This window comes from Hibiscus syriacus, unplaced genomic scaffold (genome assembly GCF_006381635.1).
Source record: "Hibiscus syriacus cultivar Baekdansim isolate YM2019G1 unplaced genomic scaffold, ASM638163v2 tig00111783_pilon, whole genome shotgun sequence".
Classification (NCBI taxonomy): domain Eukaryota; kingdom Viridiplantae; phylum Streptophyta; class Magnoliopsida; order Malvales; family Malvaceae; genus Hibiscus; species Hibiscus syriacus.
This window is the reverse complement of record NW_024063178.1, coordinates 2978943-3051031: the sequence shown is the minus strand read 5'-3', so window position 1 is coordinate 3051031 and position 72089 is coordinate 2978943.

Below are 72089 nucleotides of genomic sequence, written 5' to 3'. Positions count from 1 at the left end.
ATGACAACCTGTTGATTCATTACTTCCATGATAGTCTTGATGGGCCAGCTGTAGTATGGTATAACCGTTTGAACAAAGAACAGATCAAGACATGGGTTAACTTAGCTGATGCTTTTATGGGGCAATATCAATATATTAAAGGCTTAGCCCCAAAACGTCATGACCTTCAAAAGATAAGAATGAAAGCTACTGAGAGCTTTAAAGAATATGCCCTAAGATGGAGAGGAGTGGCAGCACAAGTTCAACCTCCTTTGCTAGAAGAAGAAATATCATATATGTTTCACGATTCTCTTCCAGCTCCTTTCTTTGAGTTAATGTTGGGAAAGTCGATGAATAACTTCAAGGATCTTATGATGGCTGGAGAGTTAATTAAAGATGCAATCAGCAAAGGAAACTTGAAAGACACTTCTAAAAACCTAATCGATCAAAAGGAACAAGCTGATGAGGTGAATGAATGTTACGTCCAGAGCTCTCAAAGTCGTAAAAGAAAAGGGGTAACGGGTTACTCGAGACGTCCAAAGAAAGTCCCAAGATCGAAAAATGCTTTGAAAGTGTTCCAAACTCCTATCTCAGATCTGTATCCCCATTTGATTGAAGGTCAATACCTCACACCAAGGCCAGTGAAAGTACAACCAGACCCTTCTGCTCATAGCTATGATCAAGATAGTGTCTGTGATTTCCACTTGGGGGCATTGGGACATTCTACGGGAAACTGTAGGCCGCTGTTAAAGGAGATAGAGATGCTTATGGCAAATGGGACATTAACAGAGGAATTGGTGGAACAGTGGATGACGAGCTCGAGTGGGGCATCAAAGAGCAATATGTAACATCCGTTTGAGTTAAGTGCCACGACATTAGATGGGTAATGAGGCCTCCTAGATAGGAAGAGATCATTTCATTCTATCATGAAGCTTTATTCCATTTGCAAAATCATGTTTGAACTTGTTTTTCATCATTTCTCAGATTTTTTTTGTATAATGATATTTAAATAAATTCATGTTACTTTAAGGATGGTAAGCATTAAATCGAATTTGCAACTTGAAATTCTTTGAATATCAACTGAATTAAAAACTCTTTAAATGATTAGAGTTATAAATCTTTGACAAGATGACAAGGTTGAAACCTGATAAAACAAGGACCTTGACCTTATCCCCAGAAGATACAATCGAACACCATACCTTTTTATTGTAGGGACCGATATAACCTTCTTCTGTCATAATGGAATGAACCATAGGCTTGGTATTCAGGTATGCATGGGAGCGGACAACATGGGGCATCTTTTGCGTATGACATTACAAAACTGTCTAGACCATACTTTTGTTGATGACGTTCAATGATGATTATGATCTTTACGGATGGAATAGTCAAGTAGATGAATCTAGTTTAGGTCGGTTGCTTGGAAATTGAACTCTAACGATGAGATTTTCTGACTTTCAACAACACCTAGACTATGACAGGTTCTTCTTGACAAGCTTAAGAAATTGGATCCGTATACCCATATTATAATATTATATGTATACAATAAAGCTTGAGTTGTCCCTATAGAGCAATTGGTTAAACGCCCCGGCTTTATGGATATAATTCAGCTAGCCTGATAAAAATGATTATATTATATGTGTACAATAAAGCTGAGCTATTCCGCTAAAGCAATTGGTTATAGAGGAAACTCGAAAGCCCTGGCTTTATGAATAGATTATATTCAATCCATGACCTTGATCGGGTACCTAGCAATTCGGTGTATGCTCCACTGTGATTGTCAAGTCAAAGACTTTGTGATGAGATGAACCCTTCAGCTAGCCCGATAAAGGCAAATTACAATAAAGCTGAATTCAGCTAGCCAGACAATGGCAAATTTTATGAATAAGGAGTTTCGGTAAAGATGGACTAAGGGAGTTAAGGAACACCTGTTATAGTAAATTTCACACGAGCACTCAGAAATTTCATTTTTAGACTGATATTTTTGTACTGCCTTTGTTAGAGGAGTCTATGAAGCTTGAACAAATGGAAGATTGCAGAGAACTGAAATAGAAGTTTTCTAGAAAATCTAGTAATTGATTATGCTAGTTGCGCCATTTTGTCCGTATCCGATTAAAAATACCAAGCCAGAAGGAGGGGCATGTTGTGATATTCACAAGGACCGAGAAAGAAATGTAAGTTTGTTGGCCGAAACCTTAAAAAATAGGAAGCCAACCTGAGCCAACCCATCAATTTTGACACTTGTCAAAGAGTTATAACTCTGAAAAATTAAATAGTTATTGATTCTTTTGATATTTTTTGAACTCATGTTTATGATTTGATTTGATTATGAGCCTAAATTAAGGGGCAATATTTTATAAAATTCTTTCATTCTTTGATCCCTATAATAAGAGAAAAGGGAAAAACATTTTCAAACATGACATTTCAAGTGTGAAAGATCCTTGAAGCTTGTGAGACTCATTATTCCTCTATTGGAGAAAAGGAATAAGCAATGCCAGAACATGAAGCATTCCACGATCTTGAATTAGATGGTCCAAGAGAACATAATGAATGAAGAATGAAACTTATAACATTTCCCTGTGATGTTGTCAATTACCCATCAAGAAGAAGATGATCTCATTATTCAGAAGGGCACATATCACATATTGTATAAAATACAAGACATTTTCTTAGAAGAAGTGGTCAATTCTTAAGTGTTTATGACAACATGAAGAGAAGCCCTCAAGATACTTGGCAATACCACTGTGAAGTGACACCAGAATGAGAACATTCAAGTTAGGATTTGTTAGGCATGAAGAAATCCATGAGTACCCACTTTGGGGCATAATCAGAAACCTGAATCATGTCGGGATAACAAGATTCAGACCAAGAAGATATTGAGAATGAGTCTCACAACTTGAAGTGTCAGGGGAAAACTGTGAATTTGAACAGAGCTTACCTTGTAAAGCAAACCAATCGAGCATTAATCAATGGCAGAGTCCTGAAAGAACAACTCAGAAAGCGTAATTGAGCCAAGGACGGAAATGGGGCAACACAGTGGTATTTCTGATCATAGTAAGAAGTTGAGAGAGAAATCAATTTCTCCGAAATGAAGATAGAAAACGAAGACAACAAGAAGATAGAATAAAATCAGATGGCTCTTCAGAAATACAATTTGGAAATTATGAAATGTTACATGGGTATCTCAAGCAAACCCTGGAATGAATGGTCAAGTAGAAGAAGATTGAGTTCGCCACTTTAAGTCAAATGAAGATTGAATTGACATTTATGCTTTCATAAGAACATCATTTGCATAAAAAATGCATTACACTGATACATTTCATTGCATTCGTGTTTCATGCATAAACACTTGACTTTGACAGATCTTCCAATGAAAAGAGAAGATGCAGGATGTTAAAATCCCGACAATTGAAAGGTAGAAGTTAAACATCAAATACATGGAACCATGTTTAGTGAGGCAGAACCTGAAGAACAGAGAGGTCTAACCCACAGAAGAAGCATTACTCTGAAGTGATGACCATCAGATATAGAAGAAAAACAGAGATGTTCGTGTATGAAGAGAGGAATCACTCGATTAAAGTGACTTGTACACAGGAGATTGGGGCAAAGTCAAGTCTTCACCAAAGAGTAGTGAAGCAAATCCATTTTGTAAGCCTTCACCGAAGGGTAGTGAAACACCATCTTAAGCCTTCACGGAAGAGTAGTGAAGCAAATCTATCTGTAAGCCTTTAGAGCAAGATGATAAGTCCTTCGGGCCATCCATAAAACCTTCGGGTATGATGTTTTTACATGAATTTAAAAATGAAAATTATGTTTTAAGAAGATGAAATTTTTGAAAACGAAGAATGCGATTTTCAAAATTTCATAATTTATAAGTCGTCGGGTCATCAGTAAGTCTTTCGAGCTTGATGTTTAAATCCTTCGGGTCATCTGTAAGCCTTTAGAGCAAGATGATAAGTCCTTCGGGCCATCTGTAAAACCTTCGGGTAGGATGTTTTCACATGAATTTGAAAATGAAAAAGCGATGTTTTGAGAAGATGAAACTTTTGAAAACAAAGAATGCGATTTTCAAAATTTCACAATTTATAAGTCCTTCGGGCCATCAGTAAGTCTTTCGAGCATGATGATTAAATCCTTCGGGTAACTGGTAAGCCTTCACGGAAGAGTAGTGAAGCAAATTCATCAGTAAGTCTTTCGAGCATGATAATTAAATCCTTCGGGTAATTTTTAAGCCTTCACCGAAGAGTAGTGAAGCAAACCCATCAGTAAGTCTTTCGAGCATGATAATTAAATCCTTCGGGTAATTTTTAAGCCTTCATGGAAGAGTAGTGAAGCAAATACGTCAGTAAGTGCCATCAATAAGTCTTTCGAGCATGATGATGAAATCCTTCGGGTCATCAGTAAGTCTTTCGAGCATGATGATTAAATCCTTCGGGTCATTTGTAAGTCTTTCGAGTGAGATGATAAGTCCTCCGGGCTATTTTAAGCCTTCTCGGAATAGTGTTGGAGCAAACCATCAGATCATCAGAAGTGGGAGGAAAGCGAAGGTTCTCGAGTACAAAGAAGTGAATCAATTGATTAAAAGGAAATGCGCACGAGGAGTCATTAACCAATTCAAGGTCCTAGGAAGATAAGGTTCAGATGGCAGCTGAGTCCAAGAATATTCTCATATCTAGCTGTTGCGAGACAAGCTCCCACAAGAGAAATGAATTATCAAAGATTCTCTTAAATTTTAAATTTTTTCGAGTATAATGTTTTTCAAATCTTCAATCATACATTAATGAGTGGCAACGTTTGATTTTCAGGTTTAACCTTCGAATTTGAGCCTTCATGGGAGAATAGTGTAGCAGAATCACACCAGAAGATTGTTCGAGTTCTACTCCCTGAAGCAAGAGGGAGCGAACCCATAGGAAGAAGATTGTTCGAGTTCTACTCCTTGAAGCAAGAGGGAGCGAACTCGTAGGCAGAAGATTGTTCGAGTTCTAAGCCCTGAAGCAAGAGGGAGCGAACCCGTAGGAAGAAGATTGTTCGAGTTCTACTCCTTGAAGCAAAAGGGAGCGAACCCGTAGATAGAATATTGTTCGAGTTCTACTCCTTGAAGCAAGAGGGAGTGAACCCGTAAGAAGAAGATATTTCGAGTTCTACTCCCTGAAGCAAGAGGGAACGAACCCGTAGGCAGATGATTGTTCGAGTTCTACTCCCTGAAGCAAGAGGGAACGAACCCATAAGCAGAAGATTTTTTCGAGTTCTACTCCTTGAAGCAAGAGGGAGCGAACCCGAAAATAGAAGATTGTTCGAGTTCTACTCCCTAAAGTAATAGGGAGTGAACCCGCTTTTTTTTAGAATATTGTTCATGTTCCTTAATCCCTTAACAAGAGGGAGCAGACACGCCATTCGAAGATTTTTCGAGTCTCATTTACCCTGAAGTTACAGTGGAGCAAATTAATCTTTTTAAAGTTCTCATGGCCGGACAAACTTGACCATCTATTGATCTTTGCTCTATTCTCGTTACACGACAATGAGCAAAGAGGGGCAGCTGTAGATGCTCGATTTGTCCGGGGTGTTATTTGAGTTTTATTTGGGTTTTTATATTTAGTAATTATATTATATTAGTTAGTTTTATTAATTAATATTGTTTAATTAAATAAATTGTTATGGTATGCTTATATGTTATATGTATTACTATATAGAGTATAAATAATTAATATTAAGCATATATGTATATTGATTGGGCTATAATAAAATACTAATTAAAATGTTTTTTTACAGGCCCAAACAAGGCAACATTGATTCAATCCAAATAGAGACTCGATTTGGAGCAAACCCGGACCAATGGCAAACTCAAGTCCTGTAAGCCAGCTGTTCCATTCTTGTTGAAGCGGTTTTTAAAGGTACCTGCAACAGGAAATGACAAAAAAATCATCACAACGTGGGGGAAACCATAAGTGAAACCGTTCGATGGGGAGGATAAAAAAAATTACACAGAGAGAGCAACAGAGGACATCAGCAAAAAAAACCAAAGAAAGAAAGGGACCAGAAACGATTCAAAAAAATCCTCATTCTTTTCTAAATACCGGTAACAGAGGGGGTTTATATTTTCTTTGAAAGGAAAACAGTTTGTAAAAGAGGGGTTCATTGTAACGAAATGGAAAAACGGGGTAGAGGGATTTTCCTCTCCCATTTAGCATTCGAATGAAGTAGTATAACGAGGGCAATATATCATTTTCTTTGAGCAATCCAACAACAGAAGCAAAACACAATCCATAAGCAGGTTATTATTTCTATTTTTATTTTTTTTAAATAATAAGCAATATTACATGTTTGGAAGAATATATTAGTTAAAGAGTAGAGTTAGTGTTTTACCCGACGATCGGCCCCTTCGTAGGTGTAGAGTGGTCCATCAGAGGCCCTTTCGGCTGTGCATGTTGGGGTCGAGGGTCGTTCACGGTTTAGGGGTCGATCTAGTAAACTTTAGCCTCGGGTTTGTGGTCTAGAGGGAGAATCGAAGAGCTTGGGTTTTAATTAAGGCCTTACCCGGAGTTTGAACGGCGGTTGAGGGAACAAGTTATCACCGGGATTCGATGGTTGAGCGAGCGTTGGGGTTGTTTGGGTAGAGGTCTCTCTTTTCCCTTCTATTTTCGAGCGTATGAGAGAGACGATTTATCGTTGAATCGGTGGTGGTGCTTTGTTTTGGAAATGACCATCGGATAATGGTGTTTTACGAGACTTGAGAGCTTTGAAGCTCTCGAACAGAATAAGAAGAGGGAGGCTTAGGAGAGAGATTAAGTGGCGCTGAGGTTTTGGTTTTAGCCAAATGATATTTCTCATATTTTTAGGGCAAAATTGAATCTTAAGTGAGGCTTTATGAGAGATGAGCAAAACGGCAGTATGTAATCAAGGCCCAGGTTAATTCATTTTTAGGCAATTGGGTTTATTGCTTAGGGAGTCATGCCCGTTTTAGATTTAGTGCACTCTAGCCCTTAGTTTATATTTCCTAAATTTTTTAATTTTACTTTCACATTTTATGCACGTTTTAACTTGGTCCATGAATTAATGTTTGCATGTTTATAATTTTGTCTTTTTATTTTACCCGCATTTAATTATGATCCAATTGTTATTGTATTTAATTTTTGCAGTTTTAGACATTTGACCTTTGTATTTTTGCATGTTTCTTTTTAGTTCTGTATATTTGTTTTATTTTGGTTTCATTGTTTATTATGTGTACTATTTATATGTCCATTTCAATTATTATTTCGTTTGTATTTTAGATATTAAAATTTTGTTTAATATGATTAGGTCATTATTTTAATATGTGTAGCTAATTTTTTATTTAGTTTAGTATGTTATGTTTTTATCTTTTGCATTTAAGTCACATTTGTGTATTACTTATTAATATATATATAAATAGGTGCGTGTGTATGTATGTATTGTTTTAGACTTAGATGTTTATTCAAATGTGTGGCATTATTTAATTAATTCTTGTATTATGCCCTCATGTGCATAAATCGACTTATAAATACATAATTGGATTAAGGGTAATACACTTTTAACTTAAAATTGTTTTAAGTGGGCAGTCATAACTGATTTGAGGTCCACTTTTAATGATTTTAAAATAAAAGTGTATCCCGAAAGTGAAACCAAAAAAAATTGATTCGTCACCTAAAATTTGGGAACGAGAGAAAAGGAAATGTTCGTTTATTTAAATTTATCGAGAAAAGGTTGTTATAGCTTTAAGATCTGGTCTCGATATTTGTAAATAATCGAACATTCTTTATCTTTCTAAAACGACTTGGTAATTATTATTATTTTAATTTATTTGAGTGCTTTTGAATGTTTTTTTTAAATTTACATCTTTGTTTTATGGGATCAGAAACCAAATTAAGTTCGAATTTGTAAAGTTCATTGCAAAGACGTTAATTAATCGACTAGGTACCGTTTTAGGGCGTTGTGGGGGTGCTAATCCTTCCCCACACGTAACCGACTCCCGAACTCGGATTTTGGTAACGCAGACCTCAATTTGTTGTTTTAATTAAAATTAATTTTTATTTAAAATGACAAAGTATTTTTGGGTGCCCAATCACACCCTAATCAAAGATTGGTGGCGACTCTTCGAACCGTATTTTTTTATAGTAAAGGAAATTCAAAATTTTTCGAAACGAGAGGTCTTTTAAATCACATTTGTTTTTAAATTAAAAGAGACAATTAAGAATTAATGTGGTTTTCAAAATCTCACCTTTTTTCGCCTTTTGAAAAAAAAATCGTTTCGACACCTACAAACAATTTCTGTTATCAAAAGTAAATCAAATAAATTTTGTTGAACAATAGGATTAAAATCTTGAAACTGAATTATAGACCCGATTTTTGTTCGCAGACATATCATAATTTCGTTCTGGCAACTTATTTATCGCAACGAATTTTAGTCAAAACTAAAATCCAACAATTGAGTAATTTCTGTTAAATGAGGAGAATTTGTAAAATTAAAATCCCGAAACAGAAATTCACAATCAAAAATATTTTTGTTGAATTCGGTAAATGTCAAGATTAGTAAAACTAAAATCCAAAACAAACCAACTTCTATTGGACAATGGGATTAAAACCCTAAACAGAATCAATTTCTGTTGAACGATGAGAACTTAATAAATTAATTCTCGAATCAGAAATAACTTCTGTTGAATGTTGGGAATTTAATAAATTTTGAAACAATAAAATAATCTTAATGTATAAATATTATAAAAGAAATATTGAATGGTTACACATACCTTTTCGATTTCTTGATCGAAAGTCCAATATTGCAAACTATAATTTAACAATAAACTTTCATGTTAAAGTGAAACGCGACCACAAAAGACAAGGCTAGTGCTAAACTTGAATTGAAGAAATTTAATCCAACAAAGAACATTATAATCTAATAAGGCTTGGTGCGCAAATCGTACCTTTTCACGCTTGAAACAACTTAATCCATATCCAATTTTCGGAATTACATATTGGACTTTTGTATTTTGTTCTACTGCCTCCTTTTCATTCTCAATTTCTCCACTAGATATAGTCAAACCAAAATAAACGTGCAGTACATGGCTTATAGGCAAATCAAAATAAAAGTTCCTTACTGCAAAAAAGTTAGTGGGAATATATCTCCAAAAATTCTCAATCTTAGTTTCTTGCGTTCAAAGTTTCAAGGCAGTGATGGTAAATATTAATCAATAAAGAAAGAAGCAATACATGCATACCAATTTAAAGGCCATAGCCTTTTGATAACCGTCGTTTTGCTATCAAAATAATTTTGACTTCTTAATAAATAGAAAGGAAAAGTAGTATAGAGAAACATGGTCGATCCACAGGGACTGTGGTGTTTCTGATTTAGTAAAACTCTTTCTTGATTTTAGAAGAAGATAAAATTCCAGATGAAATTGAAAAAATATAATAAAATAATATAAAAATAAGGAAAATAATAAAATAATAAATAATGATTTAAAAATAGTAATAAAGATAAAAGGGGGTTTTAAATTATTTAAAGAAGTATAATGAGATACAATTTAAATAAAAAATAAAATAAATAAATTGGGATAAAGAAAACTTATGGTAAAAGCAACCTCAAATTTTAGCTTTGTCTCAAATTCCTCGGATCATCGAAACAAATATTTACTCCAAGATTCACGTTGGCTTACAAGGAAAATTCTTCGCTGCTAACTCGGATTATGCTGTTTCAACAATAATTAATTTCGACCTCGGCTTCCTTTTAGCAAACAATTTTACCAAGTGTGTTCTCGGGAAGTCAAATGTGCTTCAATAAAATCATTCTTCCAACGTTAACCATAACAACATCTAGACCAACGTCAACTTTTGGTTTTGAAAATCGTTTTGATTTGAAAAGTAAGCTCAGAAAACAGAGAGAAAAATCTAAAGCGATTTAAGTGCCTTACAATTCTTATGTTTGGAATTGAGCCTTCGCTTTAGCCTTCGGCTTAAAAGAAAATTAGCTAAGCATGACCAAAGTCATACTTAGCATATTTGAAAACAAAATTTTAAAGGGAAATAAAGGAAGTATGCAAAAAATAGAGAGAAAGCTAGAGAGAAAAAGAAGATTTTATTCTCAGATGAGAGATATATGTTTCTTGGCTTACCCTGAGAGGGTATTTATAGCCTTCAAATTCCTAAAAACAAGCTAAATATAATTCCTAAAAGAATATCTTAAATCCTAATTAAACTCTTAAAACTATTTAAACTAAAATACCAGAAACAAAGATAAAATAAAATAATATTTAAAATAATATCCTAAATCCTTATTGAAATACTAACATCTATTTAAACTAAAATACCTGAAACAAAGATAAAATATAATGTTTAAAATATTATCCTAAAACTTGAGTTTAATCCAAATCCGAATTGCAGAAACGTGCAGCTAATCCATTCGTTCTTCTAGAAGCGCTGATTGGATCTTCTAGAAGATGCTAACGTCATCGCCTCGTCGGATGTTTCATGCCCGAATTCATGCCCACTAATCCAACTTTGATTCCAAAAATAAAAAAACTGCAGAATTCTGTCATTTTAGTGTAATTTCCAGAATCTGACGTCCTGCATAGAAAATGAATCAAAACGAATAAATAAGCTAGAAAAACCAATGATTAAGGAGTAATTTAAAAGAAAAATATTAACTAAATTAAGCACTTATCAAATCACCCCTCACTTATTCAATGCTTGTCCTCAAGCATTCGTCAATTAATACATCAAAATCACAAGTTGTCATCTTTAATTTCAATTTATTCTTCAAACTTCCAATTGAACTAAGTCCATGACAATTTCCGAATTTCAAGTTACAATCAAGCAAAGACACAACTAAGTAAATTTAAAGTGAGTAAGATATCCCAATTAATTGCCAAATTCAATGAAACATGACTCAATACCTCACAAAGATTTACACATATCCATTCAAAGTGTTTGGGGTAAATGAAATCGCTCAAACGAGACTAACCAAAATATTACCATAAGCTTGGAATCCAATCGGGTCTCCACTATGAAAAATGAACATAATGCAATAATCAAGGGGTCTTAAACAAGGTGTAACGGGGCTTAGGTTAGGGTAGGGAAAAGGTCATGATGGTTGGGTTAAATACCAAGACAAGAGATTAATAAAATTAGGAACAATCTACTAACTAACATGAAGCACAATAAAACAAGGAAAAAGAATAAATGAAAGGCAATTGAAACGATCGATTTTCCTTCTTCTTTTTTCTTTCTCTGTTTGAAACAGTGAACATTTTTGTGTTGTTTGAAACAATAAACAACTTTGTTTTTTTTTCTTCAAATTTTTTTCAAAACAGTGATTTTTTTCTTTTTTTTCGTGGAACAAGAGTGATACAAGATCTCAAGTCTCGGTAAGGGTGTGAAAAGAGAGGTAAAATAAAAAAAGGTTTCGGGTTTAATTATGAGGTATAAAACAAGGAAAGGGAAATAGGCTCAAATGTAGTTCACTAGTGGATATATAAACATGTAGATTTTTTTTGGGGAAAAGTGGGTTTATCCTAGGTGCACTTATCACATTAAAACATTACATTTAACATGTAGTCTCGATATGCATTGTGATTACAAGTTCTAGAACATCCTAATTAGTTCGGCACACAAAAGTCAAACAATGAGCAAGAAAGAAAATGTATGCTCGTTAGGATCAAATCTCACAAGAAAAATATATTTACACTGAGTCAATTTCATCTCTATCAACAAAAGCATGAAATAGCAATACTCAACAAAAAATTCACCAGCTATACCAATCACCAATCATGCAAATTAAATTCGATCAAAACATGTTCATAATCCAAAGAAAGCAAGAGTATAAAGCAAAGTTCAAGACTAGCAACCAACGATCCCAACATATAAACATCAGAATAACTCAATTTCAAATAATCAAACAAGTCAAGGAAAAATTTAACATGCTTATCCTTCCCCCTCGCTTAATCCGTTTTGTCCCAAAATGTATATTAAATTTAAAAACAAAGAGACGGAAAAGGAATACTCCCCAATCTAGTGGCGACCACATCCACGACCACGTCTAGACGAGCTGTTGTAGAGTAGAATGTTTGATCAAGAAGCCACCGGAAGATATGTTAAAATTTTCTGCGAAACAAAAATCAAGAAAAGATAGATCATTCCAAGATTTTATTCTAAAGGATGTAGACTTCAAGAAAAGAACTCAATCAAGTTTTATCCTTTTTTTCACTGTTCAAACCAAAATTATACTGTTGTGTTTTTTTTCTCGAACCAAAACTGTACTGTTATGTTCGAACTTTTCTGCACTGTTTTATTTTTTGCACTGCATTGTTTGAATCTGCTGTGTATTTTTCTGCACTGTTTTGTTCAAACTTTTATGCACAGTTCGAACCAAGTCTTTTTTTGTTATGAATTATTCGAACCAAATCAATTTTTCTGCACTGTCTGAATAGTGTATTTCAAAATTCTGCTTATGTTTTTTCTAATGATTCTTCCTTTGTTTGCTGCGACATGATCTCTTCACGCCTTGGGGTCAGGTTGTCGCCATTTTTTTCGCTTTCGGTTCGAACAATTCTTGATTATATCTTGCATAAAATTCAAGTAGGAATAACGGCGTACCTAAAAAATCAAAGTGAAAAAAATCAGAAAAATAAAATTGAAAATAAAAATTTGAACAAACAAAAATAAAATAAAAATGGGTTACCTCCCATAAAGCGCTATTTTTAACGTCGTTAGCTCGATGACCTGATTCAGACTATAGTTTTCGAGAGAAATACTTCCTCCACTTTTTCCAACTAAGAACTTCCTTATGAGAAATTATACAATCGTATAACTCTTTTATTTTTTTCTTGTAGATTTTGGCTTTCTCATAGGCTTTTCTTCGGATCTTTTTTATCTTTGAAAGCTTATCCGAAATAATAACCGATGAAGTAGCATTTCCTCCTAAAAAGGTATTCTTTAAGTGTTTCGGCATTTGTTTCAATTCTACCTCAGGTGCCTGCAAAACAAAAGGCAAAATTCTAGTTTTAGAGGAAGGTAAAAATAAATCAAAATTGATTGAAAAAAATATTTTCAAACTCCCCTTTTTCCTCTTTGTGGCAAAGTTCAAGATCCATGGAAAGATTAGATTCAATATATTCATCAATTAAAGGATCTAAAATATCAATAGAATTAATTCTTTCAACTCGATCAGGTATTTCATTGCTTTGTAAACATCAGATTCAACGATCTCACCATCAAATTACATTGTCAATATACCACTTCTAACATCGATCTTTGTATGTGTGGTGCTTAGGAAGGGTCGGCCTAAGAGTACTTCAGAATAAGTATCCGACCTATCATGTTCCGTGTCAATGACATAGAAATTTGTAGGAAAAATAATACATCGACCTTCACTAAGACATTTTCCATCATACCCACTGGATAGATCACAGATCGATCAGCCAACTGTATGGTTACTCTCGTTTCCTTCAAAGGTTCGTTAGTAATCATTTTATAAATAGAAAATGGCATAACCTTGATTGAAACCCCTAAGTCACACATTGCATGTTTAATTTTAAAATTACCTATTTTACAAGGTATAGCGAACATACATTGATCCTTCATCTTTGGTGGGAGCTTTCGTTGAAAATTTGCATAAATATGTTCTCCCAAATTTACCTTTTCATGCCCCATTAATTTTCTTTTTGTAGTACAAAGTTATTTTAAAAATCAAGCATACATTGGTACTTGTCGAATTACTTCAAGAAGAGGTATGTTAATTTGAACTTTTTAGAACACCTCTAAGATCTCCCTTTCTTCAGCTCTTTTATCACGCTTCATCAACCTTGATGGGAAGGCTGGTGGCGTGATTTCATGAGAAGAAAGAGAAGGATGTGAGTCAGACGTACCTTGTATTTCTGGAGGTGGCATTTCTTCTTGTTCTTCCTGATATGTGACTTTTTCTGTTGGAACTTCGGGTGAGATAACTGTTCCACTTCGAAGTGTGATGTCACTACCATTTTCTCTTGGATTTAACTCTGTTTGAGAATGTAGTCTTCCTTGTGATTTCAATTTCCCCACTGTTTGATCTAGTCGGCTTACTTGGTTATCTAACTCTTGAAGATGTGTCTCGGTTCAGCTTTGGAATTTTTCCTGGGATGCAATGAACTTTTCTTAGGATGTAACCAACTTTTCTAGTGAAATTGCTAACTTTCCTATGATTTCTTCCAACGATGGCTTTGGCGTTTGCTGTTGAAGATGAGGTCTTGGTTGATATGTTGGCTTTTGATTTGCCGCATAGCTAAAGTTTGGGTGGTCTCGCCATCCTGGATTATAAGTATTGTTGTATGGGTTATATTGTCTTTGTGGAGGACCTGGAAAGTTTCATACGGCATTGATTTCTGCATTGCCTCTTTCTTGTATCAATGGACAATAATTCGTTGGATAGTCTAGTTTCGTGCATATCCCACATGCTCTTGTTTCTCTAGATTTTCATGTAACAAGTGAATTAACTACTTCAGTTAATTTGTCTAACTTATTTTCAAGAGAAAATGTACTTATCTCGTGAACCCGTCGGCTGGGTTCACTTGAAAACTGTTGAGAGTTGGTTGCCATGGTTGAAATTAATTCTCTCGCAGTTGTTGGAGTCATGTTGACTAATGGTCCTCCGCTGGCGGCATCTACCATTTTCATTTCCATTAGTAAAAGACGTTCATAAAAGTATTGAAGTAACGTTTGCTCACTTAATCCGTGTTGTGGACAACATGCGTAAAGTTTTTTAAATTGTTCCCAATAGTCATAAAGACTTTTTTCAGTCTTTTGTTGAATGGAAAGAATGCTCCGTCGTAACTGGCTTGCTTTAGCCGCTAGGAAGAACCTGTCAAGAAAAATTCAACTCATGTTAGCCCATGAATTAACTGAATTTGGAGGTAAATAAAATAACCAATCTGTAGCCAAATTGGCCAAAGAGAAAGAGAAAGCTCAAAATTTAATTTGATCATCGGTAACTCCCTCTGGTTTCGTGCTAGTGTAAACCATGTGGAATTCCAACAAGTGTTTGTGTGGGTGTTCAGTGGGTAAGCCATGGAAGGTGGGAAAAAGATGAATGAGTCCCGTCTTTAATTGAAACAGAGTCCCGCCACTAGGAAAATTGATGTGTAATGGCGTCTGAGTGACATGAGATGTGGCTAGTTCTCGGATCGTTTGTTCTTCTTCTACCATCAGGATGTTGTATGCGTCTGCTTCAGAGTTTGTCTCCGGATTTGATTCTGTTTCTGAACTTTGCTCTTATTCTTATTGTCTTTTTTCTCTTTTCTCGAAGCTTTTGTGCATGGATTCTTCGTGCTCGTGCTCGTGCTTCGATCTCCAGATCTAGATCTACTAATTCACCTGGGTTCTTTCTGGTCATAAATAAAAAAGTAGAAAAATAAATCAGTACTTGCTATTAGTCCTCGGCAATAACGCCAATTTGATAACCGTCGTTTTGTTATCAAAATAATTCCGACTTCTTAATAAATAGAAAGGAAAAGTAGTATATAGAAGCAGTGTCGATCCACATGGACTGTGGTGTTTCTGATTTAGTAAAACTCTTTCTTGATTTTAGAAGAAGATAGAATTCCAGATGAAATTGAAAATACAGAATAAAATAAAATAAAATAAAATAAAATAAAAAATAGGAAAAATAATAATAATAAATAATGATTTAAAAATAATAATAAAGATAAAAGGGGGTTTTAAATTATTTAAAGAAGTATAATGAGATAAAAATTAAATAAATAAATCAAATAAATAAATTGAGATAAAGATAACTTATGGTAAAAGCAGCCTCAGACTTCATCTTTGTCTCAAATTCCTCTGCTCATCGAAACATATCTTTACTCCAAGATTCACGCTGACATACAAGGATAATTCTTCGATGTCGACTCGGATTATGTTGTTTCAATAATAACTGATTCCGATCTCGGTTTCCTTTTTGCAAACAATTTTACTAAATGTGTTCTCGGGAAGTTGAATGTGCTTCAATAAGCCAATTATTCTTCCAACGTTAACCATAACAACATCCAGACCAACGTCAACTTTTGATTTTGAAAATCGTTTTGATTTGAAAAGTAAGCTCAGAAAACATAGAGAAAAATCCCAAGCGATTTAAGTGCCTTACAATTCTCACGTTTGGAATTGAGCATTCGCTTTAGCCTTCGGCATAAAAGAAAATTAGCTAAGCATAACCAAATTCATACTTAGCATATTTGAAAACAAAATTTTAAAGGGAAATAAAGGAAGTATGTGAAAAATAGAGAAGATTTTATTCTCATATGAGAGAGATATGATTCTAGGCATACCGTGAGAGGGTATTTATAGCCTTCAAATTTCTAAAAATAAGTTAAAGATAATTCCTAAAATAATATCTTAAATCATAGTTAAAACACTTAAAACTATTTAAACTAAAATACCTAAAACAAAGATTAAATATAATGTTAAAAATATTATCCTAAAACTTGAGTTTAATCCAAATCCAAATTGTAGAAACGTGCGGCTAATCCATTCGTTCTTCTAGAAGCGCTGACTGGATCTTCTAGAAGGTTCTGATGTTATGGCCTTATCGGATGTTTTATGCCCGAATTCATGCCCACTAATCCAGCTTAGATTCCAAAAATAAAAAAAAACTGCAAAATTCTGTCATTTTAGTGCAATTTCCAGAATCTGACGTCATGCACATAAAATGAATCAAAACGAATAAATAAGCCACAAAAATCAATGATTAAAGATTAATTTAAAAGTAAAATATTAACTAAATTAAGCACTTATCACCTTGCTAAAAATCCAGTATCAGACTTTCGTTACCTTCAAATAACTTAGTACTCCAGAACCGATTCCAATGCTCATATACAAAATTCAAAATTTTACCCTCCATTGTTCGTATGATTAAAAATAATAATAACAATCAATTCAACATACCTTGCACAAATGTTTCCTCTTTACTAATGGAGGACCCACATTGTTTTGATTTTCCAATTGTCCTTTGAAGTGGCTTACTTTTCTTGATTCCTTAGTATGGTTGTACCAATTAATGGAGTGAACAATGGTTTTTCGAACTTGGATTGCAGATTGACTAGGAAATCCCTTGACTAGAAAACATTTGCACAGATCCCTTCGTGATTGAGTGGTCATCAGGCTCATCAGAGAGGGATCACAATAGATCACACTTTTCCTCATGGTTAATTTGCTTTTGATCAAATCCCAAAGTGAAAACTCATATCAATTGAAGCAATCTCCTTCCAAAGTTTGGAAATCTGCGGCATTGTACACTCCATCTCCATTACGCAAATTTCTTGAGTTTTTGGAGTCAATAAGAAGACTCGTTTGCATTCGAAACGACAAATTTCGTGAGAAATTTCACTTTAGCGTTGTTCCTCCATTTGACATGCAATTTGCTTCTTTTTGGAACATGCAAATTGATTCGAACTCATAAATAATCTCCAATATTTGTTACTTCATTCGTTAAATTCAAAGAATCTTGTTTCAGATTAAAAAATAAAAGAAAAATCTATCTTACGATTGTCAAAAAAAATGTTAATCCGAGATAAAAATAATAATAATAATATATTATTATTATTATTATTATTATTATTATTATTATTATTATTATTATTATATAATCGAACGAAGCAAAATAAATAAAACTTAAATTAGAGGCAAGAAATTGGTTTACTCATATTTAGACACTAAATAAGATGAGTAGAGTAACATAAATCGAAGAAGAATTTTGTTGAGGACTGTAAGAATAGTTTCCTTAAGACAAATTTCTCCTCTCTTAGGTGCTTTGAGTAACGTTGGATGTCGATCTCCCAGGATACAACAACACATGATCACAACAGTAAGTACAACCGTAGTGATCATTCGAACAACATATTACCTTTCTTTATCACCGAAAAGATGAATTTGAAAGGAATTTTCTAAGTTATTTCCTAATTCAAATTTGTGAATTGTGTCTCAAAGTTGTCTCTCAAAGTTTTGTATCAAAGTTGTTTCTCAAAGTTGTTTCTAATATTGTGCCTCAACTAACCTATTTATAGGTGAGGGGATATGAATCAAAAGGTTAGGATCTTTTGATGAATAATTAAAACATTTCATGAAAAGAATTTGTTGAAAAGCTAATAGGTATAATTGAATGGTTGCAATAACTAAAAAATAAGCCAATTCACCAAGTGACATGACTTATTATAAATAGCATCAATTTTATTCAATTAAACTATTATTTTTCCAACAAGTATTTGCTACCAGGAAGTCCTATAACACCCTAATCTAGCCCGACCCAAAGAGCGTAGGATTAAGGTGTCACACGGGACCACCAAAGTGGCTAACTCAGTTTTTCTTTAAAGACAATTGTAACACATCATATAAAAACCATTCATAATGGAATAAAATAAAAACTTAATAATCAATTTACAAAATACAAGGAGCTCCTAATACATCAAAAATATTAATACTGAGTTTAAAACAAAATAAACTTACGACTGAATACAAGGGTCTACGAGTAGTACATGTAATAAAAATTTGGCTCAAGACGTACTCTGAAGCCTAGGCTGATCTGGAATCACTAACGATGATAATACTCCATGAACGATCTTCTAAGAACCTGCGCACAAAAACATATTTTGAACTATGAGTTTATGAGCTTTGTGCCACACTAATAATTATATTGTACTACATGCATTCACTACATGAGAAAGCTCGTGGCATAGGTATGAACACATAAGAATGCTGACATGCAAAGCTGAGGTAGGCCGAGTCTTGGGGCATATGTACATAGTTGGCAGCTGAAGTGCCTTGGAACTAGCTGAGGTATATCAGGATATTTCTAACAACATGACGATCATCATCTGCTAAAGTAACTCGGGCACTCTATATGTTTCTTGAGCATCAAACAAGGTTATTTTTATGTTATCCTAGCTGATATTGTTTCTAATTGTACTATTGCGTGCTGTGAGTACTATAAATTGAACTCAAATTATGTGCAAGTATACATAATTGCACAAGTAATAAAGAGTGAGTGAGTATCGTTCCCACGAGGATTGGAGGAAATTACAAGTAAGGTTAAAGCACCAATACTAAATTATCTAAATATAATTAGTGTAGTGGTATGCATAAATGAAAGTGTTATGGTAAAATTGAATGAATACAAAGGGTATAGTGGAAATATGATGGCGAATTGTGATGGAAATATGGTAGTGTAGTAGATAGAAATGTCGTGACAATTGAAGATGTATTTGAAATTTAAACAACTGAAAATGTCAATGCAAAATGAGTTGAGAATTCAGAAATAAGTAAGCAAACTTAATAATCCTCACAGAACAAGCTACTATGAGAATGAATGGTGGGGTTACTAAGAAATCCTAAGCCTTGCCTCTCAAAATGATTCAAGCTTCTATGGTCTATTTGTTTGACAGAGTTTACTAAGAGTGTCACTACGCTATCTCTAGTCATGGAACCTGACATGTAAAAATGCCATGACAATACCTCTCGGCATGAACAGTAAAATCAAACCTATAAAAAAAATCTACTTATTTTAGTCGTTGAAATTTTATCCTTATCTCTAAGGTGGGTTAGGTCTTAGTTAGTAGCTAAAACCCATTGTTCACGTTGATCCTCCCTTAGTTTCTCTTGAACACTATGGATCTTTCACCTAGTTTCTCTCGAACAATAAGTGTTCTACCTAAGAAAAAACCACTGTAATAGCTCTTACAACCCTAAGTTATTAAGAACAATGAGCAAAACAAATAGGTAAACATAAAAACTCAAATCATTCATTAAAGAAAATACTTAATCATCTATAAAAACCCACACCATTTAAGGTTTAGTTATTGGTGGGGTTCAAAATATCCAAAAGAATAATTTGTTCCATACAAACCAAGTAATCAAATGAAAATAAAAGCATAAGGGTGGAGGAAACTCCCAATGCGCGTAGCCGGTTGCTTCTCAAACCACCATGAACGACACCTTAGCGTGCTAGCTCCTCTCGGACTTCTAGCTTGCCACTCCCTTGAGTTTGGTTGTGGAGAAAACCCTTGAAAATATGAAAAGGAAAGAAAATTGAGAACTTTCAGCCGCCTCTTGCTTATCTCACTATTTCCCTCAAAGAATCCTCTTCATTTTATGACATCATTTTCTATTTATACTTGGAGAATATCTTAGGGTTTTGTGCCAAAATTCCCTTTGCACACTAGGATTCATGCCCTTCACATGAAGGGGATGCTAGGTTGTCATATGGTCCCAAAAGTAACAGTTGGGTATGACATTCACGTGTAAACATAGACAGCTAGTAGCTCTCATAAAAATATCTTCATCATTTTTGTCTTTTTCTGACCAAAAATATCATCCAAAATTCCATGACATTTATGGTTGCCTTGTCATCTCAATTTGCTATGGCAATTCTCCTAGCTCATCCTTGGCTCCACACCAATCTGCACATCATCAACAAAGTACAACATTCCCCATAAAATAACACCATTTGCAAAATAATATGTCACGACAAATCTAAACCACCAAATGCTATTATATGCTCTTAAATGCATCTAAATTAACCTACATGCGCCTTAAGACAACCAATAACTTAAGTGAAAAGGCCCTAAATATAGCCTTTTTACGGAGTTATCATGTACTACGTTTATTAGTATTGTCTCTTGTAGTTTTATTTAATGGTGTTCTTGTACCTTTAGGCCCCTTATCTGAAACCCCTTAATCAGTTGGGTTTCTTACCTAAAACAAAACGTTAGTACTAATACTAAAAATGGCTATTACAATATGAGGAGATTGGACAATATCGATAGCCTTAGTTAGAGTATCGATACTTCTGAACTGAGGTATCAATACTATCATAAGTATTTATTCCAACTTTTTCTTTAATGTTTTGAAAAATAACTCAGTATCGATAACCCTACTAAGGGTATTAATACCCTACCCTCAGTATCGGTACTCCCATGAATACCGATACTAAAAAGGGATACTAGAATCTGAGATCTATACCTGGGATCGATACTCCAACCTTGAGTATCAATACCCTACTAACAATATCGATACATAAAGAATGAGTATTGATACCCCTAGTCTAAAAACTCTTTAATTTTAGGCTCTATGATGAACAATATCGATATTATTCTTCAAGTATTGATACCCAAGTCTAGAAATCCATGTTTAAGCATGAAAATGATATCACATTTCCCCTAAAAGTTCTATTGAGGTTCTCAAGTGTTATTTAAGTATTATGTAAGTTAAGAGAGGTAATAATATGTCCATAAACATTCTAAAAACACCATACACTGAAATCTACCATGAACATCCTTACATGCTTCATAACTCATGCAACCTAAAAAATACATCTTGTAATAACCTAAATCCAGCATGACTCGAAGACCGATAGATTAGAATATCATAGGACCAACAAAGTGGCTAACCCAAAATTTTCTTTTAAAACATCTATAAAATATTTCATAAAATCCATCCCAAAATAAAATAAAATAAACATAATAATTCAAGTTTACAAAATTCGGGGATCTCTAAATCATACAGAATAAATATATTGAGTTCAAAACTAAAATAGATATACATCTGAATACATAAGGGTCTATAATAGTACAAGCCCTCTAATACAAATCAAGATGTACTTTGAGGATCTCTGCTGAGATGAAATATCTAGTGATGTTAACACTCTTGAACTGATCACCTAAGAAACTTTGCACAAAAACACATTTCGCACACTTAGTTCACGTGCTCAGTGCTACACTAATAATCGTATTGTACTATATATGTATTCACTTGATGAGCATACAAGTAGAATAGGTATGAAGTTATGGAAATTCTGATCTAACATATTGATGTAAGCATCATGGTAAGACTGAGGGTTCTGTATCTCAGAGCTCACACGCCCCTTTTGCATTTCTAAAATACCCTCAGGTATTTGGGCGAGATCCAAAGCTACATCAGAACGTACACCCGCCAACGTACTCCGTCGAGTCTTGGGGCATTGCACTCAGTTGGCAACTGAAGTGCCTTGGCACTGACTGGGATATACAATAGACGTTCATGTTCTACTAAAGAGACTCGGGTATCCTAGCTATTTACCGAGTGTCAAATAATGTTAGTTTTATATGATCATAGTTGTTATTATTTCTAACTATTCTGATATTAATTATTTTTTCTCACTTGTTGTTTTATCTTCTGACATTTTGATATTATTGGGCCCCTTAACTATGATCTCTTCATTAATAGATTATTTATCCAAAATTGTCCCCTGGTACCGATACTGACCTTTCAGTATCGATACTGATCCCTGGGTATCAATATCCACATTCTAGTATCGATACCTACTGACTATTGTATACTGATGGAAGAAGATAGTATCGATACTCCTGATTGAGTATCAATACTCTGATGCTGGGGTATCGATACTGGCCTGAATATCAATACCAAAATTAGGTTTGATGTTTTGAAAAATGCCTCAGTATTGATACTTCTACTAGGAGTATTGATAGTCCACCCTAGGTCAATATGTCTTTCAATTGTTCAAAGCTTTTCTATTACTTTTTATCCCTAACGAATGAGACTATTTTCTGAAGTAGTTTAGTTAGTAGGGCTGCTATCTTAAAGAAGCCCTAAATGAATCGATGATAGTACCCTTGTAGACCTAGAAAAATGTGTACCTCTGACACATTTCTAGGTGGCTCCCACTCAACTATGGCCTAGATTTTCTAAGGGTCAACTCAAATGCTGTTTACTGACATGACATGACATGACCCAAGAATAAAACCTCTGGTAGCCAAAACTCATACTTCCCAAATTTAGCGTACAACTGTCTATCTCTAAGCATCTGAAAGACGATACAGAGATGATGACCATGATCCTCTTTTGATCAAGAGTACACTAGAATGTCATCTATGAACACCACCACGAAATGATCTAAGTATGGGTGGAAGACTCGGTTCATTAGGTCCATGAATGCTGCCAGGGTATTGGTGAGTCCAAACAGAATTACTAAGAACTCAGAGTGACCATATCTTATTGTGAAAGTTATCTTTGCTACATCCATATCCTTGATTTTCAACTGGTAATAGCCTGACTGCAAGTAGATTTTAGAGAATGTGCACACTTCTCTAAGATGGTCGAAGAGGTCATCTATCCTTGAAATTGGGTACAAGTTCTTGATGGTCAACTTATTTAACTGTCTGTAGTTGATGTACAACCACATTGACCAATCCTTCTTCTTAACAGATAAGACCGACACTTCCCATGTGGATAACCTTGGTTGAATGAACCCTTCTATAGTTACTCCTAAATTTGAGCTTTCAATTCTATCGGTGCCATGCAATAAGAAGCAATGGACACTGGAGCTAAACCCGACATTACGTCGATGCTAAACTCTAATTCACACTCAGGCAATAAACCTGATAATTATTCTAGGAACATATCGGGAAATTCTTGCACTGCTCGGATATACTCAAGCGTTAGAATTAAAATTTAGGTGTCGACTGCATAAGCCAATAAGGCCTTAAACCCTCAATCGATCATTCGCTGGGTTTTTATAGCTGACACGATCCTAGATGGATATGGTACCTTGCTCGACATCATAAGCTTGGTACCATGTTGGAGCAAACCATGTGAAATTTCTTGAGATGTTGGTGTGGATTCTCGTTTGGCAATCCGCGGAATATAGGGAGGAGATGAATAAGGCCGGTCTTCAACTGGTACGGAGTTTCGCCTTGGGGAAAATCAATGCACATAGGTCTTGTTCAGTGGGTGCCGCGGCTAACTCTCGAATAATAGGTTCGACCATCGGATTTGTATTACCTGAATTTGATTATTCTTCTGGATTTGTTTGGTGTCTCCTTCTTTCCCGAAGTGTCTGTGAATGGAGTCTCCTAGCTTCAGCTTCGATCTCCGGGTTGTACTCCACTAATGTGCCCGGATTAGTCCTGGTCATAAATTAAAAGCAAACAAAAAATTAGTAACTTTGGCGAAGTCCCCGGCAACGGCGCCAATTTGACAACTGTCGTTTCGATGTCAAAATAATTCCTTATTCTCAATCAATAAATAAAGGAAATACGTAGTATAAAGAAATAAGGGTCGAATCCTCAGGGACTTATAAAATCATAATTTAATGTTTGAATGGTTCTAACCAGGCGAAAATAGTAAAAAGGGGGTTTGTAATATGAGATTAAAATGATAAAAATAAATAAAAACAATTTGAATAAAAATAAGAGTATGAAGATTGTGAATAAATACGGTAAAAGTAGCCTCAAGCTTCGCTTTGATTCAATTTCCTTTAGATCATCGAATAAGATTTTCTCTTCGGGATTCATGTCGGTTACTTTGTCTACAAGGGCTATCCTTGTGACTCTATCTTGTATACCGAATACCGAAGGCAATCTTTGATTCCGGCTTCGGTGATTGATTCTAACAACATCTATTGTCGTAGATCAAATACCGTGTAAGTTCGTGGCGACCAACTCAGATTGTTGTTTCTATAACCGTCAATTTTGATCTCAATTCCCTCTTGGCGAAGCTATCTCGCCAAGTGTGTTCCGAGGAAGTCGAATTGCTTTCTATAAGCCGAATCTTCCTCCCACACGTTTAATCGCAACAACCTCTTGACCAAAGTCAATCTTTGATTTTGAAAACTGTTTTGATTTTTGAAAAATAAACACAGAGATTGAGAGAGATATTCTGAAGATATTAAGGGACCGTTTCAATTCTCCCGTTGGAATTGAATCATTGTGACAGCTCTCGGCTTATGAAAAGTTTATCTAAGCATGACAAAAGGCATACTTAGCATAAAAATAGAACTTGAAAATAAAATAAAAAGAACTTGAAAAGGAAAAGAGAAATCTTTTATAAAAACTAGAGAGAAAAGAAGAATGTATTCCGAATGATGATTTTAGGCTTACCCCAAGTGGGTATTTATATCCTCTAAATGACTAAAGGATAAACAAATAAAATAATAAAATAATACAAAAGATAATAGTTTTTAAATTTAAATTCAAACTTAAACTAGTCTCCTAATGCAAATCTGCTCGTCAATCTTCCAGAAGGTGTGCGGACGAAGTCTTCTAGAAACCGCCGCTGACTGGACCTTCTAGAAACTGCCACGTCAGACTGCGTCGTGCCCATGACTCCAGCCGTGACCAAATAATAAAAAAAATGCAGAATTCGCCCGTTTTGTCAAAAATTCTGGAAAGCAAGGACCTGTACAAAAACAAGCATAACACGACCAATTCAACAGAAATAATTCGACAAAATCGAAGAAATAACGAGCAAAGATTAACGATTTTAAACACTCATCAAATTCCCCCTCACTTATCTCATGCTTGTCCTCAAGTATGATTAACCAAATCAGTCAAAAACTTCATTAAACCTTCTTTTTCAAGTTTCACATTTAAGGAAGCAAGGTAGAGACCACAATAAGTATTCAAGTTAGGAAATCAATCAATTGAACATCACCAATTGGAACAAGTCAAGTGCAATTGTAATATCCATTCATTAATTAATTTCAATGCTCATAACTCAATACCTTACCGGGATTCACTCAAATCACTCAATGTGTTTGGGGTAAAGAAACGCTCAATGTCAGAATTGACATAGTATTACCATAAGCCTTCAAGTAAATCAAATCTCCACTACTAATAAGAACAAGATGCATAAATCAAAGGGTCTTTTATTGGTTGTAATGGGGCTTAGGTAAAGGGGGGGAAAGGCTAAACATAAGGCTAAATATTCAAGGCAAGGAACTAACAAATGATACTCTCAACTCCATCAAAATATTAAGCACAACAAAAAAAATGACATATCAAACAACGAATTTCTTTTCGAAATGCATTTTTTTCTTTTTCACACTTTTGTTGTTTTGTTTTCCATTTTTTTCTTGTGTTTTTTTCCTTTTTTTTCTTTTTTTTTCGAACTGCTGTTTTTTTCAACATTTTTTTCGATGGAGACTACAATGGTGAATTTATTCACTTGCCCTGAAAAAGGTAGAAAAGAGGGATAAAAAATGTTCAGGTTTATGAATATGGTGAAAACAAAGAAACGGGAATAGGCTCAAAAGTGGTTAACTAAGGGGAAAATGCATGGGTAGGCTATTTAGTGGGGAAACGGAATGGTTAATCCTAAGGTGCCCAAATCATCTTAAAGCATCATGTTCATGTGTAATCTCGACAGTATTTAACATGCAGGTTCTAGAATACAAATTCCAAATTTGACATACTCAATCAAACAAAATGAGAGCGAAAATGATATGCTCGTAAAGGCTCAAATCTCACCAAATTGTTTCATGCATTGAGTTAATCACATTTCAACTAACAAAGTCATGGAATATCACAGAAAATACCAACTTATCACAATTCATGCTATTCGCTATCAAGAATATCCTAACATAAACAATCATGTGTTTCCAAACAATCATAGCATTCCGAAAATTTTCAACAAGACAAAAACAATCATTGAATTTCCGACCAATTCAACCAACACATACTAGATTCAAAGCATAAAGACAAGCGAAATGAAATTCAATCCTACACTCTACTCCCCCTCACTTAAAGCGTTTTGCCTCAAAACGAAAAATTAAAGTGCAAAAGAAGGAATAGAGTACTCCCCGGATTTTGTTACCGGCCACGACCATGGTGGGAGGCGCTAGGACAGTGAAGTGTGTTGCTCGGTTTGATGCCGTAAACTTGAAACATTATCAGGTGGTGTTGTCAGTGGAAAACCAGTATCTAAATCCCCTGTAAAACCATAAACCTGATGAGTAATAATTGAATAGAAATAGGATCAAAATTTACCTCTGAAGTATTTGCTAAATCGCTGAACAGGAGAGAGACGATAAGTGCGAACGCCGAACGATGTGGTCGGAGTGTTTGGTGCTAGCTTCGGCATCATCGTGTTGTTGGTTCCTCATGCGCACCATCATGGATGGAGGGGATGAAACACGTTAGCAAGGCGTAGATGCCGCCGGTGGTGAGTAGAAGGAAGGCGATGGTTTCGCGCTTTGGGAGGGGAGCGATCGGGGATGGAGGAGATGAAGAGGAGAAGGTTGGTTGAATTGGGGTTATTTTTTCACTACCGTGCATGGGATGGGGTGTTTAAATTTGATTCAAATTGGTATTTTTTTTGTTAGGATAATGGGTGTTGAAAATTGAGAAAGTAGATGGATGAGGATAGGGGTGGGGTCCACGACAAAGTAAAAAGGGGAGAGAAGAGAATGTGGGCGGAAGAAAAGAAACAAAATGTGGAAAAATTATTTTTGGGTTTTGCTATTGTGTGCCAAGCCTTCCTTGGGTTTTGCTAACGTGCGTCGTTAATGAAACGGTGCACACAGCTGGGCTTCTCCTCTTTTCCTACCTTGTTCGACTATTTACTACTCAACAGACTCCGAAATTAGCACTGTTCGAATCATAATCTCGCAAATCCTCATTGTTTAAGTTTGAATAAAAATATTCGGTTCCTGCAAAATAAAAATAAAAATTGAATTAAACATGCTTGAATGAATAAAAATAAAATGAAACAAAAAGTAAAGATAAAAATAAAAAATATAATGGAATTGAAAACAATGGGTTGCCTCCCATGAAGCGCTTTTGTTTAACATCGTTAGCTCGACGACCTGATTCAGACTACAGGTTCCGTGACAGACACTTCCACTTCATTCGCTTTTTCCAACTAAGAAATTCCTTATGAGAAATTTGAAATTCTCACAAAGATTTCTTCAGATATTTCCCAATTTTAAAATCTTATCCAGAAGAATGGCCGTCAAAACATCTTTTTTACCAAAAAATGATTTCTTGAAACGGCTCCTTGATGATTTCGACTTAATTTTTGGTGCCTGCAAATAGGAAGGTAAATCTTTAGTTTTTAAAGGAGTTGAGATCAAATTTGAATCAACAATTGAAATATTTTTCAACTCCCTTATGTCGTCTTTTTTATCATCCGATTCCTTGCATAAATCATCAACAAAGTTAGATTCATCATCAACAAGTTCAAAAATGCCAACAAAATTAATACTATGAACGTTATCCAGATATCTCATTGCTTTATAAACATCTAATTTTAAGATCTCATCGTCGAACTCCATAGTAATAATACCGCTTCGAACATCAATTTTTGCATTTGCCGTGCTCAGAAAAGGACGACCGAGGAGGATTTCAGAACCAATGTTGCTACGATTATTTTCCATATAAATCACATAAAAATCAGCAGGGAAAATTAAGTTTTCTACCTCCACTAGAACATTTTCTATGAGTCCTTCAGGATAAATTATTGATTTTTCGGCTAGCTGAAGTGTAACTCTCGTCTCCTTCAAAGGCTTGGTAGAAATTAAATCATAGACGGAGAGAGGCATTACATTGATAGAGGCACCTAGATCGCACATAGCTCGCTTGATTTTAACCTCACCAATTTTACAAGGTATTGAAAACATACCTTGGTCTTTATACTTCGATGGAAGCGGTCGTTGGAAAACTGTTGAGACGTTCGCGCCTAAATCCACTTTCTCGACCCTGGTAAGCTTCCGTTTAGTCATACAGAGATCCTTCAGAAACCGGTAATACCTTGGAATTTTCCGGATAACTTCGAGGAGAGGTATGTTAACTTTTACCTTCCGAAGTACGTCTAATATTTCCTTTTCCTCAGCTTTTTTATCCTTTTTAACTAACCTTGATGGAAAAGGCGGTGGCACGTCATAGAGAGATGGCTTTAAATCGTCCATTTGTTCTTCATCGTTCTCTTTCTGGGATCCTGCGTCAACTGCTTCTTCTTCCCTTTGGGAGTTCAAATCTTTTTCTTTCTTCCGGGATCTTACGCTCACTTCCTTTGGGTCTGGTTGTTCAATAATTGTACCGCTTCGGAGGGTGATGGTGCTAACATTCTCTATTAGATTCGGTTCAGTTTGTGATGGTAGCCTCCTTTGTGACTCTAATCTCCCCACGGTTTGAGCCAGTTGGCTCAATTGCTTATCCATCTTAGAAGTGGGTTTCAGTTTGAGTCTGGAATTTCTCCTGGGATAGTGCTAACCTCTCGAAAATCGATTCTAATGATGACTTCTGTAGTTTTTGCGGTGGTGGAGGTCTCACTTGATAGCCTTGGTTCGGTCTCAAGTTCTGCGTATAATTGAAGTTCGAATGATCCCTCTATCCTGGATTGTATGTATTACCATAAGGATTATAATCTCTTTGGGGAGATCCAGGAAAGTTTCCGACTGCGTTGACTTGAGCTGTTGCGTTGTCTTGAATCAATGGATAACCGTTTGTTGGATGATCAGGTAGTGCACATATTCCACATAATCGGTTTTATCCTGTCTTTCCTACAACAAGAGAGTTTACGACTTCAGTTAACTTATCTATTTTATTTTCCAATGAAGATGAACTTATCTCATGAGCCCTTCGAGAAGGTTCATTATTTGCGCGGAACTGTTGGGAATTTGCAGCCATCGTCGATATTAAGTCTCTTGCCTCAGTAGGAGTCATATTCACCAAGGCTCCACCGCTGGCTGCATCGATCATCTTCATTTCCAGGGGAGATAATCCTTTATAAAAGTATTAAAGGAGTGCTTGTTCAGTTTACCCATGTTGTGGTCAACTAGAACATAACTTCTTAAAATGCTCCCAGTATTCATAAAGTGACTCTCCATCAAGCTGCTTGATTCCAAGTATTCTCTTGCGTAGTTCACTTACTTTTGCCGCAGGGAAAAACCTATCAAGAAAAAGACGAGTCATGTGAGCCCATGTAGTTACAGAATTAGGAGGTAGATAAAATAACCACTCCTTAGCCGAATTGGCTAAGGAAAAAGGAAAAGCTCTAAGTTTTATTTGGTCCTCGGTAACTCCCTGTGGTGTCATGCTGGAGCAGACCATGTGAAATTCCTTGAGATGTTGGTGTGGATTCTCGTTTGGCAATCCGCAGAATGTAGGGAGGAGATGAATAAGGCCGGTCTTCAACTGGTACGTTGTTTCGCCTTGGGGAAAATCAATGCACATAGGTCCTTGTTCAGTGGGTGCCGCGGCTAACTCTCGAATAGTAGGTTCGGCCATTGGATTTGTATTACCTGAATTTGATTCTTCTTCTGGATTTGTTTGGTGTCTCCTTCTTTCCCGAAGTGTCTGTGCGTGAAGTCTCCTAGCTTTAGCTTCGATCTCCATGTTGTACTCCACTAATGTGCCCGGATTAGTCCTGGTCATAAATCAAAAGCAAACAAAAAATTAGTAACTTTGGTGAAGTCCCCGGCAATGGCGCCAATTTGACAACTGTCGTTTCGATGTCAAAATAATTGCTTATTCTCAATCAATAAATAAAGGAAATACGTAGAATAGAGAAATAAGGGTCGAATCCTCAGGGACTTAGAAAATCACAATTTAATGTTTGAATGGTTCTAACCAGGCGAAAATAGTAAAAAGGGGGGTTTGTAATATGAGATTAAAATGGTAAAAAAAATAAAAATAATTTGAATAAAAATAAGAGTATGAAGATTGTGAATAAATACGGTAAAAGTAGCCTCAAGCTTCGCTTTGATTCAATTTCGTTTAGATCATCGAATAAGATTTTCTCTTCAGGATTCACGTCGGTTACTTTGTCTACAAAGGCTATCCTTGTGACTCTATCTTGTATACCGAATACCCAAGGCAATCTTTGATTTCGGCTTTGGTAATTGATTCTAGCAACATCTATTGTCGTAGATCAAATACCGTGTAAGTTCGTGGCGACCAACTCGGATTATTGTTTCTATAACCGTCAATTCTGATCTCAATTCCCTCTTGGCGAAGCTATCTCGCCGAGTGTGTTCCCAAGAAGTCGAATTGTTTTCTATAAGCCGAATCTTCCTCCCACACGTTTAATCGCAACAACCTCTTGACCAAAGTCAATCTTTGATTTTGAAAACTGTTTTGATTTTTGAAAAATAAGCACAGAGATTGAGAGAAATATTCCGAAGATATTAAGGGACCGTTTCAATTCTCCCATTGGAATTGAATCATCGCGACAGCTCTCGGCTTATGAAAAGTTTAGCTAAGCATGACAAAAGTTATACTTAGCATAAAAATAAAACTTGAAAATAAAATAAAAAGAACTTGAAAAGGAAAAGAGAAAACTTTTATAAAAACTAGAGAGAAAAGAATAATGTATTCCGAATGATGATTTTAGGTTTACCCCAAGAGGGTATTTATATCCTCTCAATGACTAAAGGATAAACAAAGAAAATAATAAAATAATACAAAAGATAATAGTTTTTAAATTTAAATTCAAACTTAAACTAGTCTCCTAATGCAACTCTGCTCGTCAATCTTCCAGAAGGTGTACGAACGAAGTCTTCTAGAAACCGCCGCTGACTGGACCTTCTAGAAAATGCCACGTCAAACTGCGTCGTGCCCATGACTCCAGCCGTGACCAAATAATAAAAAAATGCAGAATTCGCCTGTCAAAAATTCTGGAAAGCAAGGACCTGTACAAAAACAAGTATAACACGACCAATTCAGCAGCAATAATTCGACAAAATCGAAGAAATAACGAGCAAAGATTAACAATTTTAAACACTCATCAGGGGATATGAGTCAAAAGGTTAGGATCTTCTGATGAATAATTAAAACATTTCATGAAAAGAATTTGTTGAAAAGCTAATAGGTACAATCGAATGGTTGCAACAACTAAAAAAATAAGGCAATTCACCAAGTGACATGACTTATTATAAATAGCATCAATTTTATTCAATTAAACTATTATTTTTCCAACAAGTATTTGCTACCAGGAAGTCCTATAACACCCTAATCTAGCCTGACCCAAAGAGCGTAGGATTAAGGTGTCACACGGGACCACCAAAGTGGCTAACTCAATTTTTATTTAAAGACAATTGTAACACATCATATAAAAACCATTCATAATGGAATAAAGTAAAAACTTAATAATCAGTTTACAAAATACAAGGAGCTCCTAATACATCAAAAATATTAATACTGAGTTTAAAACAAAATAAACTTACGATTAAATACAAGGGTCTACGAGTAGTACATGTAATAAAAATTTGGCTCAAGACGTACTCTGAAGCCTAGGCTGATCTGGAATCACTAACGATGATAATACTCCATGAACGATCTCCTAAGAAACTATGCACAAAAACATATTTTGAACTCTGAGTTTATGAGCTTTGTGCCACACTAATAATTATATTGTACTACATGCATTCACTACATGAGAAAGCTAGTGGCATAGGTATGAACAAATAAGAATGCTGACATGCAAAGCTGAGGTAGGCCGAGTCTTGGGGCATATACGCATAGTTGGCAACTGAAGTGCCTTGGAACTAGCTGAGGTATATCAGCATATTTCTAACAACATGACGATCATCATCTGCTAAAGTAACTCGGGTACTCTACATGTTTCTTGAGCATCAAACAAGGTTATTTTTATGTTATCCTAGATGATATTGTTTCTAATTGTACTGTTGCGTGCTGTGAGTACTATAAATTGAACTCAAATTATGTGCAAGTATACATAATTGCACAAGTAATAAAGAGTGAGTGAGTATCTTTCCCACGAGGATTGGAGGAATTACAAGTTAGGATAAAGCACCAATACTAAATTATCTAAATATAATTAGTGTAGTGGTATGCATAAATGAAATGTTGTGGTAAAATTGAATGAATACAAAGGGTATAGTGGAAATATGATGGCGAATTGTGATGGCAATATGGTAGTGTAGTAGATAGAAATGTCGTGACAATTGAAGATGTATTTGAAATGTAAACAACTGAAAATGTCAATGCAAAATGAGTTGAGAATTCAGAAATAAGTAAGCAAACTTAATAATCCTCACAGAACAAGCTACTATGAGAATGAATGGTGGGGTTCCTAAGAAATCCTAAGTCTTGCCTCTCAAAATGATTCAAGCTTCTATGGTCTATTTGTTTGACAGAGTTTACTAAGAGTGTCCCTACGCTATCTCTAGTCATGGAACCTGACTTGTAAAAATGCCATGACAATACCTCTCGACATGAACAGTAAAAGCGAACCTATAAAAAAAACTCTACTTATTTTAGTCGTTGAAATTATTTCCTTATCTCTAAGGTGGGTTAGGTCTTAGTTAGTAGCTAAAACCCATTGTTCACATTAATCCTCCCTTAGTTTCTCTTGAACACTATGGATCTTTCACCTAGTTTCTCTCAAACAATAAGTGTTCTACCGAAGAAAAAGCATTGTAATAGCTCTTACAACCCTAAGTTATTAAGCACAATGAGCAAAACAAATAGGTAAACATAAAAACTCAAATCATTCATTAAAGAAAATACTTAATCATCTATAAAAACCCACACCATTTAAGGTTTAGTTATTGGTGGGGTTCAAAATATCCAAAAGAATAATTCGTTCCATACAAACCAAGTAATCAAATGAAAATAAAAGCATAAGGGTGGAGGAAACTCCCAACGCGCGTAGCCAGTTGCTCCTCAAACCACCATGAACGACACCTTAGCGTGCTAGCTCCTCTCAGACTTCTAGCTCGCCACTCCCTTGAGCTTGGTTGTGGAGAAAACCCTTGAAAATATGAAAAGGAAAGAAAATTGAGAACTTTCAGCCACCTCTTGCTTATCTCACTATTTCCCTCAAAGAATCCTCTTCATTTTATGGCATCATTTTCTATTTATACTTGGAGAATATCCTAGGGTTTTGTGCCAAAATTCCCTTTGTACACTAGGATTCATGCCCTTCACATGAAGGGGATGCTAGGTTGTCATGTGGTCCCAAAAGTAACGGTTGGGTATGACATTCACGTGTAAACATGGACAGCTAGTAGCTCTCATAAAAATATCTTCATCATTTTTGTCTTTTTCTGCCCAAAAATTTCATCCAAAATTCCATGACATTTGTGGTTGCCTTGTCATCTCAATTTGCTATGGCAATTCTCCTAGCTCATCCTTGGCTCCACACCAATCTGCACATCATCAACAAAGTTCAAAATTCCCCATAAAATAGCACCATTTGCAAAATAATATGTCACGATAAATCTAAACCACCAAATACTATTATATGCTCTTAAATGCATCTAAATTAACCTACATGCGCCTTAAGACAACCAATAACTTAAGTGAAAAGGCCCTAAATATAGCCTTTTTACGGAGTTATCATGTACTTCGTTTATTAGTATTGTCTCTTATAGTTTTATTTAATGGTGTGCTTGTACCTTTAGGCCCCTCATCTGAAACCCCTTAATCAGTTGGGTTTCTTACCTAAAACAAACCGTTAGTACTAATACTAAAAATGGCTATTACAATATGAGGAGATTGGACAATAGCGATAGCCTTAGTTAGAGTATCGATACTTCTGAACTGAGGTATCAATACTATCATAAGTATTGATTCCAACTTTTTCTTTAATGTTTTGAAAAATAACTCAGTATCGATAACCCTACTGAGGGTATTAATACCCTACCCTCAGTATCGGTACTCCCATGAATACCGATACTAAAAAGGGATACTAGAATCTGAGATCTATACTTGGTATCGATACTCCAACCTTGAGTATCAATACCCTACTAACAAGATCGATACATAAAAAATGAGTATTGATATCCCTAGTCTAAAAACTCTTTATTTTTAGGCTCTATGATTAACAATATCGATAATATTCTTCAAGTACTGATACCCAAGTCCAGATATCCATGTTTAAGCATGAAAATGATACCACATTTTCCCTAAAAGTTCCACTGAGGTTCCCAAGTGTATTTAAGTATTATGTAAGTTAAGAGAGGTAATAATATGTCCATAAACATTATAAAAACACCATACACTGAAATCTACCATGAACATCCTTACATGCTTCATAACTCATGCAACCTAAAAAATACATCTTGTAATAACCTAAATCCAGCATGACTCGGAGACCGATAGATTAGAATATCACAGGACCACCAAAGTGGCTCAACCAAAATTTTCTTTTAAAACATCTATAAAATATTTCGTAAAATCCATCCCAAAATAAAATAAAATAAACATAATAATTCAAGTTTACAAAATTTGGGGATCTCCAAATCATACAGAATTAATATATTGAGTTCAAAACTAAAATAGATTTACATCTGAATATATAAGGGTCTACAATAGTACAAGCCCTCTAATACAAATCAAGATGTACTTTGAGGATCTCTGCTGAGATGAAATATCTGGTGATGTTAACAGTCCCGAACTGATTACCTAAGAAACTTCGCACAAAAACACATTTCACACGCTTAATTCACGTGCTCAGTGCTACACAAATAAACGTATTGTACTACATGTATTCACTTGATGAGCATACAAGTAGCATAGGTATGAAGTTATGGAAATTCCGATCTAACATACTGATGTAAGCATCATGGTACGACTGAGGGTTCTGCATCTCAGAGCTCACACGCCCCTTTTGCATTTCTAAAATACCCTCAGGTATTTGGGCGAGATCCAAAGCTACATCAGAACATACACCCGCCAACGTACTCCGTCGAGTCTTGGGGCATTGCACTCAATTGGCAGCTGAAGTGCCTTGGAACTGACTGGGATATACAATAGACGTTCATGTTCTACTAAAGAGACTCGGGTATCCTAGCTATTTCCCGAGTGTCAAATAATGTTAGTTTTATATGATCATAGTTGTTATTATTTCTAAATATTCTGATATTAATTATTTTTTCTCACTTGTAGTTTTATCTTCTGACATTTTGATATTATTGGGCCCCTTAAGTATAATCTCTTCATTAATAGATTATTTATCCAAAATTGTCCCCTGGTACCTATACTGACCTTTTAGTATCGATATTGATCCCTGGGTATCAATACCCACATTCTAGTATCGATACCTACTGACTGTTGTATACTAATGGAAGAAGACAGTATCGATACTCCTGATTGAGTATCAATACTCTGATGTTGGGGTATCGATACTGGCCTAAATATTAATACCAAAATTAGGTTTGATGTTTCAAAAATGCCTCAGTATTGATACTCCTACTAGGAGTATTGATAGTCCACCCTAGGTCAATATGTCTTTCAATTGTTCAAAGCTTTTCTATTTCTTTTTATCCCTAACGAATGAGACTATTTTCTGAAGTAGTTTAGTTAGCAGTGCTGCTATCTTAAAGAAGCCCTAAATGAATCGATGATAGTACCCTTGTAGACCTAGAAAAATGTGTACCTCTGACACATTTCTAGGTGGCTCCCACTCAACTATGGCCTAGATTTTCTAAGGGTCAACTCCAATGTGTTTACTGACATGACATGACATGACCCAGGAATGAAACCTCTGGTAGCCAAAACTCATACTTCCCAAATTTAGTGTACAAATGTCTATCTCTAAGCATCTGAAAGTCGATACAGAGATGATGACCATGATCCTCTTTTGATCAAGAGTACACTAGAATGTCATCTATGAACACCACCACGAAATGATCTAAGTATGGGTGGAAGACTCGGTTCATTAGGTCCATGAATGCTGCCAGGGTGTTGGTGAGTCCAAACAGAATTACTAAGAACTCAGAGTGACCATATCTTATTGTGAAAGTTATCTTTGCTACATCCATATCCTTGATTTTCAACTGGTAATAGACTGACTGCAAGTAGATTTTAGAGAATGCGCACACTTCTCTAAGATGGTCGAAGAGGTCATCTATCCTTGAAATTGGGTACAAGTTCTTGATGGTCAACTTATTTAACTGTCTGTAGTCGATGTACAACCACATTGATCAGTCCTTCTTCTTAACAGATAAGACCGACACTTCCCATGTGGATAAACTTGGTTGAATGAACCCTTCTATAGTTACTCCTAAATTTGAGCTTTCAATTCTATTGGTGTCATGCAATAAGAAGAAATGGACACCGGAGTTGAACCCGACATTACCTCGATGCTAAACTCTAATTCACACTCAGGCAATAAACCTGATAATTATTCTAGGAACATATCGGGAAATTCTTGCACTGCTCGGATATACTCAAGCGTTGGAATTAAAATTCAGGTGTCGACTGCATAATCCAAGAAGGCCTTAAACCCTCGGTCGATCATTTGCTGGGTTTTTATAGCTGACACGATCCTAGATGGACATGGTACCTTGCTCGACATCATAAGCTTGGTACCATCGCCTGCTCTGAGCTTAAGCTATCTAGCCTTGCACTTTAAACTAGAGTTGTGCTATGTTAACCAATCTATACCCAATATCATGTTAAACTCTTTGAAGGGTAACTCTTTCAAATCTGCTAAGAAAAATTTGACCCTAAATTTCTACTAGGCATCGCCTAAGAATCGTGTGTACTAGGACATCTAGACCTATGGGGCTTGATACTCAAACGCCTACCTCTAGGTCCTTTGTTGGAATTTCTATTTCTTGAACTACATCAGAGAAGATATAGGAGTGGGTTGAACCATGGTCTATCAATGCATTAACTGTAATAGATAATCTTGTAAAGGTACCTGATATGACTTCGATTGCATCACACACCTTACGAGCTCTCACCGTGTATTATTTAGAAACTACTATCAGCTTTGCATCAGTCATTACTCTGGATGTCGCTTTGATCTGCTTCCCAGACGCAGTACTGCTACCCCTCACTAGCATTCAACCCCTCTGTACCGATGACGCTAACCTCTAAGTCACTGCTAATGCTTCTCTCTAAGCCCTTGCAAAATCTCAAACTAAGCGTTCTAAGGAGCCATAACTAAAGTAACCCCTTGAACCCTAATGGAATATCCCTAGGTCCATCCTCTTGTACTGAGCACAAATGGGATAAGTGAAGACTCTCGTGAATCATTGGTACTTGCTCCAAAGGCTAAGGTCAGGGCTCTCCTTCTAGACTCGGATCCACCCCCTTAGTTCGAATTTTGTCTTGCTCTTCTAGACTGCACTGTTGGGGTCTCCGCGAATCTTGAATATCTTTAGTCCTCTTGATTGGAATCTGAATTGACCTCGTTGGCTCAGTGGCTCTCTTGATATGCCCTACAGTCTTACTAGTTTATTTGGACATCCTACTAAGGACCTCCTACAATGTCACTGGTTTGTTTGGACCTCCTACTGAGGACCCTCTCAACTGTCTTTTCCTGAGGAGATAACTTGACAAAAATCCAAGGAGGATCGGATGAAAGGTGTAATAGATTGTCAAGGTGTAGTCCCTCCTTGGACCTACGACAGCAGTACTCCTCTATAGAGATCAAATCAAGTATGTATCTGCTCAGTCAAACAAACTCACACTCATACTCCATCACTGTTTGGTCCGCTTGAACCAAGTGTACAAATTGCTCCATCAAATCATCGGCGTGAGCCTCCCTGATAGGGAAACGGTGGAAGATTAATGAATGTTGCTCTTTTTGAAGAATCAAACCTAAAAAGCTAAACTCGATGAAGAACAAGGAGATGAATAGGGGAAGGTGTGTGCAGTAGCTAGGATTCTTTAGGGTTTTTTTAGGTGTTGAAATCAAGGCAATAAGATTAGAACAAAATAAACAAAGGATAAAGAAATTGAAAATAAAATAAGATAATAAATAAATCAAAATATCTCCCTTGTGAAGGTGGACGGTAAAGATGATTGATGGTGCAGATGAATTTGTGGAAAATAGATTGATAAGTGTCCTATCGAACCCTCCTAGTCGCAATAAAAAGACAAACTTGATAAATGGCTCTAACCAATACTCCTAGTCACGATGCAAAGGAAAATTTGAGTGAGAAGATTAATCTCCCTCACAAGAACTTGAAAGAACTCAATGAGAAGAAGCTTCGAAGGCACAAGGCAATCAAAACTTGCAAAAACGAATTCTCGTTGCATTATTAATAATAAAAATTCTATTTTACAAAGTTGAATGAAGGCTCCTATATATAGGGGCTGAAATCTAAAGGTCCTAAATAACTAATGAATAAAATAATAGCAAACTAAACATGTTTTAACTCTAATTCCTAATAAAATAATAATAACTAAAATTAATGTTTTAACTCAACCTTAATTCCTAATAAAATAATAAATCTAATCCTAAAAGAAAATTCATCATCCTATATTAAATTATATTACGAATAATCAATATAAATAGTGAAAATTCGTAATATTTACAAGATCACGTATTAATCTCGTATAGGAATTTCTGCATGTGATGTCTTCACTAAAATGAATGTATATTGAGTTTTCCATATTGGATTGATGTGATTCAAGAACTGTTGGAAAGATAAGAGATAAAAGGTTGTATATCCAGAAGACATGTTGACTAAATAAGATCAGGATCCCATTCAAGAAGTAATCTCAAGTCTGCTACTGTTCTAATCTTCTTTTCCAAGGCTTGGATGAGTGGATCATTTGGAAGATTTATTACTTCTTCCTTTGATGTGAGCCTTGCGATGCATGTTCAACCTCGAATCTGAAATATTAAAGGGAGCAACATTAGAATTGTTTAATGATTCATTGACATTATGCTTACCGAATAGATATGCTTTGAATCTTCGAGACTTTGTTCTTCTAATAGGTTCGAGTAGAAACATTAGTCCAAAGAAGCATGTATTATGGACTCTTGTGCATGTATTATTCCCCCACTCCTCAAAATGATTCATCCTCGAATAGGAAATCCAAAAGGAAGAGAATTAGATGCTTTGAAAGGAAATTTTGTGAAACATTTACCAGGATCAATGTGATGTGTCTTTATGCGTTTTTATTGAGGTTTCTTCTTTGTAGGAATTGATTTCTTGTAGTCTTGAAATCCTCTTTTGCATAAAAGTCTTGTAATCTAATGTTTAGGTTGAAATTGAACATGGCGTCAGGTACTATTGGCTTTCATTATGATTGCGTCAGATATTCTCTCTATGGTTTGACTCGTGTGTGGCGAGAATGAGTGTTGAAAAACCATGTCAACTGGTTTGTGAAAGTAATCTCTTAAGTCTCCTAAGAGTGGTTTATGAATTAAGAATTCTCAGGAAGAGATTTTTGGACTGTAGAAACTTCGTGGTAGTACATATTCTACTGTGTTTTGCTTACCTCAGTCTTTTATGCACTTAAAGGAGTTGTGTTTAGTATGGATGACAACTTTAAGAGTCTTACCTTGTAAAAAGGATAAGTACGTTACAATATCATTATAATGAGTAATAAAATACTTACCTTTAGACTCTCGTAAATTGTGACTCTTTATTGATATGGCATAGTGATTAGGGCTTTCAGGTGGTAACCCATCAGGAGGGTCACCTAGCACTATTCAACAACTCTTGGCGATAGAAGATGGTGTGGGTCAATCTTGTGTTGCTTTTACTTTTTCATCATTTACATGGATTCCTTGTGCATGAACTATAAAGCCTGTGAAGTTGTTCAAATTATGTTTCGTCATTAAGATGGCTTCATGACTAAGGCTTTCCTGGATGTAGCCTTTTTGTAACAAATCTAACTCTTTGGTTTCTTGGAGATTGTATGTTTGACAAGGTATGATGGAACCTTGAATTAGATTGGTTTGGTGTTGGTTTCCTCTTTCTAGTAGTAATCCGTCAGGTGGATCACTTAACACTTCTCGAAAACACACTAGGAAATCCTTGTTAATGTTAGAAATCGAAACAATTGATTCCCTAAAGCGAACAAGGATGTAAGGTTGTTTGTAAAGAAGATTATCTCTCAATTCTTTTATGCCCACACATAGATTTTGAGTCACTCTTTTCTTCTCACAATTAGGTCCACTCACCTCCCATGGGTTATTATTCTTTTGGCTTTTGTAACTAGTGACCTCTTTTGCTTTTGCCTCTTTCTCAGCTTTTTCTTTTTTTTTCTTTCCCTACCTCCTCACAAATTCTCATTTGATCTTTAGGGGCTGGAGGTGTGCCATTATTTGCTGGTCGTTGTTTCTCCTTGTTGGGTTTGTCATCTTTTAGATTTTTTGAGAAGGTGGAGTAGAAGATGATGAAGAAATTGAAGGATTACCTTGGTAAGAAGATGAAGTACCTTGGTAATGTTCTCTGAATTGGAATCTCCTTTGGATTTGTGCTTCGATTATTATTGCCTTCTTTAGTGTATCTTCAAGGCTTTCGTACCCTTGGAGGTCAAGACGATCAGTGATGTTTGAGTTCAAGCCGATGAAGAATCTTGACACAGTGTCCTTTTCTTCTTTGGTTATGTTAGCCCTATTGAGTAAGGACTGTATCTCCTTTTAGTAGTCTTCAACTGAACTTCTACCTTGTCAAAGTTGATGTAGTCATAGTTTAACTTCTCGTGTATAATGTGTCGGTAGGAATCACTTCCTCATTTTTTGTTTGAGATCGACCAATAAGTAATTGCTTGAATTTGGAAGTTCTCGATCTTTTTCCTTGTTTGCATCCACCAAGTTCGAGCATATCCTTCGAATTGCATGGTGATGAGGGGAACTTGTTTATCTTGGGGGCAGTCATGGTATGCAAACATGAGATCAACTTTTCCTTCTCAATCGATGTACATGTTCGGATCGTTGTCTCCTTTTAAAGGCGGGATCTTGAACTTTGGTTTTGCAAAGAGTTTAGGTGCTTGGAAACGTGGTTGTTCTCACCTTGGTACCAAAAGTTCAGCATTGTTTGGTCTTGGATTCTGGTTGGTAGATCCAGTTGTGGTTCTTGTCATTCTCTCACGGTATTGTTAAGTTCATCAAATCTTTCAATTTGAGTCGTGAGTCAAGCGAGTGCGACTAAGATAGCCATAAGTTTCTTGTTGTTATTGTCGTCCATCCTGAAATCATAACACTCAAAAGAAAATTTTAAAGTAAAATAAAATAAAAGAAAGAAAATTCGATAAAGCAAGAAACCTCACAAGTAACTCCAAGAAAGTAACACAATGAGAGGCAAGTAAGTCGATCTTGTACTCTTTAAAACCCACTTTACCAAGTAGTATTCCACAGTTCATATCGGAGTTTGATTACTAGCAAAGGCGATAAGAAAAACTTTAAAACTCTAAAAGGCCAAACAAAGTTAGACTCCAAGAGAACTAGAATACAAATAAGGAAGAAGTATGCAAACTCTTTAGTCTTACTAACACAAGGAATATAATGTATTAGATAATGTAAGAAAACAATAAAAAGGAAAACAAAAGAACCTAAAGCACTAAGAGTCAAAGAAAGAAAGAAAAAAAGAACCAAACTAGAAACCTAGAAAATGTTTGGTTAACTTGAGCAACGTTTTTAGGGGTTTATCGGTGTCCACAAATTCTGGAAAAATTCTTGAATGTCTTTAAATGTGTTTAGAAACCACCTGTAAATTTTCAGAATCAAATAGCTTCAGTAGTATCCAGTAGACTCTGTTAAACGGCGAGTCCTCAAACAGTCTATTTTTTGCGATCACTTTGTTCAAAGGTGTTATTGATCTCCAAAAATTCTGATTTTTTTGTGAATGGTATTCAATATATCCAGTTTCAATATGAAAATTTTCACCACGAAATTCCTCCTGTAGAAGTTTCAAGAAATTCGACAAGATTCTAGACCAAATCTGTCGATGAAACTTGAATGATGTATTTGAAGGTTCTAATCAACTCTGATTGGGATGCATTTTGTAATGGAGATTACTCTTAGGATGAATATGATATATGGATAAAATCAGTCCTAAATTATTTCGTTTGAATTTTTTTAATTTTTGTGACTTGGAACGATGAATCTTTTGCGAACTAGTTCTGTTGGGGTACCTTGACAGTTTTGTGTGCAAGAACAATCAAGATTGCTTGCTTCTTTCCAAGAATCAACCCAAATCTTATACCAATTGATAGGGAAGTTGTGGCGGATTAATGAACGTTGCTTTTTTTGAAGAATCAAATCTAGAAAGCTCTAGACTCGATGAAGAACAAAGAAGATGAATAGGGGAAGGTGGCAGTAATAGCTAGGATTCTTTAGGGTTTCTTTTAGGTGATGGAATCAAGGAAATAATATTAGAACAAAATAAACAAAGGATACAAAAATTGAAAATAAAATAAGATAATAAAGAAATCAAAAGATCTCCCTTATGAAGGTGGATGGTAAAGATGATTGATGGTGCGGATGAATTTATGGAAAATAGATGGATAAGTGTCCTATCAAACCCTCCTAGTCGTAATGAAAAGGAAAACTCGATAAATGACTCTAACCAACCCTCCTAGTCGTAATGAAAACTCAAATTGGAGTGTGAAGATTAATCTCCCTCACAAGAACTTGAAAGAACTATAGGAGAAGAAGCTTTGAAGGCACAAGGCAATCAACACTTGCAAAAACGAACTCTCGTTGCATTATTAATCAAAGAAATCTGTTTTACAAAGTTGGATGAAGCCTCCTTTATATAGGGGTTTAGTTCTAAAGGTCCTAAATAACTAATGAATAAAATAATAACAAACTAAACATGTGTTAACTCTAATTCCTAAAAAAATAATAATAACTAAATTTAATGTTTTAACTCAACCTTAATTCCTAATAAAATAATAAATCTAATCCTAAAAGATAATTCATCATCTTATATTAAATTATATTACGAATAATCAATATAATTATTGAAAATTCGTAATATTTACAAGATCACGTATTAATCTCGTATAGGAATTTCTGCATGTGTTGTCTGCACTAAAATGAACGTATCTTGAGTTCCCGATATGGGATTGATGTGATTCAAGAACCGTTAGAAAGATAAGAGACAGAAGGTTGTATATCCAGAAGACATGTTGACTAAATAAGATCAGGATCCCATTCAAGAAGTCATCTCAATTCTGCTGTTGTTCTGAACTTTTTTTCCAAGTCTTGGATGAGTAGATCATTTGGAAGATTTATTACTTCTTCCTTTGATGTGAGCTTTGCGATGTATGTATCACTCCCCGATGTATTTCTATCTAAATTTTGAAAGGAACTACTCCCATGTTAGACTTTATGGCTCTAACGCAATCTCAATCATCTCTAACCAATCTATTGCGTCACCCTTAAACTGGGCAATGACACACTCAGGCTTACCCTGTAGGGTAAGGTACAATTGTCTGAGGGTATGGAAGGTCTCCCTGAGCCACAGATCTACTACTATGGGATCATCATCCCCTAAACTGAAGAACTCAATGGTCTTATACAAGTGAAACCTCTCTACTGGGGACTCCTGGGCACTATAACTAACTGGGAAGGAAGTGCTGGTGGGGAATATGGCATAGTTGAAGAATTAGGTAAGGACCTAACAATCTCGCTAAGTACGGAGGTGAGGTCCCTAAAAAAGGTCGCCTCCTCTACCCCTATGTCTATGGGTATCTCTGGCCAGTCTATATCTAGGAGGAACTCATTACTGATATAAGCTGCTAGGGATGCAAGACTCTCATCCCTACCATCCTGACTATATGTTGAATCATCTGTCCTAGTGTCACACCCTAAAATTTATATATTATTATTATTAATTTTAATTAGCATTCTAGGGACCATTTTGAGAATTATAAAAGAAATATAGAAGTCAAATGAAAGAAAATAAGGATATAATTGAGTAGTTTTGAACTTTGAGGATTAATTTATGTGTTACCAGACATTTTAGACCCTGTAACCCTAATTTGCCCAATCCATTTCAGCTAAAAAAAATAAAAATGTGTGGATGAGAGGACTTGAACTCATGTTCTCCAGCAATTTCACCCTATTTACTTACCATTTCATATATGTCACTATAGTTGATAAGATAGGGTGAAAATCTTATAAATTATTTTAAATGGGGTTTGGTAACTCTCTTTTCCCACAAAAATCATATCTTTCTATTTGTAAAAAATCCAAGCCCCATAAATTTTTACAATGTCTCCAAGTTATCCCCTGACGTTCACTAGTCTCTGGTCAGCGGTCGAGTTTCCTTCATGGCCCGACAAAAACCTGATCGGTATTGCTCTCCCCATCTTCGTTTTCATTGTGATTGTTAGGTAAGCTTTCGGGTATGTTATTTTAATTTTTCATCGTATTTGGATGGATTGTTGGATTAATTTGTGTTGGATTTGGGTTTTTAGATTATTATGGTTAATCGGTTGATCTCCCCCGCATTCGTCACTGTTGCACATGCCAACACACGCCACCTTCGCGCGTGGGTTTGCTGTCTGATGAACATTCTAGAAACTAAGTCAACCCAAACCGAGTCGGTCGAGTCAACTCATAATAAATTGAGTCAACCCGTTGACCTGAATTGTTAACCAAGACCATTGACCAAACCGTTGACTTTGACTTTAACCCGTTAATTGTTTACTTTGACCAAAAAGTTAACTTTTTCAAAAAAAGTCCTATTTAATGTTTTTGACGTCTTGAGTCCAATCCAAAGTTATTTTGATTAAATTCGTTAAGGAATTAAAAAGGAAGGACGATGATTAATTTATGACTTTGGTTATGATATGTACACATGTTTTGCCCAATCGTTCTACATTCTCAACTCATTTCTTCTCGATTCGTTTGGTCGTGTGAGACATGATTTAACATATAGTTTTGAAACTCAATTAAATACTTTGTTTAGCGCGTTATATTAATAGTAACCCTATTCTAATCTGATTTAGGATCGTTGTTGCTTATGTTTGTAGCGAGACCGATGTTCAGTAAACCCTCAGACCGACTCGTTTCGCAAGGTTTGTTCCTTGTGTGCTATATTTATTTGTTTTAAATATATATCTAAACTGCCAGCTGCACATGATTGTTTTAATTGATTTTTCTGATTTTCTTGAACTATGTTTTTATTTATATGAAATTTCTGATTTTTTGGAACATGTTCTATGGATTATTATTATTATAAAATGTTTGATTTATGATCTCTATATTTTACCGGTGCTATATGAAACTATTTTATTGGGGTACTGTCTGGGTAGGTGTCTGGAGACTCTGAGGTTTAGCTAGCTGGTAATTGCTTTCTATTATGATATTCCATATTGGAATCCTAGATCCTAGTGGCCTAGGGTAAGTCCTTATGGATGTATGTATCTTCCATATTGGACTCTTAGATCCTAGTGGTCTAGGGTAAGTCCTTATGGATGCATGTATCTTTCATATTGGACTCCTAGTTCCTAGGGGTCTAGGGTAAGTTATTATGAATGCATGTTCTAGGGTATATTTGGTATAAGGGTGGAGGGTTGTTATTTGTTCTAAATAAAAAAACCTTACTATCATCTTTACTATATGATTTCTGAAATCTTATTTTAATTGTATCACATTGTTTTATTTTGCACTTATTGGAACACACTGAGCTCCCTAACTCACTCCCCCAACTTTTCCCCTTTCAGATATTTTGGATAGGCATATCAGACCTAGTACTTGGAGGATCAGCACATTCCGTATAATATATTTTGTTGTAATGTTTCAATATTTCAAATTGTATTTAATTCAGTGACATGTGCCTATTATTTTAATATACTGGTTTATGGATTATTTTCTTACTAGTTATTGATGTTTTACTTCATTGGTGGTATTTTATGTTTTATATTATATGCATTGAGTTTTACTATTATAACTATTCTTTTAAAGGGGTTTTGATTTTTAAAGTGTGAAAATTGTTTTGGAAACTTTTTATTGTAATTCGCTAGATTTGGTCGTAACGAATAGGTTGGGTCTAGGGGGCTACACCTATCTTTTCTCTGAAATTAGAAAGAAATGAATATCATTATCGTCACTCTATTCATTATATTACTCTTGACTCTCTAGATGTATGTACTCGTAAAGACGCAGATTGACTCTAAGCTACGGGTCCTAGGAATGATAAAATCTGACGCTTTGATACCATTAATTGTAACACCCTAAATCCATTATAACTCGAAGACCGATGGATTAGAATATCACATGGATAACCAAAGTGGCTAACCCAAAATTTTATTTTAAAATATCTGTAAAACATTTCGTAAAATCCATCACAAATAAAATAAAGTAGAACATCATAATTCAAGTTTACAAAATGTGGTGAGCTCCCAAATAATCCAGAATAAATATACTGAGTTCAAAACCAGAATAGAGTTACATCTGAATACATAAGGGTCTACAATAGTACATGCCCTTTAATACAAATCAAGATGTACTTTGAGGATCTCTGTTGAGCTAAAATATTTAGTAATGATAATACTCCCGAACTGATCACCTAAAAAACTACACACAGAAACACAATCCACATACTGAGCTCACGTGCTCAGTGCTACACTAATAATCATATTGTACTATATGCATTCACTAGATGAAAATGCAAGTGGCATAGGTATGAAGTCATGGAAATTTTGATCTAACATGCTAAAGTAGGCATCATGGTATGACTGAGGGTCCTTCATCTTGGAGCTCACATACCCCTATAGCCTTTCTGAAATACCCTCGAGTATTTGGATGAGATATGGAGTTGCATCGGAACATACACACGTCAACTTACTCCGTCGAGTCTTGAGGCATCTGCGCCAAGTTGGCAACTGAAGTGCCTTGGAACTGACTGGGATATTCGATAGACTTTCGTGTTATGCTAAAGAGACTCAGGTGTCCTGCCTGTTTCCCAAGTATCAATCAAAGCTAGCTTTATGTGATCCTAGCTGTTACTATTTCTAACTATTCTTATATTAATTATTGTTCTCACTTTTAGTTTTATATATTGATATTATGATGTTATTGGGCCCTTCAAGTCTAATCACTTAATCATCGGATTATTTATCCAAAGTTGTCTGCTGGTATTGATATTGACCTTTTAGTATTGACACTGACCACTGAGTATCGATACCCATCTTTTGGTATCGATACCTACTAACTGTTGTATACTGATAAGGGCTTGGCTGAGTATTGATACTTTGGTGTTGAGGTATCTACACTAGCCCTAGTATCGATACTAAAATTAGGTTCAATATTTTGAAAAATACCTCAGTATCGATACTCCTACTAAGAGTATCAATATTCCATTGAGTACTAATACCAAAAAAGTATTCTGGAATCTGATTTATGTCCCTGGTATCGATACCACCCTGTGGTTATCTAAATCGGACCTATAGTATCGATACTATCTGAATGAGTATTGATACTCCCTTCCCAAAACTCTATTATTTTTACCATGACTGAAGAACAATATCGATACTATTCTTCTAGTATCGATACTCGTGCCTAAAAATACCTTGTTTTGGGCACGAAAAATCCTATCTTTCTCCCCAAAGGCCCTACTGATGTTCCCAACTGTTATTTAAGTATTATGTATGATTAAATGGATCATAAAAAGGCTTTTTAACATAAAACATCAAAAGATGCAAGCTACCTTCAAGATGCTTCATAACTCATTCAACGTACCAAAACACACCTAATTATCTACATGTGGTAGAGTTGAGTTAGAAGTGTGTAAGCTTTGATTCTAAGCTACTTGAAGACATCACAAATCATCCAAGAATAAGATTTTCCTTCCCTCTAGCATTGAAGCTTTCTCCAAGTTCCCATATGAGAAAATAATCAAATATTTGAGTTACTAACTTGCTCTAAAATCTAAGAAGGGTTTAATAACACTTCCTAAGGCTTAAACTCTTTGAAAAACATATTAAAACACCTAGGTCTCTTAAACCCCCCACAAAACCCTTTATGGGAACCATGGTGAAATGAGGAGATTGAAGGCTTAAATTGAAGCTTTGAAAATAAAGGTTATGAATCTTACCTTTAGGATTCCAAACTAAGGTTGCAAGGCCACCAAGTTCTAATCTTTGCTTACTCCTTGAAGAGGAAGAAGAAGATGAATGAGAAGGAAGAAGACAAAGGAGTCTAAGAAAAATGAGAATGGAGACAATGTGAGATCACCAAATTTTAACGGAAATTAGTTTTTCAAACTAAGGATCATATAATCACCTCCTTGGTCCTTCTAACTTTGGTCATAATTCAAAATAACTCCTTTTTACCAACTATTGGGCCCAAACCAAGCCCAATTTCACTCAAATTTGACCAAGGCTTCCCTCAAGCTATGAAATTTATCTAAGGACCATTCAGTTTAGCCCAAAACTCTTAACCCGGGATTTAGAGTGTTATACATTTAGTGATTTATAGGTGGTAAAGATGAGTTACAAGTGTGTTACCATGAATCTTAAGCTACTGAAAGTGTCCAAAGCTCAACCAAGTGCTACCTTTTCCTTTCCCTTTCTTTTGGAGCTTTCTCAAACTTCTCTCATAGGTATGGAATCAAACACAAGAGTTACTAACTTGTTGGGAAGCTTAGAAAAGGATTTAGAACATTTCTTAAGGCTTAAATCTCTCAAAATGAGCTGGTTAGCTTTGGGTTTCTAAACCCTACTAAACCCACTCTAAGGGTCACCATGGCCAAAGCTTGATTTTGTGGTCTCGAAAGGAATCTATAAGGATGGTGATTTCATTTCTCACCCTTGCAAAATCAGACAAGGGATGAAAGCTAACAAAGTTTCCACCTTTGTCTAAGCTACCAAGGAGAATATATGAAACTTGTAGAAAGATGAAGATGGAAAAAAAGTGGGAAGAAAAAGAGGTATGCCGTGACCTCATCAACAATAAAAGAAAACCAACCTTTCAAACTTCCAATGGGTAAATTGTTTCCTTGGTTCTTAAAGCTTTGGTCACAAATAAAAAAGTCCCTATTTTGTCTTCGATTGGGTTCAAACCAAACCCAATCTAAGCCTAACTTGGGACAAGCTCTCTCACAAGTTAATGATTTAATCTAAGGTCCTCTCGGATTAGCCCAAAACTCCTAACCTAGGTTTTGGGGAGTTACAAGTCTTGACATTGAGTTTTGACCAGAGTAATAAGCTCCTCCATTCTAATTATATTTTTCTCATGAAAAACTTCATTAAGAGCAAATCATAAGGCCCAGATTATGCAAATTATTTCTACATATCGATTAGATGTCACGTTAAGCAGCCTGACAAATTTGCGTTATCTAACTGGCTTGGCCATTGATATTGTATTGTTTGCCAGAGAAATCGGGCTAAGTAGCAGTCGTGAACAATATGCACACCTGATTCCTTCATGTTATTGCACTTAGCTAGTTTGGATCGTAAACTATACAACTATTATATAAATTTTGTTTCATCGAGATAAAGTTTTGAACAAATCTCCAAACTTGTATCTTGATTTTCCTTTGACAAGAACAAGCCCAAATATGTTTAAATAAAGTTTTATATGATAAAGAGATTTGATTTCAGGGAAGTAACATCTGATATCCACTATGAACCCTATAGAATTTAGTCTTCCCTCCATTTCAAACAAGACAATCGTCTTGATCGAATTTGGAGATTGGAATGTGAAGAATCAGATTTGGCTCTTCCTCACTGAATACCTCATTCACTAAATCGATCTTCTATGACTTTGAAGCACTATCACTTAAGTCAGCCACAGTCATTCTGATATCAACACGAGACGAAACTACTCAATGGGAAAACAACTAGGTAACTAAATGTTGTTCCAAATTGAGATGGAAAAAAACATTCCAACCTTCTACCTCAATCTCATTTCTAAAAGACCCTCGCACTTCATATTTTATGCCAAATATATGACAGTGTTGCACTTATTCTTGATGTCAAAAAATGCTTGCGGGGAAATATTTTACGTGCAAGATTATGCCTAATAGAGATATTGGATGGTTCAACAATCGCCACCTTTGTTTTGCCAAAAGGGCTATATTAAATTTTGTCATATCTCGAAAACCAAGACCCTTTGTTTATTTTAACTGACTTAATGCCTCCTATGTACCCCAATGTATACCTCTTTTGCTTGCAGATTTTTGCCACCAAAATCAGGCCATAATACTTTCTAGTTTCGAACACAGCTTTCAATGATCCAAAAACAATTCATGGTGAACAAAGGGATAGCCTAAAGAACGAATTTTACAAATACCTCTTTTCCACTCCGCAAGAGTACTCGAATACACCATTTACAAATTTAAGTATTGAACTTGTCAATTATATTAGCAAAAGCATCAGTTTTATTTTGACCCATAATAGAAGATAAACCCAAATACTTTTCCGGCATGTTGTATTGTCAACCTCAAGAATGGTCTGACATCACCGTGATTACTGTCGGTGACATTTGTGCTAAAAAATTCTCGACTTGTCAAAATCAATTTTTTACCCTGAACTCTCTCCATAGAGGTGAATGATGGTTTTGATTTGTACTGTCACCCGAGTAGATGACTCTCCAAAAATAATGCAATCATTCGCAAATAGAATATGGGATATCGGAGGCGCATACCTGTTTATTTTGACTCCCTGCAATTTGCCCAAGGATATCGCTAGCCGTAACAAGGCAGATAAAACGAGTTCCTCTTACAAATTAATTAGTATAATGTATACACTCGTTTTGGTCATTCTGGTTTTCCTTATATTTTATATATACAATATTATATATATATATATATAGTATAATATATTATATATCATAGTATATAGTTATATTATATAGTATGTAAAATTTATACTATAGTATATTATATAGTTATATATTATATAATATATATATAGTATATTTAGTACATATTGTAGTTTTAAAAATAAGTATTATATTATATATATATATATATATATATATATAATTTTATAGAAAAATAATAAATATTACATAGTTTCGAGAAAAAAATATATTTATATATAATATATTATAAAAATATAGTCTATATGTTAAAATAAGTAGTATATATTAAAAGAATTATATATATATTATGCATTATTTCATTTTTGTTTTATTTATTTATTTATTACTAATTATTTATTTATTTATTGTTACAGTCTAGTTAAGGTCCAATCCAAAAGAAGTGAGGGCCTAGGGTCCAATTAACATCCAAGTTCAATCGATCATACAAGTCTGACCCATCAAGTAAACTCGGTTGTGAGTCCAACAATGGAGCCCAGGTCAAAGCCCAATTGGAAATCTAAAAAAAACCCTAGTTCAAGCCTCGATCTCCTTGTTTCATAGCCGTTGGATCTAGATAAAGGATTCAATGATCCAAATTTGATCGTGCAAGCAAATGCAACCGCCAATAATGGTTCTCAAGAAAATTCCAGAAGTCTCTAAACGCCAACAAATCAAATTTGGTCCCCACCGACAACTTAGTCGTATGGGGTTTGTCTCAGTAAAGACATACTAATATACGACTAAGAAACAACGTTATCGAAAATTTAATAAGATAATTAACAAATTCGGTAAAGTGCTACCAAAAATGTTTACAGATTCATAATGTTGAAGGTGGAAAACATAAAGAACTATTAAACAATTTGGTAATCAGTAAACTTTGGTTATCGATAGGTATCAATACATATATATATAAGTATCCATACTTACTTCACAGTGGAAAATATTAATTTAAGGTTACTTTTTGAGTGAATTTTAAGATATTAATTTAGTAATTATAAGCGTCTAATGAATTATTTTTATGTTACGTATATATTATTATTAAATTATAATAATAAACATAGATATTACATATTTATTATTATCTTTAGTTAAAATTGTTAAATTTAAATTCTAAATAATATTTTATAAAAAAATCTAAATAATCAAATAATTTTTTTGTGTAAATGAAATTATTAAATTAATGTTGTAGATGGAAACATGAAGAACTATTAAAAAAATTTGAAACATAAATTGCATAGCTTCTGTTTCTATACTTACTCTAAAAGTATGAAAATTATTTCGACACTAAGCTATGTCCAACTATTGTCCTAAAAAAATATCTATACCTATATTGTATGTATCGATACTTATATTTAAAACTTAACCGGTTAAAATAAAATAGGCGTTACATATTATGTTAAACTACCTACCGGTTGTTTGAAGGTCACTAATAATGTAAACGGTAAAATAAAAATAGACGTTGCCTATTACGTTAAAATACCTACTGATTTGTTTAAAGGTTACTAATAATGTAAACGGTAAAAATAAAACATGCGCTGCCTATTATGTTAAATAGGCACTACCTATTACGTTAAATAAGCGCTACTTATTAAGTTAAACTAACTACCGATTTGCTTAAAAGTTAATAATAATGTAAACGGTAAAATAAAATCGGTGCTACTTATTACGTTAAAATACCTACCGGCTTGTTTAAAGGTTACTAATAATTTACACAATAAAATAAAATAGGCGCTACCTATTACGTTAAACTAACTACCGGATTATTTAAAGGTTAATAATAATGGAAATGGTAAAATATATACAACTTAACCGTTTGAAACATTTTTTTAAATTCGAAATTATGAATACTTACTCTAAATGTATGATTACTCTAAAGGTTAATAATAATGTATCCATAATAATAATGTATATATACTTACTCTAAAAGTATTGATATTTGCTAAAGTATCGATCATCAAATTATAGTAGTATCGATATTTATTTTAAAAATAATTGTTATCCAAATATACGTAATATATTAAATCCTACTGATACCATTAAATACAACTTTAATATTTCAGATTACAACCTACTTCTTTATTCAAAATAACATTATTGAGCGCAACCTAGTATGTTAATATTTATTTTAACAAAATAAGAAATTAATCTATTTTGTTGTTGTAGGATTTCAAAAATCTCACCACCTTAAATTTTGGTAATATTTTAGTCGCTACCTAATATGTTGATAATATTAATAACAAAATAAGTAATTAACCTATTTTGTTATCGTCTGATTTCTAAGGCCCTACCAGCTTAAACTTTGATAATATTTTAGGAGTTATTTAATATATTGATAATATTGATAACAAATCAATTAATTAACCTATTTTGTTATCGTTGGATTTTTAAGGCTCTATCATCTTTAAAAAGACGCTACCTATTACATTAAATAAACGCTACTTGTTATGTTATTATGGTTGATAATGTTTCCAATAATTAACCTATTTTGTTATCGTCAGATTTCTAAGGCTCCATTAGCTTAAACTTTCATAACATTTTATGCGCTACTTAATATGTTGATAATATTGATAACAAATCAAACAATTAACCTATTTTGTTATCGTCGGATTTCTAAGGCCTCATCAACTTTAAAAAGACGTTACATATTACGTTATATAAACGCTATCTGTTATGTTATTATAGTTGCTAATGTTTTCATTAATTAACCGGTTACGTTAAAGTCAATATTTTTTTTGCGCATTTTACATACGACTATAATATTCCCGGTTATTATTATTATTATTACCAACACAAATAATATTTCTAGTGAAAACATATAACATTTTTTATAACACTTTTAACCGATCACATATTTAACCAATCACACCATTTTTTAACTATATATTAATCTGCCTCACAGCGGAACCTCCCCGGTCGTATGTCTTCTACGATTCCAGAGATCTTAAGCAAATGAAATCTATCCTCGTCACCACTATGCAAGCTAGAAAATCAAACAGAAATACATGGTTAAAAACGATTTAGGATCTTTTTTTATTTCAGCAGGTAAACTCTTTTTTCCTCTTCTACCTTTTCGATTTAACATGCATCAAAAACAAAACGAACGAACAAATACCTCTGAAATGTTTTTACTTTTCGTTCACTAAATCCCCGCTTTTAAAATCTGTTTTAATTTAGATGCTTTATTTTCATTTATTTCAATCTAGTCACTGTTTCTGTTATTAATGATCTATTTCAAATTGGTCCCTGGATGCTCATTTTTTTGTATTTTAGTCCTTAATTGGACTTTCTCATTAATAAATATTATTTTGTTAATTATTAAATTCCCAGAATGTCAATTCTATAATTTGTAAACTGTTAATTATAAATTTTTCATTAAATTTGATTCAATAATTTGTTCACATTTAGGCCCTTTTTATTTTATTTTTCTTTGCAATTTATTCCTCTAAATTTATTGTATACGTTTCGTTGTAATTACTTTAATTCTTTACTTTATTTTGCATATTCTTCAATTTAGTTCTTTTTGGTTTTTAGATTTTAGGTTTGTTCCTTAAGTTTAGTTTCTTTACAATTTAGTCTTGGAACTCTTAAATTAAGTTAGTAATTTGAATTGATCTTTGCGTTAATGCCCGAGGTTCCGAATTGATTATTCAATTAACATAATTAATTAGGATTAAAAATTAGAACCTCCACTTTAGTTTCATTTTACTTTTAGTCCTTTAATTTAGAAGAATCTTGATTTAATTCTCGCATTAATACCCGAGGGTGAGTTGCAAGTATTCTATTAATTAATTGATTAAAATGAATTAGGATTAATATTAGAGCCTACATTTTTAGGTTTGGTCCCTTAAGTTCTTTAAATTTTATAATTTCACACTATAAGCACTACAGCAGAGCTGGTCTATTGCGGCATTTTTTTGTCTTATAGAGGCGTTTAAAAGTGCCGCTAAAAATGTTGTCGGCACAAAAAAAAGGCACCTCAAATAACGCCACTAATGAAAATGCCACAACTGTTAGTGGTGTTTTCTACTAATAGATGACACTAAAAGTCATGTTATGTAGCGGCATTTTAGTATACAAATGCCGCAATAAGTTCGCCATATAGCGGCCTTTTCGGGCATAAATGCCGCAATAGGCTTGATATTTATAGGCATTTTCCCACATCAGGTTCTCTATTTAGTGGCGTTTTTAGTTACAAACACCGAAATAGATTTGATATTTAGCGGCATTTCGGGCACAAACATCAATAGTTTGGTCATTTAGCGGCGTTTTTCCCTAAAAATGCCTCCAAATATGCACTCCGTTAGTAGCATTTTGACCATAAAACGTTGCTAATCGAAATTGATTTTCAACATATCTTCTTCCTATTTTGTATTACCCAAATTTAACCTTTAATATCCAATAATCATCTTAAATTTAATTACGATTCAAATTAAGTAATAATACATAAAAACATAAATAAATCAAAGTTTACAAACATCCAAGTTAAATATAATGTAGTTCAACATTTTTCAATAACATAAACAAAGTATTAACCTAAGAAAACACCTAGGATGATGAATTCTTCGTTTGATTCTACTGCATCATCTGCTTCATAACTTCAATTTGATTTTGAAGTTCTGCATATTTTTTTCTGAAATGATGATTCTCTCTCTACTTCTCTCGTTGCTCTCTCTACTTCTCTCACTGCTTTCTCTACTTCTCTCGCTTCAGCTTCGACTTTCATTTGAGCGATTTTTTCATCAACTTGACTCAACTATTGTTTTAATCGATTAAATTCTTGTAGAGAAGACTGACTGTGTGATGGCATGTACTGAGATGAGTTCGATACAAAATATTTGGTTGGAGTAACGAATGATCCCTGACAATGAACTCGACCATATATTTCAAGACCGAAAACTTCAGAAATAACTTGATTTTCAATCTCGTCCGCATTAATAGAAGCATGGGATGGAGTCGTAGCTTCATACTCTACCCTTTTATTGCTCAATTTTTCCTGATAATTAGTTAAGAATTTAGAACAAATTTAAACATTATTTAAAATAAATATGTTATACTATAAATATAACATAATGCAAATTTTATGTCCAGTAAATATACCATAATTTCTGCAGCTTCAGGAGCCATAGGAGAATACCTTTCTTTGTATGTGTCATTTCGAAGAACTTTATTCGTTCAACTCTATTGTCGAACGTGATTTCCTACAATGTAGAATATAAATTAATACTTACAAACAAGTAATAAGTAATAGAAAAAAATGTTAATTACTATATGCTCCCAACTTAAAATAATTATATGAATAATCATTATTAAAAAAGAATACATGTTCACGAGCTACACGAGCAAAGCTCTTCGATCCAGCAGTGTGAGTAAACTTTTGTTATTGTCTGCTAGCAATACCAATGTACTATCGGTCCTACAATTTGAACTCCACATGACTTATAAAGTCAATTATATAGTGACATAATATTATTTTTAAAGTGCGTAATACCTCTCCTTTCTTTGAACTCCAAAACCTGATTGTATCTTCCCATTGATATATGAGCATTCCAGGTGGGACATATTGTAGATTTCCTTCAAGGTTGAGATTGTTCTTAAAATATTTCTTTTTTAAGAAACTCTTTTGGTCTCTCCATTTCTTTCCTAACACTTGCTTCAAATAATCATTTGAGACCTCTAAAGAAAATTTCTCCTATAAATTAAACAAGTGTTGTTAGTAAATATATATTACTATTGAACTACAATGAATTATTTATTACAATGAAATTATTACCTTAATGCAATCCACAGCCTGATTTTTGCTACTATTCGGCATCTCACGCCACGACTCATAATTGATCGGTAGAAGACTTGCACTGCATACAATAATGCCTAGGTAACCTGATAGAACATATGCTTTTGTCCCAATAGGTTGGCCGACATCGTTACTTGAAACTCTCACGTGGTCCCCAAGAGGAAGTTGGTACAATTCCTTCATTATCGTACGACCTCTACTCTTGCGCCTTTGACCATTTTCAACTACATAAGAAATAATTTAGTGTAAGTTTTCAAAATCAAGTCAATAAGAGAATCAGTCACCATTTAAATAAAGAGTCGAACATTACCTTCAATTTCTACAATTTCTTCAACTGTATTCGAAACTTTTGTAGATCCAATACCAATCGACTCTTCATTATTTGTTTCTTCCTCCTCTTGAGGAGCTCGAACAATCTGCATATCACTTAATTTTCTCATAGGCATAATATCTGCAATAAACAAACAACAATATTAGTAACTACCGACATTAATACTATTAATATATATATTCGACGACATCAACATATATAAATGATAACATTATAAATTAATCAATTAAGATATAAAATCTAACTACATTGTTATGTCATACCAATTTTCATAAATATCTTCATCCATGTCATCCCGAACCCATTGGAATTGTGAACTAGTACCAGTAATAGGTTCATCTAGATTTTGTGCTACAAAAGGAAAAGTTTCTGATCTTGTTTCAATGTCATCTCTACTTCCATCCCCGATGTCTATCAAGTCTCTAGGGGTGTTACGAAGTACAACATACCAACCCTCATCCATTGGATCATGGCAGTAAAAAACTTGTTTAACTTGATAAGAAAATATATATGGCTCGTCCATCAATTACTAACCAGTGTGAATTAATCGAGAAAAGTTCACCATTGTAAAACCTAATTGATCTCTTTTAATACCTCGAGTAGTATTTACATCACCACAATCACACGAAATAACATAACTTTTCGTTTGCCATAATAATCCAACTCAATGATATCCGTAAGGATTCCATAATATTCTACATCTCCCTCCGCATTATGGTTGTCTCTAGCAGTAACATAACTTGTAGTTGAAGAAGTAAAAACTACTCCATAATTTTGTGTTCTCCTTAATCTTTCACGAGATTTTGTGTGGAACCTGAAACCATTAATGATGATGGCATTATATTTTTTAACAATTCTATTTGGATCTTGAGAAAACCATTTAGCCTTTTCACTAACTTCTCTCCAACTCCAAACCTATTACGCATGAAAGGTGAATCGGTTAGCATTTATATTAGTATATTAAAACAAGAAGAGTTATACATAATTTACGTGTTGTGCAAGGATTTATTTGCTTACCGTATGCCCTAACCATTCATGAAAAGCTTATGTGAATAACTTTTGAATGTGTCACTGATGTATTCTTCTAGAGCGTGAATGAGATCTTAAGACTTCTTTAAACTCACTATAAAGAAGATTATGTGGTTAAAGAATGAGAAATATGAAAGTTCACAAGAAAGTACATTACGATTTTTATTGCAAAACTTACATGTGTAAAGGATCTAATGAATCATGATGGAAAAGAACATATCAGTGTGCTTGTACCCAAGACTTCTCATCTAACTGTGCAATTTCAACTTTGTCGAGTGGTTCACCATAACTTCCAAACAAATAAGTCTCAGCTAAGTTATTCATATTGGACACTTCATTTCTATTTTCTCTATTCAATCTTGTTTCAACATCTTCCAAATATCTAGAGCAAAAAGCCATACAATTCTCTACCAAATACCCTTCAACAATTGATCCTTCTGGATAACGTTTATTATGATAGTAAGACTTCAACTTGCACAAAAACCTAGACACGAAACACAACATTATATTAATAGTTTTCATTAAAAGATATGTTCAATATAAATTGAATACATATAAGTCAATTAGCACCTCTCTATAGGATACATCCAACGATAGAAAACTGGTCCACCAACTTTAGCTTCATGAGGGAGATGAACTAGAAAATGCACCATAATTGTGAAGAATGAAGGTGGAAATATATTCTCCAGATTGCATAAAGTCAAGGCAACTCGATCTTGTTCTTCAACCATTAGAACTTTCCCACAAATAGCTTTCATTATATTGGAAAGTTCAATTATACAAGACGTCACCTTATTCAACATGCAACCACGTAAAGCAACTGGTAATAATCTTGCATCAATATATGATAATCATATGACTTTAGAGAATAAAGTCTTCTATCTTTAACACTGACACATCAAGATATATTTGATGCATACCCATCTGGGACTTTTATATCTGTTGACACCCGTTTTTGTCCGGGTTTTAAAAAATATATTATTATTATTATTATTATTATTATTATTATTATTATTATTATTATTTAATATTAATTAAAACCACTACCACCCTAACCCACTAAACATTAAACAAATCCTCCACTGCCCACTGTCATAACATTAAAATAACCTACCACTAACCCACTATCTACCACTACCCATTAAATAAATCCTCCACTACTCCACTAATAATCCCACTTATTCCACTATACCCACCATATCTCATCATTATCCACCAAAAATAAACCCATAAAATGACATGAAATAATCAAAGGAGGGGAAGGAAAGGCATTCGTGAGAGGAGAGAATTGAGTAAAAAATTAGAAAAAAAATATTTAAAGGAAAAAGAAAAAAAAAGTTCTTTGATTCTGCCAGAGTTTTGCTGGCAATCGGGATCTCTGATCAATGATCCGAACAGTGAAAGTTGCGCAAGGACAACACGAACAACATACTAAAATATCATGACGATCGGACGGTGAACGGCAGCGGATCGAAGAAAAAAAATCCGAACGATTTTTGGCCTTTTTTACGACAAACGGAGCTGATTCATGCAAAATCGACCCTAGATCAAAGATGAGGAGGCCAAGACGGACTTTCGGGTGAAATTTGGTAACCATAGACGGTGACAAGGCGGCGCGGCAGTGCCGCCGACGATGATAGAGTAAGCGGTCGGCGGAGGTAACAACCAGTGATTGGCCGGTTTTTTCCATTTCAGTACCTAAATCTCTGTGTTTTCTAATTTTTGACACTTTAGTTTCTGTTATTTTATTTTAGTCACTTAAGTTTCGTTTTTGCTATTTATGTCCTTTAAATTTCTATTTAATCTGTTTTAGCCTGTTAAGTTTATGTTTTTACCATTTTAATCCTTTAAGTTCATGTTTTCAATATTTCTTATCGTGTTAAAGGATTTTATCTAATTAATTAATTCGAAACAAATTAATCATACTTTAATAAATGAATCATATTTTAACTTGATATTTGACTCAGGATTTCCACCGTTACAACAACGTGTAAGCGAAACAGTACCAATTTTGGACGCTGTGGGGGTGTTAATCCTTCCCCACGTGTAACTGACTCCCGAACCCGTTTTAATCGAATATTTGGTAAACGCAGACCAGCTTTTGTCTTAAAAAATGATTTTTCTTAAAATTGTTTTTAAAAGACGTTTTTAGGTATTCGACCTACCTAACCCAAAGGTTAATGGTGACTCTTTTCAATTTTATCCAATTTAATTCAAAATCACCTTTTTCCAAAATTAAAAGTCGTAATTGTTTTTAAAACAATAAATAATTGTTCTGCCTAAAAAATGGTTATGACAATATCCTTCAACACCGTGCAAAAGACTTCTTTTTCTTTCTTCGACATTGCAAAAATAGAAGGTGATAATCAATATTTTCCATTAGGAAGTAATTGAGGATGAACATCACACCGAATCCCGATGTTAACTAAGTCAAGTAGACTCTTTATATTATCTTTAGACTTACTATCGACATTGAGAATGGTCCCGATAATATTCTCGCAAACATTCTTCTCAATGCGCATGACATCAAGATTATGTCTTAAAATGAGATCCTTCCAATAAGACAACTCGAAGAAAATACTTCTCTTTCTTCACAAATCCACTTCATCTGGATCATCTTCTTCATCAGACTCATCATCACTCTGTTGTTCAACATCACAATCATAAACATGTTTTGCCTTTTTCTTTGATCATGTATTTGGTGGTTGATTCATCTTTCCATAAGTGAACTTGATATGTTTAAAAATTGATAAGATATCAAACCCAATTGTTTGTTCAGGAGCTTTTCTAAACTCTTCAGTGCCATCAAAAAAAATTATACCTGAATATCATATTTTCACCTAACCACTGACGATGTCCCATGTAAGAGAATTTTTTTCCATTATACAACCACTTTGAACATGTCTATGCAACACAACAAGGACAAACATAACGACCTTTGGTACTACAACCAGATATATTTGCATAAGCAAGGAAATCATTAATAGTACACAATAAAGTTACACGTAAATTAAAGTTCTCCTTCTTTAACACATAATATGTTTTGACACCCACCTATAATTGTTTCAACTCCTCAATAAAGAGGCTGAAAATAGATGTCAATATCATTTTCGGGACCTTTCTTACCAGGGATTATCATTGATAAGATAAAGGATGATTGTTTTATACAAATTCACGGAGGCAAATTGTAGGGAACAAGCAGAACAAGCCAAGTACTATACGAAGTACTCATGATTTTAAAAGTATTAAACCCATAAGATGCAAGACCGAGCCTGACATTTTGGGGATCTCTTGCAAAACTTGGAAATTTTTTGTCAATTGACTTCCAAGCTAAACAATTCGTAGGATGCCTTAATAATCCATCATTGGTTCGCCCATCATGATGCCACCTCATAGACTCTGCAGTCTTTGAAGCCTAGGTATTAGAGGAAAATATCGCATAATCTTTAATGGCTTCTTTCTTGATTGTTCTTCAACTTCGTCCTCACTCACATTTTCTATGTCCCCATTCATCCACTGAGATTTTCCGCATATATGACAAGACTCCTGATTTTTTCTATCACCCCAATACAACACAAAATCATTCGGACAACAATGAATTTTCTCATAACCAAGACCCAAATTCTTTATCTTTCTCTTCATATCTTTGCATGATTGAGGGATTTTTGCAAAAGGAAACATGTCTCTCAAAAACTCTAATAACAGTGTAAAAGAGTTACCGGTCCACCCTTCCAAGCATTTTAAGTGGAAAAGACGAACACAAAATGAGAGTTTTGAATATTTTGATCCCTCATAAAGTTGCTCATTCATTTCATTAAGCAACTTATAAAACTTTGCCACTTCTCCATTTGGCTCTTCATCACATCAATTTCTTCCCATCTTAGTGAAATCATTACCACCAAAATCACAATCATTTTCTCTAACATGTTGATGATGACTATGCATATTAAATACATCTCGCAACATACCCTCTATGTCATCTTCTCTAGCATATCGATAATGAGAATTAGAAGAATAAGCAAAATTACTCATGGAATAAGATCTACGAGGTGTACACTCTCCATGGAATATCCATTTTTTATAGCCCCGAACAAATCCAAAAAGCAATTAAATGCTCGTAGACAACTTCACGAATGTGCCAATTAATGTTAGCACACTTCTTACAAGGGCAAAAAAAACATATTCTCCTGGCTTGCATTTCAAAAGCTAAATTTAGAAAAGTTTCTACTCTATTTCAATAGCCGTCAGTTACCGTTGACAAGTCCATCCAACTCTTATCTATTTCGTATTTATGAAATATCCATTTCAAATGTAAGCAACTAAAAGATACATTTTTCGAGTCTATCATAACATCAACAACAAATGGTTAAAATTTTAACAATTATTAGGTATTATGTTAACACACCTGTTGTTAGATTAAAATTATATCTTTAGAACTAAAGAAAATAAATATTTATGTTATTTTATTAAATTCCTTCATATCATTATAAAAAAAAGTGAGATATTACGGTCTATTCAATAAAATAGAAGAGAGTGTTGTCTCTCGTTTCGTCATATTTCCTTCATCCTCTGGTTTTGCTATTCTAGAGGTGAGATCTTAACAACGAGAGATGCTTCCACAAGTTTATCTCATGATCTTTTACCTTTAAATGAGATGTCATTCAGTAAAATAAATCTTCGACTTTCTGTCCAATTCAATAAAAAGTGAAAGTCAAAATATCTCATGATATTTTACCTATGTATGTACAAGTGAGGATTCGCCTAAGACTCTTCACTTCTAGATTGGTGCAAAGGAGGTCCTAAGGATGTTATGTCTTTTTTCATTCAGAATAACTACTTATAAATGGTGAACTATTGCTCGAATAAAAACAATATTATAAAATGGTGAACTAATTCTATGATAGGCATCAGTTTCAGCTCAGTTGGTAGAGCACAAGGCTCTTAACCTTGTGGTCGTGGGATCGAGTCTCATGGTGGGCAATTCATAATTGGAGGTCTTCTACGGAAGCTGCTCTCAACCTGACATTGGGGGCAACCTACTACCCTACCTCTCTCTTACCCCATATGGGAATAGGGTCAACTAATATTAAATTGTGGGCTGATGACAATTGAAAAAGGTTCGTGTTCTAATAATCCAAACCTGAATCAACATGAATGATTTATACAATCAAATGAGATGCACAAAGATTTAAAAACATCTTTGTTCCTGTCATGAAATCACTGCAAATCTAATTCGATCAAAAGTTGACCAAATCAGTCATAGCACCCCCATTATCAGCATTCGAACTCAAAATTCCAATAGTAAAGGTATCATAGGCTCAAAGCTATCATAAAAAATGGTATTACGTAAAGGCTAGCTGCACTTTCCAATCTATTGCGCAGTCAAAGGTTTAATCCTTTGCAGGCTCTAATGTTGGACCATGAAAGAGTCTAAAACCAAATTTACGAGACAAAATCAGCTTGAAACTAACTTGACAAAAGTTTTCAAAATGTAGACTGAAAAAAAAAACTGCATTTGTAGGTATGACAGATATATATCAAAAGACCATAAATTAACACTAACAATTCAAAGAGAAAATAAGGTTATGCATCAGAATCCAGCACACATTCATTCATTTTGTTAATGATCAACTATTAAAAACAACTTATGCGCAAATTGCCATCAATTTTGTAGACCTTCATGTTGTTCATAAACTGACACACATTTTACCATAAACGGAGATCTCTTCTACGCCACTCCGATAGAGTTTTATGCTTGTAATGGAGATCATTCAATAAATTGACAATTGAACTGATACTAATACTGCAATTGTCTTACTCTTTTACACTATGTAATAATAACAAAATTATTATATGCAAACTTGATAACTTTATTCATTTATCATTAGGAAAAAAATACATCAATGTAAGGCCAGCAATTAGAAAAGGTCAATATAAAGGTCCAGGATACACCTTTGGCAACGACATTCCCTTCCCCGATACTTATAATAAATCAAAACAGATATATATATATATATATAATCAATACTATTCCTAGACGAATTTGTGGTCTCAGATAGCTTAAAAAAATTGTAAAACAAGACTAAATTGAATTATAAACCCAAAACTTATATAGAAACTACCAATAAAGGAATATATTACTTTTTTCTAAAGCCGTACAGAATGGGGTAGCACTGATTTGAATAACAATTCAGAATAAGTTGCTTTGCCTTGGAGAAGCCTTGGAGAAGAATCGGACCATTGGTCTGGAAGAGAAGCGATAAGAGAGCTTGGACAGAGGAAGGTGAGGCGAGGTGGCGGTGCTTTTAACGATGGAAGAGAAGGAAGTGGAGCGTGATGCTGCGCTTGTGATGATGGTTGCCCGGGGGTGACTTCACTGTAATTGTAGCAGATAAAATTAATGCCAAGAAGAAAGACAGAGAGAGAAAATTCAGAATAAGTTGCTTTACCTTGGAGAAGAATCGGAAGATTGGTGTGGAAGAGGAGCGAAAAGAGAGCTTGGACAGAGGAAGGTGAGGCGAGGTGGCGGTGGCTTTAACGAAGGAAGAGAAGGAAGAGGAGCGTGATGCTGCGCTTGTGATGATGGTTGCCTGGGGTGACTTCATTGTGATGGTTGGGCGTTGGAGGACAAAATTAGGAAATTCTGCAAGAAACAATTAGGTATTTGGAAGCAGATGGGATAAAGGATTGGACAATAGCGGCGTTTATAATACAAACGCCATTAAGGTACATTACTATTGCGGCGTTTATTACAAAAAAACACCACTAAATTACATGATTATTACGGAGTTTATTACAAAAACGCCACTAAAGTACTTGACTATTGCGACGTTTGAACAAAACCGCCACTAAAATACGAGTTTATAGCGGCATTTGTATATAACGCCGCTAAAGTACTAGTTTATAGCGGCGTTTGTATACAAACACCACAAAATTACAAACGCCACTAAATTAAGAGAATTTTGTAACGTTTTATCAAAAAAAATGCCACTAAAAATGCCGCTATACACCAAATGTAACTTTTTTTAAGTCTATCATACTTTGGTAAGTTGTTGTGAAAAAATACATTTTACTCTTTGCGGCGTTTGTATAAAAATGCCGCTAAAGTACTACTCTATTGCAGCGTTTGTTGAAAAATGTCACTATAGATGAACCCTATTTCGGCATTTGTATAAAAACATCCTTAAATTACTACTCTATTGCGGTGTTTGTTGAAAAATGCCACTATATACTAACCCTATTGCGGCGTTTGTATAATAACACCGTTAAAGACTACTCTGTTGCGGCGTTTGTTAAAAAAAGCCACTATATATTAACCATATTACGGCATTTATATAAAAACGTTGCTAAATTTACCATTTTGTGGCGTTTAGAATGGAAACACCGCTGTAGAACAGTTTTGATGTAGTGAAGTTAGAATAACGCTTTAATTAATCCATTTAGTGTAATTAGGTTTAATAAAAAAACTATTTGATTGAACTTAATTTTAAAATCAAGGCAATGATAATTTATTAGGAGATTGAGAGTATATCTTCCACCATTGCTTCGGGGTGACCGCTATTAGTTCCTGAAGTAAATCGACATCCTTTTCAAAATCATGCATCACATTTTTTTAAAAGATTAAGACAATATTCATTTATTGGGATCGATAACAAAGCTTCCGCTTGTGCCTGGGGGTGTTCATTATTGGTCTTGGTAAAATTTTTGCATACATATTCGATTTTAAAATACATAAAATTTCGAAATTAAAATTTTCAATTTTAAAATATAAAGTAATCGTCTAGGTACCAATTTTGTATATCGTGGGGTGCTAATCCTTCCCATGCGTAACCGACTCCTGAACCTAATTTTTTATTTTGCAAACCAAAACTAGGTATGTTTGATAAAATAAAATTATTTTATAAAAATTACCTGATTTTAAGTGTTTCAATCGCACCTTAAAGAATAATTGTTGGCAACTCCTAATTGTTCATAACCAATTTTAAACTATGTCGATAATCGATTTTCCATCAAAAAGCCGGTTACGACTGTCGGAACCGTCTTTCGGTTGGACCCCGGAATTGGGCTTCGACTTTGATTAAACGAATTGGAGTCGCCACCGACCATTTTAAAAAAAATTTAGGTGGGTCGGACACCATCTTACCTGATCTGCGCTTTACCATAAATGTGTAGGGTTCGGGAGTCGGTTACGGTCAAGGAAGGATTAGCACCCTTGAACCGCCCTTTCGGTACCAATTAATTTGTCGGTTGTCTTTAATTGCGAAAATTAAAATTAAAATTAGAATTTAAAACATTCGATTCAAATACTTACCTTTGATCGATTGAAATTACGACTTAAAAAGTTTAAAAGGAATGTTAAATTAAAAAATAAATAAATATTAAATAAAAAGAGAAAAAAATTTTTTTTAAAAAAGGTTAAAAATAGATAATTTAAAAAATAAAAAAAAAATCAAAAACTATATTGTATTATAAAAAAACTCAGAATCAAAATGAGTGTCTACAAGAATCATAATGTTACCATTTAACAACAACAATCTTGCGTGACAACAGCGAACCGTTTCCATGACATGTCTCGCTTTAAGCAATCCACAGGATCCACAAGTTGCACAAGGTAGCTTCCCTTTTCCATCACATTCTGTGCATATGCTCGAATGGAATTCAAGGCTGCCTTACAGTAATGCTCCACAACCTCTGGTATTTCTAAGGTTTCAAGTGGTCGAGGTTTTCGATATATGCCATAGCTCCCATCACGCATAAGAATTCCCCACCGGTCTGAGATGAGTTTATATGTTGATGATATCGACGCCACTCCACCAGGTTTATACACTGAATGTGATGCTCGGCCTACATGCCACAGTTGACGGAAAATGATGCCTCCCTTGGCATGAACAGCATCCACAATCGGCTTCCATGCCTCCACCTATTCTTCATGGTAGATTCCAGGAACATGAGGAAACCCTACGCCGGTGCCGAAGATCAGTGTCCCTTCGGTGATGAGAAAGATGTCGGGAGTCGTCATCTGGGTGTAATATTCAGCAAACACGGCCCTGGTATTCCATTCAACACCCTGAATCTCGTCATAGGCGCCAGAACCACCCTGAGAGAAAGGTTCAACTTTTCCATCTTGTAAGGAGAGAACAACGTAGGGGCTCCTTGAGATTGGGATTCTGTCATTGTTATTCTTCTTTTTCCTACAAAACTCGATGGTAAGAAAATGGATTCATTAATGGTATACTGCCATTGGGAAACCCACACTTAACAAATATAAAAAAAGAGAGAATATGAACATAAGCTGAAAAATGAAAATTCTGAGATTGGGAAATGGGTTTCTCTCTCTCTTCAATTCCCTTTTTCCTCCCAAGCATTTGCCATGTTTCCATAATACTCAGCAAAGTGAGGCTCAATTTGAAGGGCTTCTTCATTTTTAGCAGTGCACATCATAATCATGCACCATTGGTGAGCTAGGGTCGACTGCATATCTTCATTAACTTCAAGTGAATCATGTCCTTTGTGAGGCACAATACCAAGGGAAGAAGCAGGCTCCTGTTTGGCCCCCATAAACGGCAGCTTCTTCAAGTTGTAAGAGGAAGAGCCTGACGACTCAGAAATACCGGTATTGTTCAGAAAATAACTTCTTCGATCCTTGCAAGCAGGGCCATAATCTCGTTCCTGTGGGCAGCAAGTGTGGAATCCAAACGTTCACAAAGGATGTGTACGCGAGTGAGAGCACGCTCCGCCATTTCTTCGAACTTGAACTTTCGAGAACCAAAACCAAGGAAGAAGAAGATTACTAAGGAGAATGGTAATACAAGGAACCAGAAAATTAATGAACGCAAAATAATAATAATAATAATCAAAGGATCCAATGAAATGGATCAGAACCAATAAATAAATACATAAATCAAATGCAACTTTCCAGAGAGCAAGGAAAAAAAATTCGTCGCCTCGTTTCTTCTCCCCCGTGGTTCCTGGCTGGTTCAAACATGGTTGCAGCAGTTTGGTTTCTTTGGGATACATGAAACTGATGAAGGTTGTTGATTCTCGAGCCATGAGCGTTTGCTTCGTTCAACACTTGGTAGATGAACATGTCTTGAGAACCATTCTCGTTAAACGGCAGCTGATGATCACTCTGGGACTGGGAGACTTCTTAGCTCTCTCTAGCATTTTTTAATTCTAGTAGCCCCCTCAAATCTAAACGAAAACAGGGGATAAAGAAGAAAAGGGAAATGGGTTTCGTGCAATGGCCGATAGGCCATAGCACCTCTCTCTCTTCAGTTCCTTCTCCTTTTTATTGGCAATGTGACGGAGCAAGTGCCTCACCTAGATTAGTGGAGTTGTGGTTCAAATATGGCAAGGGTTGTTGTTGGTTGGTGTTACTTCGATTCGATGTTTCAAATGGTGAAGTAACAAAGATGGTATTGGAAAAAATAGAGATAGAGAAATTTTAGCCCCGAGAGAGCGTGAGACCAACGCCAATTTAATGTGGGAATGAGATTGTCATTTGATGCTGGAAAGTGAAGAGTGGAGACCATGGAAGGAAGAGAAAGAAGGCCAAGAGAGAGAACCCCACGCCCAGTGTCATCCCCTGTTCATCTTTTTGCCCCCCTACAAAACTCGATGGTGGCCCCCTTAAAAAGAAGAAAGAAAATGTAACTAAAAGGAGAAAATTATGGGATTTGTTTTGAGTTAGTGGGGGTAGTGGTTGCACGATGGAAGGGGAAAGTAATTGTGTCTACTACTCCCCTTAATTTATGGTGGCGTGGGCTTAGTGGAATAGGTGGGGTGCATGTAGTTGAGATAATGATGGGTAGTGGGGCCTGCAAAAAAATAAAAATAAAATTAAATAATTAAATAATAATAATAAATAAATAATAATATAATATAATGTTTTTGTAGACCCGGACAAAAACGGGTGTCTACAGCTGCCCCTCTTTGCACATTTTTGTGTTAACAAGAATAGGGCAAAGACGAAAAAAAAGACAATCAGTTTTTGTCCGGTCCTCTCAAATGTGATTGGGCTTCCTGGAATTGGGCATTTGTCTTCTTCTCAGTTTAAAGATTCTGGCTTGAAAATTCTTCCAGAAAGTAGTTCCTCGCTGTCATCGAGTTGAATGAAATCGAACTCTTCAGTTTTATTGACAGATAGCCCTTCTTGCCTTGAGCTATTCTGTAAACTTGGTTTGCCTCTGAGCCGAGTGTAATTGAACTCGAAGGTCTTCGGTTGGCAGATAGCCCTTCTCGACTTAAGCTATGCTTCAAATGATGTGCCTTGGAGCTGAGCGTAGTCGAACTCGAAGGTATTTGGTCACAGATAACCCTTGTAGCCTTGAGTTATGCTGTAAATGATATACCCTCGAAGCTGAGTGTAATCGAACTCGGGGGTCTTTGGCAGATAGCCCTTCTCGACTTAAGCTATGCTGCAAATGATGTGCCATTGAGCTGAGCGTAGTCGAACTCAAAGGTCTTTTGTTAGCAGACACTCCTTCTTTGAGTTGGATATCCCTCGTCGTGAAGTTGAAATCCAATCTAGAGATTGATGCTGCTTGTGTGAACGATTCCCTTCGTCATGAAGTTGAAACCGCGGGTGACCCTTCGTCGTTAAGCTGAGCTGGAATTGGATATCCTTCGTCGTGAAGTTGAAATCCAAGTAAGTTGTATTGTTCTAAGTCCAATATCCTCCGCCGTGAAGTTGAAATTGGCTCTGGAACTGAGAAATTGTTTGTTGACAACCAGCGGTCCCTTCGTCGTGAAGTTGAACTTGCGTTGTCTGGAGTCCAATATCCTTCGTTGTGAAGTTGAAATTGGCTCTGAAATTGGGAAATTGTTTATTGACAACCAGCGGTCCCTTCGTTGTGAAGTTGAACTTGCGTTGTCTGGAGTCCAATATCCTTCGTTGTGAAGTTGAAATTGGCTCTGAAATTGAGAAGTTGTTTGTTGACAACCAGCGGTCCCTTCGTCGTGAAGTTGAACTTGCGTTGTCTGGAGTCCAATATCCTTCGTTGTGAAGTTGAAATTGGCTCTGAAATTGGGAAATTGTTTGTTGACAACCAGCGGTCCCTTCATCATGAAGTTGAACTTGCGTTGTCTGGAGTCCAATATCCTTCACTGTGAAGTTGAAATTGGCTCTGAAATTGGGAGGTTGTTTTTTTTGACAACCAGCGGTCCCTTCGTCGTGAAGTTGAACATGCGTTGTCTGGAGTCCAATATCCTTCGCTGTGAAGTTGAAATTGGCTCTGAAATTGAGAAGTTGTTTGTTGACAACCAGCAGTCCCTTCGTCGTGAAGTTGAACATGCGTTGTCTGGAGTCCAATATCCTTCGCTGTGAAGTTGAAATTGACTCTGAAATCGAGAAATGTTTGTTGACAACCAGCGGTCCCTTCGTCGTGAAGTTGAACTTGTGTTGTCTCGAGTGGCACGATATCCTCCGTCGTGGAGTTGAAATCGCGGATGGCCCTTTCGTTGTGAAATTAAAATCTGGCTTGAAAGTGTTAACTGGAAACATGTTGCTCATTGTTGAGTTGAGCTGAACTGAATTTGATCTGAATTGGTTCTCGAACCCATCTGAAATTGGTTCTGAGATCTGTAGATATGTAAAGTAGGTGTAGCTTCTTGCTGCTGAGTTACACCATCGTTCTTTAAAGGTTCTTGCAAGTCGAGTAGCCTTCATCCTGAAGTCGAAGCTTGACTCTGAAAGCTGCAAAATTATGTATGCTAAAATGATGAATATGATGCACCTAAGTATGTCTAGGATGCATGTAACATGAATAAATTATGTGCAATTTCTTGGATGGAGTCTCGTACTTTGTCTGCTGATCTGGTCCTTGGAATCGATCGTGCCCCATTTGCTTCTCGAGCTTGGGCTTTACAGACATTTCATATCTGAGATTGTTCTGTTTGAAAATGTTTTTCTCCTTTTTCTTGTTTTAGGAGGGAAAATGATAAAAATGTTGTAAAATATTATTCGCAATTGAATCAATATTACAAATGTGAGTTCAAAGAATATCAAAGGAATCAATAGCTCTTTTAACGCTTTCAGAGTTACAGCTCTTTGACAAATGTTCAAATGGATGGGTTGGCTTTAGGTTGGCATCATTTATAAGGTTTTGGTAACCAAAGATGTCATTTTTTGAAATATCAACCATGCTTTGGCATTTCAATTAGGCACGGACAAAATGATGCAATTAACATAATCAATTACTAGACCTTTTATTTCGGTCCTCTGAAATCTTCCATTTGTTCAAGCTTTGCAAGCTCCTCTAACGAAGGCAGTGCAAAAAATATCGGTCTAAAAATGAAATTCTTGAGTGCTCGTGTGAAATTGACTATAACAGGTGTTCCTTAACTCCCTTAGTCCATTTTACCGAAAATTTCTTGCTTAGATAAATTTGATTTAATTTGGCGTTATCTGACTAGCTGAATCCATAAAGCCGGGGCGTTTAACCAATTGCTTTAGAGGGACAGCTTAATATTATAATCACAGTTATCAAGTTAACTGAAGGGTTCATCTCATCACAGAGTCTTCAGCCTGACAAGAGCAGTGGAGCAAACACCGAATTGCCAAGTGTCCGAGCAATGTCATGGTTTGAACGTAATCTACTCATAAGGCCAGGGCTTTCAAGTTTCCTCTATAACCAATTGCCTTAGTGGAATAGCTCAGTTTTACGGATTTAACTTCTTAAGATTGTCAAGAAGAACCTGTTATAGTCTACGTGTTTGTTGAAAGTAAAAAATTTCATCTTTAGAGTT